This window comes from Oncorhynchus clarkii, chromosome 6 (genome assembly GCF_045791955.1).
Source record: "Oncorhynchus clarkii lewisi isolate Uvic-CL-2024 chromosome 6, UVic_Ocla_1.0, whole genome shotgun sequence".
Taxonomy (NCBI): domain Eukaryota; kingdom Metazoa; phylum Chordata; class Actinopteri; order Salmoniformes; family Salmonidae; genus Oncorhynchus; species Oncorhynchus clarkii.
In genome coordinates, this window is record NC_092152.1 from 16,878,133 (window position 1) to 16,939,080 (window position 60,948).

General features: G+C 40.7%; 3 protein-coding genes across 5 annotated transcripts; all 3 read right to left on the reverse strand.

The window, feature by feature from the left end:
* Window positions 1-4,531: 4,531 nt before the first annotated feature.
* On the reverse strand, window positions 4,532-13,578 carry LOC139411919 (piercer of microtubule wall 1). Its single transcript, XM_071158676.1, has 3 exons — window positions 13,406-13,578; window positions 6,211-6,289; window positions 4,532-6,099 (listed from the first exon to the last, which is right to left on the reverse strand). The coding sequence occupies exons 1-3, from the start codon at window positions 13,534-13,536 to the stop codon at window positions 5,914-5,916; spliced, it is 396 nt and encodes a 131-aa protein (XP_071014777.1). The 5' UTR covers window positions 13,537-13,578; the 3' UTR covers window positions 4,532-5,913.
* Window positions 13,579-28,048: 14,470 nt separating this feature from the next.
* LOC139410669 (formin binding protein 1a) lies at window positions 28,049-48,424 on the reverse strand. Of its 2 annotated transcripts, XM_071156057.1 has the most exons (15): window positions 48,172-48,330; window positions 46,631-46,746; window positions 43,718-43,774; window positions 42,676-42,823; window positions 41,386-41,448; window positions 41,197-41,301; window positions 38,444-38,458; window positions 34,027-34,155; window positions 33,535-33,681; window positions 32,512-32,700; window positions 30,236-30,345; window positions 29,999-30,131; window positions 29,495-29,622; window positions 28,973-29,109; window positions 28,049-28,597 (listed from the first exon to the last, which is right to left on the reverse strand). In XM_071156057.1, exons 1-15 carry the CDS (start codon window positions 48,199-48,201, stop codon window positions 28,419-28,421), a joined length of 1,686 nt encoding a protein of 561 aa, XP_071012158.1. In that variant the 5' UTR covers window positions 48,202-48,330; the 3' UTR covers window positions 28,049-28,418. The 2 variants fall into 2 exon arrangements, with proteins under 2 accessions (XP_071012158.1, XP_071012159.1); XM_071156058.1 differs by lacking the exon at window positions 38,444-38,458 and having other exon boundaries at window positions 48,172-48,424.
* A 1,641-nt stretch (window positions 48,425-50,065) lies between these two features.
* On the reverse strand, window positions 50,066-57,252 carry LOC139410668 (serine/threonine kinase-like domain-containing protein STKLD1). 2 transcript variants are annotated; one of them, XM_071156054.1, is made up of 19 exons: window positions 57,084-57,252; window positions 56,811-56,897; window positions 56,663-56,707; window positions 56,375-56,449; window positions 56,039-56,143; window positions 55,856-55,926; window positions 55,620-55,735; window positions 55,407-55,522; window positions 54,625-54,758; window positions 53,932-54,062; window positions 53,668-53,745; window positions 53,100-53,216; window positions 52,843-52,983; window positions 52,400-52,528; window positions 52,164-52,292; window positions 51,523-51,651; window positions 51,309-51,449; window positions 51,144-51,223; window positions 50,066-50,407 (listed from the first exon to the last, which is right to left on the reverse strand). In XM_071156054.1, exons 1-19 carry the CDS (start codon window positions 57,096-57,098, stop codon window positions 50,330-50,332), a joined length of 1,917 nt encoding a protein of 638 aa, XP_071012155.1. In that variant the 5' UTR covers window positions 57,099-57,252; the 3' UTR covers window positions 50,066-50,329. The 2 variants fall into 2 exon arrangements, with proteins under 2 accessions (XP_071012155.1, XP_071012157.1); XM_071156056.1 differs by lacking the exon at window positions 56,375-56,449.
* Window positions 57,253-60,948: the final 3,696 nt, after the last annotated feature.

The window sequence follows — 60,948 nt, forward strand, 5'->3', positions numbered from 1 at the left end:
GTTTGATTTGATTTGGTGTTTTTTATTTTATATTTGGTTAAGATGGAGACGTGAATCCAACATATTAATGATAAACTTGCAGATTAAATTTGAAATCAACCAAAGCTTGAAACACTAGGCCTATATGTATTGTCTATTTTTATTTGTACCCTGGGTTGAATTGAAACTGTCACACCCTGATCTGTTTCACCTGTCTTTGTAATCAACCATCTTCCCTATTATCCCCTGTGTATTTATAACTGTGTTCTCTGTTTGTCTGTTGCCAGTTCGTCTTGTTTGTCAAGCTAGACAGCATTTTTGTGTCAGCTCCTGCTTTTCCCCAGTCTCTCTTTTCTTGTCCTCCTGGTTTTTGACCCTTGCCTGTCCTGACCCAGTACCCACCCACCTGACCACTCTGCCTGCCACTGACTCTGAGGCTGCCTGCCGTCCTGTACCTTTGCTTAAGATCTGGATTACCGACCTCTGCCTGACCTGACCCTGATTCTGCCTGCCATCGTGTTCCTTTGCTCCTGTTGCTGTAATAAACATTGTTACTTCGACACGGTCTGCATCTGGGTCTACCTTGATTCCTGATAGAAACAATAGCTGTTGATGACTTTGCAAATGCAATATCAATCTAAGCAGTTTCATTGATGATATATGACTTATAAAGTATGGTACATTTAATTTGCTCATTTGCCCTTTGGAATGACTTCGATAGCAACAGTCAATATATTTAGATATTGAGAGGTCTCTCAATAATCTCTCTCATGATAGCACATTGGTAGTAGTCAGTGACAAACATAAAAGTTGGACTTGGTTAAAACCCTGGATAGGAGGCCAAATCTGAAGATCAACCCTCCAGTAGGAGGTGCTGCCAAGGCTATTATTTGTATTTTATTTTATAGTGTATATAATGTTGAAGATCTGATGTTGTTTCAAAGGTACAAATTCAGCAAAATTTCAACTGAACTTACTTTATATGAATCAACAATATTGGATCAATATGCCTCAGCTTACAGAAGGAGACATCCAAAACAAATGTATCCATAATTAATAATAGTGGCCAGCCATACTGTGTTATTAAGTATCCTTATTTTCACAAAATCTGCTGGATTGGATCCAAAGCCTAAAAACATAGTTAGCACTGGTGTAGAGAGCAGCAATTGTGGGAATGGCAGGATTAGTTTTCAGGAGATCAACCGTGCAAGGACAAGCTGACAGCTCCATCTGCTTCCTTATCACACACAGACAAATAGTTGTAGGATGTCAGAGGAGTCTCTAGTAAAGTGCATCTGTGTATAGCCAGTGTGTGTGTAGGTACTCAGACAGATTTGACAGGAGGTCAGTTTAGAGGTTAACAAAATGCAAAAGTATGATCAAACCTGATGTTCTTAGATTCCTTGATGCATTCTTCCAGGGCACATTCTGTGCCACTTCTTTAGTGTTTCAGTATTTAACTCACCTGTCGTATCTTTGGGAAACGAACCTTGCAAAATTACTTCCTCTGATGTGTTTAGATGACGACTGCATAATCTGTAGTGCAAATGGTATGTCTTATCTATAGTATAATCAAGGTGGAAAGTTACACCAAGTCAAGGGATAACAACCGTTATAACTCCTGGAACCTTGAAGGGTTCTAGTCAGCAACCACAGTCCATTGATGTTGTAGCAGGATACCAAAGAGTATACGCAGCAGTATACGCTGGGAACGTGACATCTATTTCCACCTCCACTTCCCTGTCCACTTTTTCGGTTTTTGACCGAACTTGAAGTTAGCACTGTCATGGCACTGTCCAGGGTTCTGAATGACACGTGATTTCCGCAGGCTAGTTAGATGTCTTAATTTTACCTGTGGCTTCCACAATGTAAGGGACAACAGATGTGTTTACTAAGGATTGTCTTACAATGCTCTGACTTCTTGTGTCTGTGGCTTGGCACTAGACCGTAACCAAGATGAACGTAGCTGGGGCTATTTTGGCTGCATAGACCTCCGTTGACCCACTTCATCAGCATTCAGTGTGAGAAGCTAGCAAGCCTCCCATCCAACCGCATCAACTCTTCATTATCAGCGTGGATTAAATCCAAAACCCTTTACAACTCTACACACAGCCTCACAACCAGTGTCGGTTAAAGAAATAATAGGCATTTCATGCAGTCTGACACTGACCAACTGAGATAAATATGGTCATGAATTCAGTAGGCTACTAAATAACATGTCCAGTGGCGTGTATTCATGGATGCCAAGGGAAGCCAGGCTTCCCCAAATATTTGACCAATAAAAAAATATATAATAATAAAACAAATATTTTTTGTCTCTCTATGTTTTCATAATTTTCCCATCAATTCGTGTCTGAATCTCACCTGAGAAATCATCCAAGCGAGGGAAACAGCGCCCCTCTGTCTCAGTATGTGTATCCCATGTACCTGATGCTGTCTGGACCAAAAGAGTATGACATGTTGTTCTGTAGCATTTGATTGATTGATGCCAGCAAGTGCATGGCCTCCCTTTATAAAACAAATGACATAAGAATTAGCCAATCAGTGTTGAGCTGAGCAAAACCTAATTTTAATATCTGCTCTGCTTGTGTTGATGTCCTGCAGTAGCTAGCTTGTGTTGATGTCCTGCAGTAGCTAGCTTGTGTTGATGTCCTGCAGTAGCTAGCTTGTGTTGATGTCCTGCAGTAGCTAGCTTGTGTTGATGTCCTGCAGTAGCTAGCTTGTGTTGATGTCCTGCAGTAGCTAGCTTGTGTTGTTGTCCTGCAGTAGCTAGCTTGTGTTGATGTCCTGCAGTAGCTAGCTTGTGTTGATGTCCTGCAGTAGCTAGCTTGTGTTGATGTCTTGCAGTAGCTAGCTTGTGTTGATGTCCTGCAGTAGCTAGCTTGCTAAATCTGCCCTTTCCTAAGCCATGGATTTGAACTTGTGGTTTTGACTTAATTCCCTTAATTCCCTGATGGTTATGATGGCGATTCTGATTTAACCATAAATTCATATGTTGTGCCACTGTCCTGAGACGATTGAAGGTCAATATGTAGCCTAGATGTAGACTAGTAGTCTCATGTTAACTAGCTAGATAACTTAGCTGGTTCATTGTTGCCTCATGCAAGGAAGTTAGGATAGTAAGCATTTTAGCTAGGTAGTCTAAGACAACAAAAACTAAAGCTTGTTTTTTTTTTTACCTGCGTGTACCCGCACGCGCACACAAACACACACACAGAGGCAGAAATCAGTACCATAGACAGCCACATCATATTTAGCAACATTGATTGGACTAAATTGTTTTTGGTATCTTTAAGTTTGTTTTCAGTGTATTAAACTGAGTATATATAGCATTGTTGATTTGATTATGTTTAAATGTTTAAAATGAAATGTTGCTGAAATAGCGGTGGCAGTGCTAAATTCTCTACCCACCCCAGAGCCCTCCTCACGTTTTTTTTGCACCCTCAGATTTTGGGGGTGCATGATGTCCCTGATAGCAGTAGCATTGCCAACCCAAGCCTGTCAGATTTCTGACAGTCATTACTGAGCTGAAAATGGGTCTGGTCTCTGTGGAGAGTGGGAGAGCTCTACACTCTAAAACAGAGGAAAATGTGTCTGTGACCGTGCTAGGGCTTTTGGGACAGTTTCCTCTCCGTGCTACACCTAATTATAATCTGTAGCAGACAAAGGAAGCGTTTCATTTGAGATGGTTCAAATGTGCCCAGAAATAAGCTTTTGGAGAACAGGAGTTGTAAGGAGAAATGGCAATTGTAAACTTAATCTTACACTGTAAGGGAAATTACTATTAGAAATTGCAGACATGCAGTCTAGTTGTGCAATGTGATATATTGTATTGCACACTGAGTATACCAAACATTACGAACCCCCCCCCCTCCTCTTCGTGATACATCTAATTATAATCCGTCATGTGTTGCTGCCATGTTGTGTTGTTGTCTTAGGTCTCTTTTTAAGTCTTTCTTAATTGTTGTGGTCGCTCTCATCATGATGTGTGTTTTGTCCTACATCCGCGTAAAAGGAGGCATTTGGCCTCGTGGTAGGCCTTCATTGTAAATAAGAATTTGTTCTTAATTGACTTGCCTAGTTAAAATAAGGTTAAATATATAAAACATGTTTAATCAATGTTGACGTTGAACCAACGTGGAATAGACTTTGAATTGATGTCTGTGTGGGCTGGAACCAAACGGGGTTATTCTCCTATTGGGACAGCCGAATAACCCTTTCAGGTTCTAGATAGCAATTTGTTTTATAATTGTGTATGGCTTCACAGATACGACATGGCTTCATTGAGTCAAAGTATAGGGTGTACAAGCATTTTTTTGTATTTTGCATATTTTTTTAGATCAGCTTTAATATTTCAGATTGTGGGTTCCATCAAATGTAATTGTCTACATCATTTCCAATCCCCCATATATATATTTTTTGTAAATATATATATATATATATATAAATATTTGTTATATATTCTCCCCTAACCCTACTACCCCTCCCCTAATTGGCGTAAACTAATAGACCACGACACTTAGTATGTACTGTATAAGCTGGAAATAGATGCCTATGTACATTTTATGGACACAGCATATTTTACAATAGTTATCTTTTGTTTGTTTTTTAGTTCCATCCTCCAGCTACCCTCAACCCCTCCAAGCATTACTCAAAAGGAGCTAACGCACAGATATACCTACTCTATGCTGTTGTACACTTCCCTCAAAATAGCCCTTTGAGGAGGGCATTTCACTACTATTCTCTTATTTTAACATTTACACCATGTACATTAGTTAATTCATGTTCATCAAACAAAATGTCTTAATATCGCCTTGGATTATTTGCCAGTGATTTATTTTCCTTCTGATACTGTCTTGGGTTCACTAGTTTCCTAGCAACCACTTTAAGACACTATTTTGTGTTACTTGTGTTACCATGACCCAGTTTTCTGGAATAATTCAAGGTGGTTAAATATAATTTGCAGGATCAATTTAAAGTTAGATAGAATATCTATCGAATTCCAAAAACTTGTACAACAAATCTTCTGTTTGAAAGGTACCAGGAGTTGGATCAATTCTTATCCTCTACACAATAATAGAGTAATAAAACAGACTAAATGTACAAAACATTATGAACACCTGCTCTTTCTTGGCAGTCATGGCATAGACTGACCAAGTGAATCCAGAGGAAAGCTATGATCCCTTGTTGATGTACTTGTTAAATCCACTTCAATCAGTATGGATGAAAGGGAGGAGACAGGTTAAAGAAGGATTTTTAAGCCTTGAGGCAATTGAGAGGTGGATTGCGTATGTGTGCCATTCCGAGGGTGAATGGGCACGAAAAGTGCCTTTGAACGGGTTATGGTAGTAGGTGCCAGGCGCACCAATTTTGTGTCAAGAACTGCAACGCTGCTGGGTTTTTCATGCTCAGCAGTTTCCCGTGTATATCAAGAATGGTCCACACATTGAATACTATGTGGGAAGCATTGTATTCAACATGGGCCAGAATCCCGGTTGTACGCTTTCGACACCTTGTAGAGTCCATCCCCCGACAAATTGAGGCTGTTCTGAGGGCAAATTCAATATTAGGAAGGTGTTCTTAATGTCTTGAACACTCAAGACACTATATAAAAACCTTACCCCAACATCTGTCTTGGCCACAAGGTGGACATCTAACAACTTGCTGACTCTTTTGCTGTGCGTTAGCTCCTGCATGTGCCAGCAAAATAGTCAGCAAGTTGTTAGATCACCACCTTGTGGCCAAGGCTGATGTTGGGGTAAGGTTTTTATTGAACCAATCACCAATGGTAGGTGGGGTCTAATAAAACAAGGTGAATGTTCTGTATGATGTTTAAATACTCATTATAGGAAGTGATCCTTATAAAAGGCAAATAGAATGAATGGCATACAAATGTAGCAATGAAAATGAATTAAGGTAGGTGGAGTAATGTTTTCAATTCCTTGGACCATTCCCACTGTCGTATGCATAATTAAAGTTGATCCTGTCTTGAAACATGGGGATGGTGTCGTGTCCTGTGATTTTGCTCTTCTCAATGGACGTGTTGAAACCGTTATCTCTGAACATCCCACTTTTCAGCATGTGTTCTGAAAACTTCCGATAACTGCCATTAAAAGTTGTCTGATGGGATAGGAAAAATGAAACAAAATCAGGTTCAGACAGATCAGTGCAAATAATCATGTTTTTTTTGTTTGTTTTAGATTTCCATACGGTTTATGGCATCTTTCTTACAGGCATTTCATGAACGGTTGGTCTCTTGCTTCCATATATTTGGCTTGATGTCTGGTAGAATGGGTGGTTTTTCTTCGTACTGAAATAGACAAATATTATCTCAGTGCATTGATCATCAAAAGCAAACAACCTTTTTGGTGCATAACATTTTTAGCAAAATGGTTAAAGGACCAATGCAACTTTTTATTTCTCAATCTGTTTGTAACATATTCTAGTTTTGGGAACATATAACTAACTGTATTGAGATCAAATGTTTAATCGATGAGAACATGTGCAGAATGTTGGCCAAAAACCATCTTGCATCATCTTTTCCGACTACCGGCCACTGGGTTTCCTCTCATCACCATATTTGGTGGTGAGTGGAAATGCCAACTGGATACTTCAGATTTATACATCCGGTGAAACATCTGGCTCATTGTTCTATCTGTGACAGCAGTGATTGTCAGACCAGGAGACATTCAGAAAATCTTCTCACTAAAACATCTGTAGCGTCCGACCGGTTTGGGCTACACCAGGGATTCTGATTTTCCATGTATGAAAATGTTATTTGATGCATTTCTATGGGCTAATAGCAGTAAGACCAAATTCAATGTTCAATTAAATATATTTTTATTTTCTACCCACAGGGGTCCTAAAATTCTAAATCAAATAGGAAAACTATCCTTGGTGACCATCTAAAAACAGTTCCATATGTTAGCTTAGTAGAAAACCCTCCGATATGACTTTCTTTAGTAAAAAAAATGTGCTGCTGATAATACTGCTATAGTCGTCAAGGAAAAGGCAGAGGACATGTACAGTTGAAGTCAGAAGTTTACATACACCTTAGCCAAACACATTTAAAATCAGTTATTGACAATTCCTGACATTTAATCCTAGTAAAAATTCCCTGTCTTACGTCAGTTAGGATCACCACTTTATTTTAAGAATGTGAAATGTCAGAATAATAGAGAACGATTTATTTCAGCTTGTATTTCTTTCGTCACATTCCCAGTGGGTCAGAAGTTTACATACACTCAATTCGTATTTGGTAGCATTGCCTTTAAATAGGTTAACTTGGGTTAAACGTTTCAGGTAGCCTTCCACAAGCTTCCCACAAAAAGTTGGGTGAATTTTGACCCATTCCTCCTGACAGCTGGTGTAACTGAGTCAGGTGTGTAGTGCTCCTTGCTCACACACGCTTTTTCAGTTCTGCCCACAGATTTTCTATGGGATTGTGTTCGGGGCTTTGTGATGGCCACTCCAATACCTTGACTGTGTTGTCCTTAAGCCATTTTGCCACAACTTTGGAAGTATGCTTGGGGTCATTGTCCATTTGGAAGACCCATTTGCGAACAAAAGCTTTAACTTTTGACTGATGTCTTGAGATGTTGCTTCAATATATCCACATAATTTTCCCACCTCATGATGCCATCTATTTTGTGAAGTGCACCAGTCCCTCCTGCAGCAAAGCAACCCCACAACATGGTGCTGCCACCCCCGTGCTTCACGGTTGGGATGGTGTTCTTCGGCTTGCAAGGCTCCCCCTTTTTTCTCAAAACATAACGATGGTCATTATGGCCAAACGGTTCTATTTTTGTTTCATCAGACCAGAGGACATTTCTCCAAAACGTACGATCTTTGTCCCCATGTGCAGTTGCACACCATAGTCTGGCTTTTTTTAATGGCGGTTTTGGAGCAGTGGCTTCTTCCTTGCTGAGCGGCCTGTCAGGTTATTGGTGTATGTAAACTTCTGACCCACTGGAATTGTGATACAGTGAATTATAAGTTAAATAATCTGTCTGTAAACAATTATTGGAAAAAATTACTTGTGTCATGCACAAAGTAGATGTCCTAACCGACTTGCCAAAACTAGAGTTTGTTAACAAGAAATTTGTGGAGTGGTTGAAAAACAAATTTTAATGATTCCAACCAAGCTGTATGTAAACTTCTGACTTCAACTGTAGGTGTTGCCCATGTATCTGATGCTCTCTGGCCAAAAGGAGTATGGCATGTCATATTCATTTTGGCCAGACAGCATCAGATACGTGGGCTACATATAGTAAGCCAGAAGGGTGCTCTTTTGCTCACTCTGATTCTTTTTCTAATGAGATCGTTTTAGCCACTTGCGAATTGAAGGAAAGTTGGCGGGTGCACAGTGCACTGTTAGAATTATAATTATTTTGGATGAACGTGTGAAGGTAACCTACATTTTCAAGTGGTTTGTCATCAGATGAAAACATGACTGGTTGTGTTCATGGCACATGACTGGCCTCTGCCTGGGGCCTCCAAATCACTAAGTCCGCCCCTGCTGATGGGAGGGATATGTAACCTGAAAACTAGCTGTTATTGGCAGATATGTTTGAAACTCTCTTTGTTATTGGTCTATTAAAGAGTATCCTGTACTTTTCAATACTTTTTTGCCTGTAGTTCTGAAAGTAGCACTCATGAGCCGAAAGTGGTCCCCGACAATTGCACATCTCTGTCTGTCCGTCCGTCCGTCCGTCCGTCCGTCTGTCTGTCCGTCTGTCTGTGTGTGCATGGGAAACATATATTTACATTGCCAAAGCAAGTAAAATGGATCAACAAAAGTGAAGTAAATATTGCACTCATCCAAGTTCCAAAATAATAGACTTCAAAATGTCAAATTATGTCTATATACCGAGCTGTTACAACATGCAAATAGTTAAAGTATAAATATGGGTTGTATTTACAATGGTGTTTGTTCTTCACTGGTTGCCCTTTTCTTGTGGCAACAAGTCACAAATATTGCTGCTGTGATTGCACAATGTGGTATTTTGCACAATAGATATGGGAGTTTATTAAAATTGGATTTGTTTTCTAAATCTTTGTGGGTCTGTGTAATCTGAGGGAAATATGTGTCTCTAATATGGTCATACATTTGGCAGGACGTTAGGAAGTGCAGCTCAGTTTCCACCTAATTTTGTCGTTTGTGTGCGCATAGCCTGTCTTTTCTTGAGAGCCAGCTTTCTCAATAGCAAGGCTATGCTCCCTGAATGTGTACATGATCAAAGCTTTCCTTAATTTGGGGTCAGTCACAGTGGTCAGGTATTCTGCCACTGTGTACTCTCTGTTAAGGGCCAAGACGAGAGGAGTGGTGCGGAAGGAGATTGCTGCCGTTTTACAATCCCGTAACCAATTGTGCTATTGTGTACGTTTTTTTGCATTATTTGTAACTTATTTTGTACATAATGTTTCTGCCACTGTGTCTTATGACCGAAAAGAGCTTCTAGATATCAGGACAGCGATTACTCACCCCGTACTGGAGGAATTCTTTTTCTTCAATGAAATGGACAGGAAGGATTTACTTCAGACACCCGACAAGGCCCCCATCCCCGTCATTCACGGGAAAAGGAGATGGGGGTATCGTGGACGAAGGTCCGGGTGCCTTGTAAGGATCCGTCGCCGAGAGGGTAATCTACCTTTACCATCGGTCCTATTAGCCAATGTACAATCAATCCATAATAAAATAGACAAACTACGATCACGTATATCCTACCAACGGGACATTAAAAACTGTAATATCATTTATTTCACCGAGTCGTGGCTGAACGACGACATTAATAACATACAGCTGGTGGGTTTTAAGCTTTTTTGGCAGGATAGAACAGAGGCCTCTGGTAAGACTAGGGGTGGCAGTCTATGTATATTTGTAAACAACAGTTGGTGCACAAAATCTAAGGAAGTCTTGAGGTTTTGCTCACCTGAGGTAGAGTATCTCATCATAAGCTGTAGACCACACTATTTACCAAGAGTTTTCATCTGTATTTTTCGTAGCTGTCTATATACCACTACAAACTGATTCTGCCACTAAGACCACACCTCAATGAGCTGTATACGGCCATAAGCAAACAGGAAAACGCTCATTCAGAGGCGGCGCTTCTAGTGGCTGGGGACATTAATGCAGGGAAACTCAAATCCATTTTACCTAATTTCTACTAGCATGTTAAATGTGCAACCAGAGGGAAATAAAACTCTAGACCACCTTTACACCACACACAGAGACACATACAAAGCTCTCCCTCGCCCCCCATTTGGTAAATATGACCATAATTCTATCCTCCTGATTCCTGCTTACAAGCAAAAACTAAAGCAGGAAGCACCAGTGACTCGGTCAAATAGAAAGTAATCAGATGAAGCAGATGCTAAGCTACAGGACTGTTTTGCTAGCACAGACTGGAATATGTTCCGGGATTCTTCCATGGCATTGCGGAGTACACCACATCAGTCACTGGCTTCATCAATAAGTGCAACAATGACGTCGTCACCACAGTGACCGTATGTACATAACCCAATCAGAAGCCATGGATTACAGGCAACAACTGCACTGAGCTAAAGGGTAGAGCTGCCGCTTTCAAGGAGTGGGACTCTAACCCGGAAGCTTATAAGAAATACCGCTATGCCCTCTGACGATCCATCAAACAGGCAAAGTGTCAATACAGGACTAAGTACAGGACTAAGATTGAATTGTACTACACCGGCTCCGACGCTCGTCGGATGTGGCATGGCTTGCAAACTATTACCGACTACAAAGGGAAGCACAGCCGCGAGCTGCCCAGTGACACAAGCCTATCAGACGAGCTAAATTACTTCTATGCTCGCGTCGAGGTAAGTAACACTGAAGCATGCATGAGAGCATCAGCTGACTGTGTGATCACACTCTCCGTAGCCGATGTGATTAAGACCTTTAAACAAGTCAACATTCACAAGGCCGCAGGGTTACCAGGACGTTTACCAGGACGTGTACTCCGAACATGCGCTGACCAACTGGCAAGTGTCTTCACTGACATTTTCCAACTCTCCCTGTCTGAGTCTGTAATACCAACATGTTTCAAGCAGACCACCATAGTCCCTGTGCCCAAGAACACTAAGGTAACCTGCCTAATGACTACCAACCTGTAACACCCACGTCTGTAGCCATGAAATGCTTTGAAAGGCTGGTCATGGCTCACATCAACACCATTTTCCCAGAAACCCTATACCCACTCCAATTTGAATACCGCCCCAACAGATCCACAGATGATGCAATCTCTATTGCACTCAACACTGCCCTGGACAAAAGGAACACCTATGTGAGAATGCTATTTATTGACTACAGCTCAGCGTTCAACACCATAGTACCCTCAAAGCTCATTACTATGATAAGGAACATGGGACTAAACACCTCCCTCTGCAAATGGATCCAAAACTTCCTGACGGGCTGACCCCCAGGTGGTAAGGGTAGGTAACAACACATCCGCCACACTGATCCTCAACACTGGGCCCCCACAGGGGTGCGTGCTCAGTCCCCTCCTGTACTCCCTGTTCACTCATGACTGCATGGCCAGGCACGTCTCCAACACCATCATCAAGTTTGCCGATGACACAACAGTGGTAGGCCTGATCACCAACAATGATGAGACAGCCTATAGGGAGGAGGTCAGAGACCTGGCTGTGTGGTGCCAGAACAACAACCTCTCCCTCAATGTGATCAAGACAAAGGAGATGATTGTGGACTACAGGAAAAGGAGGACCGAGCACACCCCCATTCTCATCAACTAGTTGAAGTGGAGAATGTTGAGAGCTTCAAGTTCCTTGGTGTCCACATCACCAACAATCTAACATGGTCCAAACACACCAAGACAGTCGTGAAGAGGGCAAAGTTTATTCCCCCGCTTCTTTAATTAGAACAACAGTTTTCAGCTGTGCTAACATAATTGCAAAAATTGTTTTCTAATGATCAGTTTGCCTTTTTAATAAAATTATACACTTGGATTGGTTAACACAACGTGCCATTGGAACACAGGAGTAATGGTTGCTGATAATGGGCCTCTGTACGCCCATGTAGATATTCCATAAAATAATCTGCCGTTTCCAGCTACGGTAGTAATTTACAAAATTATCAATCTCTACACTGTATTTCTGATCAATTTGGTGTTATTTTAATGGACGGAAAATTTGGTTTTCTTTCAAAAACAAGGACATTTCTAAGTGACCCCAAACTTTTGAACGTTAGTGTACATATTACCTCGACTAACCGGTGTTAGTCGCACATTGACTCTGTACCGTTTCCCCCCGTTTAGCCTCGCTATTGTTATTTTACTGTTACTTTAATTTTCTATTTTTTACTTAACACTTTTTCTTCTAAAATCATTGTTGGTTAAGGGCTTGTATAGTAAGCATTTTACTGTAAGGTATACTACACCTGTTGTATTCGGCGCAAGTGACAAATAAAATTTGATTTGAAATAGTATTCTAGTTTGCTCAGGTTTTTGTTCATTCGTACCAATGTGTCAAGTAATTATCTTTTTGTTTTCTCATGATTTGGTTGAGTCTAATTGTGTTGCTGTACTGGGGCTCTGTGGGGTCTGTTTGTGTTTGTGAACATAGCCCAAGGACCAGCTTGCTCTTCTCCAGATGAATCTCTCTGTTGATAATGGCTTTGTTATGGAATGTTTGGGAATCACTTCCTGTTAGGTGGTTGTAGAATTGAACAGCTCTTTTCTGGATTTTGATAATTAGCGGGTATCGGCCTAATTCTGCTCTGCATGCATTATTGATCTCTCTCTCACACTCCCTCTCTCTGCTGTGTCCACTGAGCAGTTGGGCTAGCCCTGCAACCTCATTGGATAATACTTGGCCGGCCTCTTGCTAGCTGTCACTCAAATGCTAGGGGCTCATTGGCAAGAACTCGAATTGCTAGGGGGCTGGCCCACATTTGGGAAAATGGCACAGCAGTTTCAAGAAAACAGTTGCTTTCAAACTAGGGATTCCATGGCTAATTGAGGTAAAACAATAATTCTGCTCATAGATTATGCATGTATGAACTACACATTGACACATCTGGTACAAAGCGGTTGGTTTAAAAAATAATTTGTCACCAAAACATATTGACATTTCAGGCAGTCTTTTCCTTACAGCAATTACACTAAAAGGGCATTATCATTTTCACAGTATTATTCCAACCTCATAGTGTATACACTAACCTATCAGGCGATATTATTTAAAATGAGGTTAGTCTTGTTATTGTGAACGTCTAGTTTCAGGCAACTGAATTGCTGTGAAATTTCAATGTTGCCCACACACAACTTTCCTGAAAATTGGAAACATCGAGGCTACCATGTGAGTGGTGATATTGCAATGGGAGGACACAGCGTGCATAACCGCATTACGGGTTCGATTTAAATGAGCACTTTAACATGCTGTAATTAGGATTTACCTGTAGCCTTGAAAGCAATCGGGGTTATTAAAACGCTTAGGAAGATTTTTGTCCACTTTGTAAACGTCACTGGTTTTCATAGCTTCATTGTCGTCTGATGGATGAGTTTCCACATAGTTTTCAGAATCCATGATTATGAGACGAGGGTTTCGGCCCCGATGCACACGACAACAAGGAGTAGGGTACTGTTTAAGTTAGTTGCTACCAACACAACTGTAACGAGGTGACGTCGGAGGGTTGGAACCATAGAGATCCTATTTCACGTGCCATAAAAGTAGGAATTAGAATACTAGAATGATCATGAACCTTATGATGGTATAAAAGTCAGGTAGTTGGTCAGCCATGGTTTGCCAGTGTTGTGATAAGATATTGTGTAAAACAATATATTTGAAGAATTATCTGTACTGTATGTTAGCTAGCTAGCCAGTTTTAGCAGAATGATTCCGTAAATGTTTCCAATTAACTGCCAATATGACAACATTCCATAAAAAGAAATGCAGCCAATCCACAGCCACACAGTGGTTTAATAATTTGATGAAATGATTTAGACAAATTGTAAATGCAACAAGTGATGATAATGTATCATATAATAGCACTCACAGCTTTCCACAAAAAATACAACATTTAGACATTTATGGTCTGTTTACATATGCTGTATTTTAGAGGCTATCTATACAGAACATTTGTATAAAATCCATATAAACTGTATTTATAATTATATAACAATATTGTAGGTTGACAATAATTCTATTACACAATTTCAGATATATCCCATGCCTTACTTTTATTTTCCTGTATAAGTAAAATCAGGAAATGCATCACCTCTGCCTCTACTGCCATTCATTCCAATTGGTTTGGATTTCTCCCTAACCACAATAGGTTTGGATTTCTCCCTAACCACAATAGGTTTGGATTTCTCCCTAACCACAATAGGTTTGGATTTCTCCCTAAACACAATAGCTGCCATTTTCACCGCATTCTGGAACTTTGAGGGTTTATGACATAGCCTCTCTATTAAAAAAGTGTCAATGGGTGCATCAGGGTCGCTTTGTTCAGAGACTGATTGTGTATTCAATTTCGTCTCTTAGTGTAGAATTGAGTTGTCAATTGTAATGATCATTTATTAAACAGACAATTACATTGCAGTGCCTATTTCAAAACATGTCCAACTAGGAGAGTTGGCTATAATGTTTTTGAACTTTATTCAATTACAGGCCCATTTTTTGATATTTGAGAAAAAAAATGTTTTTCCTACAAAAAATTAAGACATAATAATAGGCTGTAGCCTAATATGACTGTTTCATTGTACTAAAACAAGACATATGCAGTCAACATAAATATAACAGTCACAAGGCACAGGGAATTTCTTTTGCAAGTATAAATAAGATTTACCATTTAGAGTTAACATTTTCAAATGTCAGTGTAACATTCAACAACACATTTAAAGTAAATAATTCAACAATAATATTTAAGTAAACTGGCTAGTCAATTTCTTCACTGGATATGAAAGTATCCTAAATTATTATATTTAAATGCTGTTATTCTGACACAAGGGCTGAGTTTTCATCACATTTCCTGCTTCACATCTGTCTATACAACGATGAGATGCATAGGATTATGGAGAACTGAGGTGCTGTCCATCTCTCGTTGGCAGTGACAGCCACAGTGCATTATTACTCACGGTACGAGTTTGAGACTGGCCGAGCGCGTACCAAAAGTAATAATGGACCGTGAAGCAGGCAGAAACTCTTATCTTCGGTTTATCTGTGGGGAAAAAAATCCCAGGTTTGATCTGGCTATGAGAAGCCAACAATCCTCTATATCCCATTGTACAATATTGTAAAATTCCATTGGGCATTGAGGTTGGGCTGTGAGATTGTAGCTTCCATCTATCTGAAACAAGAGAAGAAAAAATGTAATATTAGCCAACACAACCCACTGGGCACATACTGGTTGAATCAACGTTGTTTCCAATTCACTTCAATGAAATGACGTTGAACCAATGTTGAATTGACATCTGTGCCCAGTGGGAAGCACATGAGCTTTACCAATATCTATCCTATATTATTGGGCTGCATTTTGAATAGCAGAACAATAAATCAGGCCTAGAGGGCAGCATGCATAGCCTAATACAGTGGTCCCCAACCTTTTTCCGCTACTGTGCCACCAACGGTATTTTGCTCTGCCCAGAGTACGTCTGTTGTACCCCCTCATGTGCATTTTACCATTAGGAATAAGTCTTCTCAAGTACCCCCTGTGGATAGGCTAAGAACCCCCAGGGGTCCTTCTCCATAAAGCCTGCCCACTGTTCACGCCATGTTCATCTAGTTTTGAGTTACATTTGGATGAGTTTTCAACTAATGTGAATTCAACGTGAAAAAAAAACAAATCAACAAGTCATTGGGTTTAGGTTAAAAGTTGGCAGAAAAAAACACGAAATGCCCTTAAATTGATTACTTTTTGTGAATCCAATCAGTTTACCACATTGATTTTGTTAAAATGACATGTTTGAGGGTAGGTCAACTGTAAAATCACAAACTTTTTGTCGCATCAAGGTGGGTGTTTACATCACTGGCTTCAATTCAAAACAGGCCAATGTATGATCATTGTAATGTCTAATAATAGTGTATGACCTGAATTCGTTGATGCTTTTAAGCTTTAAATGTTCAATATATTGTGCTTATCAATGGTCTAACAAGTTCCTTGGTTTATTAGGCCAGTGGTTCCAAGCCTACCCTCAAACACAAATGTCCCACTAATGACTTCATACTATTGCAATAATACCTTGAAAATGCAAACATCATTCTCCTCCGGGCAAACACTGGTTGAATCAATGTTGTCATTTGAACAAAATCAACGTGGAAAGCTGATTGGATTCACAAAAAGTAATCAATTTAAGGGCATTTCGTCTTTTTTTCTGCCAACTTTGAACCTAAACCCAATGACTTGTTGATTATTATTATTTTATTTCACGTTGAATTCACGTTAGTTGAAAACTCATCCAATTGTAACTCGAAACTAGACGAACATGACGTGAACAGTGGGTAGGCTTCATGGATAAACATTTCAGTGTTTCAGGTAATCAAAGGACAAATCACAAATTGAATTTTCTGAATTAAAAACCACAGAGTACTAGTTTTGAATATATGTTACCTTTGCATATCACAACTGCATCATGATAATACTGACTCTTATGTTTTCTCTGGGAAAAAATAAAGTATAATCTATAATGGTGAAATGTCCTCCCTACTTACCATAGAATGGAGAACACAATGCCAAGCCTCTTGAGTCTACCTGGTTGCAGCTGCCACATCACCTCTATTCACTTGACTGACTTGTTGGGCTATTTTGCCATCGCGACCATCTCCCAATATTAGTTTAATCACAGTATAGGCTACAAATATGTATTTCCCTTCTGTTCCGTTGCTGCCGAATGGAGTGGAATGGTATAGCCTGCCCGTTTTGGAAGTGCTTTTTATGCATACCTTCCTGTTGCGGCCGGGAACTGGACGGTCATTCCCAAGCCGGAATTCCTGTGTGTGTTTCCAACTGATAAAATAAGTTGTAAAGCGCAAACACCCTCCATCCTGCTGAAAATGCTTCACGAATGACATCTTCAAAGAAGTACGTGCTTTCTAGCATCCATGTGTAAAGCAGCTTGAGTTATAAAATCCATTGTTTGTGTTTGTAAGAAATCAATTAATTAGACCAGAATAACTGTAATTCATCCCATTGCATATTGCCATTAATTAGGCCTAAAGATGTTCAGAATGAGGCTGATTATGAAGGCATATAAAGGCAACTTAATGTGTCAACTGAAATGACTTACTCTACATTAAAATACATATATGGTTATACATGCCATAGCCTAATGCACCATTGATCCAAACCGATTTAATGACCCTAAATCTAATAAGACACAACCGTGATTGTTATCACCAACGTGGACTATTTAGCTTTTTACCCACTAGCACATTGGTATAATAGTGTAGTAAGTCGTCTACTTGTGTTGTATAGAACATTAAGTAGTGTTGAGTTTGCAAGAAAGGCATTTCACTGTACTTGTGCATATGACATTACAACTTTAAATTTGAGACTAGTACACTATAAAGGTCTAGTTAACATATGCTGCTAAGTCATTTTTTCTAAAGGACGTTTTTACTACAAGTCTGGGGTATAAGTGAGTGTGTGGATGAAAACAGTGATTTATCCTGCTTCCTTAGGGTATGTGCCATTGGTCTTTATAAAACTCTGTCAGGCCCCCTCTTTGACGCAGATCCGTTTCCTGTGTGAAGGAGACTTTGTATTGTTCTGAGGGCCCACGACGCAGTATCACCATCCTCCAGTCACTTCCCGCTTCCTATCAACCAGGAAATGCTGCATTGCTATTTTCCCCCAATAATCCAGATTTAAATTCAACATTTTAAGGAGAGGATTTGTAAACCTATTGACCGTTAAATGGTGAAGGAGTCTCCCATTGTAAGAGTTGGTGTGTTAATACACCTAGGCCTGGGCCAGATTTAGTAAGCATTCAGCAAGGGATAAATACCAAAATGAAGGCTAAACCATGACACTACATGTACACTCTAGCTTGATACAGTGCATTCGGAAAATATTCAGACCCCTTGACTTAACACATTTTTTTACCTTATAGTCTTATTCTAAAATTAATTGAATTGTTTTTTTTCTACTCATCAATCTACACACAATACCCCATAATGCATTTTTTCTAGAAAACCACTTCTCCCCCGATTTCTCAGTTTGGCCTGGTGGCCAGCTCTAGGAAGATTCTTGGTGGTTCCAAACTTCTTCCATTTAAGAATTAAGGAGGCCACTGTGTTCTTGCAGACCTTCAATGCTGCAGAAATGTTTTGGTAACCTTCCCCAGATCTGTGCCTCGACATTATTTACAGTAGCTCTTACAGTGAAAGCAGACCATGCTATTGTTTGAGGAGAGTGCACAATTATGAACTTGAAAATGTATCAATAAACCAATTAGGCACATTTGGTCAGACTTGATACAACATTTTGAACATAAATACAATGGTTCATTGAATCAGTCTAAAACAGACCATGACAAACAAGCATGGTGAAGCATGGTGGTGGAAACATGCTTTGGGGATGTTTTTCACCGACTGGGAGACTAGTCAGGATCGAGACAAAGATGAATGGAGCAAAGAACAGAGATCCTTGAGGAAAACCTGCTCATTATGAGGAAAACCTCATAATGAGGCGAAGGTTCACCTTCCAACAGGACAACGATCCTAAGCACACAGCCAAGATAACGCAGGAGTGGCTTTGGGACAAGTCTCTGAATGTCCTTGAGTGGAGAAACCTGAAAATAGCTGTGCAGTGACGCTCCCCATCTAACCTGACAGCTTGAGAGGACCTGCAGAGAAGAATGGGAGAAACTCCCCAAATACAGGTGTGTGAAGGTTGTCGCGTCATACCCAAGAAGACTGCTGTAATCGCTGCCAAAGGTGCTTCAACAAAGTACTGAGCAGTGGTGGAAAAAGTACTACGTTTTTACACTTGAGTAAAAGTAAAGATACCTTAAAACTTCTTTGGGACTGGGGCAGTATCGAGTAGCTTGGATGAATAAGGTGCCCAGAGTAAACTGCCTGCTACTCACGCCCAGTTGCTAATATATGCATATTATTAGTAGATTTGGATAGAAAACACTCTAAAGTCTCTAAAACTGTTTTAATGATGTCTGTGATTATAACAGAACTCATATGGCAGGCAAAAACCTGAGAAAAAATCCAACCAGGAAGTGGGAAATCTGAGGTTTGTAGTTTTTCAAGTCATTGCCTATCGAATATACAGTGTCTATGGGGTCATATTGCACTTCCTAAGGCTTCCACTAGATGTCATAAGTCTTTAGAACCTTGTTTGATGCTTCTACTGTGAAGGAGGGGGGAATGAGAGCTGAATGAGTCAGGGCTCTGCCAGAGGGGCATGAGCTGATCACGCGCCCTCACGTGAGAGTTAGCTTGCGTTCCATTGCATTTCTACAGACAAAGGAATTCTCCGGTTGGAACATTATTGAAAATTCATGATCAAAACATCCTAAAGATTGATTCTATACTTCGTTTGACATGTTTCTACGAACTCTAATATGACTTTTCGTCTGAACCTTCGCCTGGTCCTGCCCCCGTGTACTAAACGAGCAAACAAAAAGGAGGTATTTGGACATAAATGATGGACTTTATCGAACAAATCAAACATTTATTTTGGAACTGGGATTCCTGGGAGTGCATTATGATGAAGATCATCAAAGGTAAGTGAATATTTATAATGCTATTTCTGACTTTGTTGACTCCATAACATGGCGGATATCTGTATGGCTTGTTTTGTTGTCTGAGCGCCATACTCAGATTATTGCATGGTGTGCTTTTTCGGTAAAGCTTTTTTGAAATCTGACACAGCGGTTGCATTAAGGAGAAGTGGATCTAAAATTCCATGCAAAACACTTGTATCTTTTAGCAATGTGTAATATGAGTATTTCTGTAAATTGACGTGGCTCTCTGCAAAATCACCGAATGTTTTGGAACTACTGAACGTAACGCGCCAATGTAAACTGAGATGTTTGGATATAAATATGAACTTTATCAAACAAAACATACATGTATTGTGTAACATGAAGTCCTATGAGTGTCATCTGATGAAGATCATCAAAGGTTAGTGATGAATTGTATCTCTATTTCTGCTTTTTGTGACTCCTCTCTTTGGCTGAAAAAAATTGCTATGTTTTTGTGACTAGGTACCGACCATAATCGTTTGGTGTGCTTTCGTCATAAAGCCTTTTTGAAATCGGACACTGAGGCTGGATTTACAACAAGTTTATCTTTAAAATGGTGTGAAATACTTGTATGTTTGAGGAATTTTAATTATGGGATTTCTGTTGTTTTGAATTTGGCGCCCTGCACTTTCACTGGCTGTTGTTGAGGTGGGACGCTACTGTCCCGAATATCCCAGAGAGGTTCATAGAAAATGGCTCAAGTAAAAGTGAGTCACCTAGTAAAATAATACTTCAGTATAAGTCAAAGTATTTGGTTTTAAATATACTTAACTATCAAAAGTATATGGAATTGCTCAAATGTACTTAAGTATCAAAAGTAAAAGTATAAACCATTTCAAATTCCTTATTATGCAAACCAGACGGCACAATTTATTTTTTATTGACGGATAACCAGGGGCACACTCCAACACTCCAACATAATTTACAAACAAAGCATTTGTGTTTAGTGAGTCCGCGAGATCAGAGGCAGTAGGAAGGGCCAGGGATGTTACAGTATCTTGATAAGTGTGTGAATTAGACTATTTTCCTGTCAAAATGTAATGAGTATTTTGGGTGTCAGGGAAAATGTATGGAGTAAAAAGTACATTGTTTTCTTTAGGAATATTGTGAAGTAAAAGTTGGCAAAAATATAAATAGTGAATTAAAGTACAGATATCCCAAAAAATGACATAAGTAGTACTTTAAAGTATTGTTTTACTTAAGTACTTTACACCACTGGTACTGAGTAAAGGATCTGCATACTTATGTAAATATGATATTTCAGTTTAAACATTTTATAAATTAGCAAACATTTCTATAAACCAGTTTTTGCTTTGTCATTGTGTGTAGATTGAAGAAAAAAAAGTGATTTAATTCATTTTAAAATAAGGCTGTAACTAACAAAGTGGGAAAAGTCAAGGGGTCTGAATACTCTCCGAAGGCACTGTATATTCAGCCTGTAATCTTAGTAACATGACAACTAGTCTCTGGGAGTGGTCTTGGTCTAAATTGAAGGCTCTTGGTCATTTTAACAGCACACAAGGAATGTAAAGACATTCCTTGACTGCACAGACACATCTCCAGTGCATAAATCCATAGGAGTCTAAATATGTGTGCGAGCGTACAGTATAACTAAAGTCCAAGTCCAGCATAAATGGTTCCCACATTTTAATGAACACCTACAGAATGTTTCAATACATTGTCTTGCATGGCCTTCATTTTGAGCCTAGATCAGCACAGTTGAAGACGTGTTAAAATGTGTAGACACAAAGATGTGTATGAGGGTGGTGTAAATCACCTCTTTCAAATAAAGGCGGGTGGGGTCTCAATCCAGAGCTGTGACATGATTTCCAGCGCTAGGAGCCAAACAGGAATTCCTGGCTCCCCATAGCAAGTCTCCGCTTCCTCTTCAGAGAACACAGAGCGACCTCGTATGGGGGTGGCTGCACATTCCCCAGCTCATCTAAAGCAGCATTAACGGTATCATTGTGCAATTTGGGACTCATAATTAGGAACACAATGAGCCTACTCTGTCCATTTTGATCCTCAAATCACCATCAACACACAGTTCAGTCTTCAGAAGGGGGATTCTTGCCCCAGGGCTGAAATCTGCTAGAGTATTTAAATTAGACAAGCTCAAATAGTACAGCTTGTGTTAGGATGGCTCATTCATGCTCCTAGATCGTACATTAGTAGAACAAGCAGCCATTCTAGAAGGGTCTGCTGTCTGTATGAATGATCCATGTAGCCAAGGGCCGAAAAAGACTGAGTTCATAATGGACAAGAGGGAAAGGCAGGAGCAGCACAGGATGTATGATGGGTGTGGTGCAGACACAACCTAATTCTCACACACAAACAAAACGCCAGGGCTACTGGGTAAAGCATAGTTACTAAACTCATTTTGAATTCCTTTGATCGAGGTACTGAGGCCCATTGCATTCTACAACTTGAAGAACAAATGAAGGAAGTGATGTAAGAAGTTCCTAACTTTATCGTGGCCTAGCAGTCTTCACATGCTAAACCAATTACCCCCTCACCGTTCAGCATTGAGGGCTCAAGGGCCTACCTCCTCTAACACCCTTTACACAGTACTGAGCCCAGTCAAATCAAGCCTAGCCATACTGCACAGGCCTGGTTACGCATCTACCATAGTTGTTGGAACCATGCTGGAAAGAAAATATCCAAGCCAGTACAGTGTGGTTCTTCTGGCACAATAGTGTGAAAAGGGTATTGACACATGATGAGGACTATCATTGTATCAGTCACCATAAGATACTATCTATCCTATCTACAGTGAGCTCCAAACATATTGGGACAGTGACAAAAACATTTTTTGGTGGTGTACTCCAGCACTTTGGATTTGAAATAATGAAAGGACTATGAGGGTTAAAGTGCAGACAGCTTTAATTTGAGGGTATTTGCATCCACATCGCTTAAACCATTTAGAAGTTACAGCACTTTTTTTTTTATTTTTTACATAGCCCTCCCATTTTAGGGGACCAAAAGTATTCTGACGAATTCACTTGTGTATTAAAGTAGTAAAACGTTTAGTATTTGGTCCCATATTCATGGCACACAATGATTACATCAAGCTTGTAACTCTACAAACTTGTTGGATGCATTCGCTGTTTGTTTTGGTTGTTTCAGATTATTTTGTGCCCAATAGAAATTAATGGTAAATAATGTTTTGTCATTTTGTAAGAATAAGCATAGAATGTTTCTCAACACTTCTACATTAATGTGGATGCTACCATGATTACTGATAATTACTGATAATCCTGAATGAATCGTGAATAATGAGTGAGAAAGTTAGAGGCCTAAATATCATACCACCACCAAAATTTGAACCTTCCATGTTATTGTAATGGTAAGAGGTTAACATGTCTTGGGGGCATGATATTTGCGTTTCTAACTTTCTCACTCATCATTATTCATGACGCATTCAGGACTATCTGCAGTCATAATAGCATCCACATTAATGTAGAAGTGTTAAGAAACACATTCTATTCTTATTTATAATAAAAGTGACTCCAAAATTACACAATACATTATTTACCATTACTTTCTATTGGGCACAAAATAATCTGAAACACAAGCTAGAGTCACAAGCTTGAAGTAATCAATGCATGCAAGGAATATTGGACCAAATACTCAACTTTGGACTACTTTAATACACAAGTGAATTTGTCCCAATACCTTTGGACTATGTACAAAAAGTGCTATCATTTCTGAATGGTTCACATGATATGGATGAAAATACCCTCAAATGAAGTATGACAGTCTGCACTTTAACCTCATAGACATTGTATCACTCCAAAGTGCTGGAGTACGTAGCCAAATAAATTACATAATTGTCACTGTCCCAATAATATTGGAGCTCACTGTATGTGACGTGCATGTTGAGCAAATTATATTTTTGTGGTGAAATAATCCATCTAAAGATTAAAGTAAGCATTCAAGCTAGCACGCACGCACACACACACACAATCTCTCTGGGAAAGAAACAGCAACCAGGATTTGCTGGGACAAATACGCCATCTAGTGGGTTGAATAAGTGTTAGGACAAGTTGTATCTACATAGATACAGTTGAAGTCGGAAGTTTACATACACCTTAACCAAATACATTAAACTCAGTTTTTCACAATTCCTGACATTTAATCCTAGTAAAAATTCTCTCTTAGGTCAGTTAAGAATGTCAGAATAATGATTTATATCATGATTTATATCAGATTGTATTTCTTTCATCACATTCTAAGTGGGTCAGAAGTTTACATACACTCAATTAGTATTTGGTAGCATTGCCTTTAAATTGTTTAACTTGGGTCAAATGTTTCTGGTAGCCTTCCACAAGCTTCCCACAATAAGTTGGGTGAATTTTGACCCATTCCTCCTGACAGAGCTGCTGTAACTGGGTCAGGTTTGTAGGCCTTCTTGCTCGCACACGCTTTTTCAGTTCTGCACACACATTTTCTATAGGATTGAGGTCAGGGCTTTGTGATGGCCACTCCAATACCTTGACTTTGTTGTCTTTAAGCCATTTTGCCACAACTTTGGAAGTATGCTTGGGGTCATCGTCCATTTGGAAGACACATTTGAGACCAAGCTTTGACTTCCTGTCTTGAGATGTTGCTTCAATATATCCACATAATTTTCCTCCTTCATGATGCCATCTATTTTGTGAAGTGCACCAGTCTCTCCTGCAGCAAAGAACCCCCACAACATGATGCTGCCACCCCTATGCTTCGCGGTTGGGATGGTGTTCTTCGGCTTGCAAGCCTCCCCCTTTTTCCTTCAAACATAATGGTGGCCATTATGGCCAAAAAGTTATATTTTTGTTTCATCAGACCAGAGGACATTTCTCCAAAAAGTATGATTTTTGTCCCCATGTGCAGTTGAAAACCGTAGTCTGGCTTTTTTAATGGCGGTTTTGGAGCAGTGGCTTCTTCGTTGCCGAGGGGCCTTTCAGGTTATGTTAATATAGGAATAGTTTTACTGTGGATATAGATACTTTTGTACCTGTTTCTTCCAGCTTCTTTACAAGGTCCTTTGCTGTTGTTCTGGGATTGATTTGCACTTTTTGCACCAAAGTACGTTCGTCACTAGGAGACAGAACGCGTCTCCTTCCTGAGCGGTATGATGGCTGTGTGGTCCCATGGTGTTTATACTTGCGTACTATTGTTTTTACAGATGAACGTGGTACCTTCAGGCATTTGGAAATTGCTCCCAAGGATGAACTAGACGTGTGGAGGTCTACAATTTTCTTCCTGAGGTCTTGGCTGATTTCTTTTGATTTCCCCATGATGTCAAGCAAAGAGGCACTGATTTTGAAGGTAGGCCTTGAAATACATCCACAGGTACACCTCCAAATGACTCAAATGATGTCAATTAGCCTATCAGAAGCTTCTAAAACCATGACATCATTTTCTGGAATCTTCCAAGCTGTTTAAAGGCACAGTCAACTTAGTGTATGTAAACTTCTTACCCACTGGAATTGTGATACAGTGAATTATAAGTGAAATAATCTGTCTGTAAACAATTGTTGTTTCATGCACATTGTAGATGTCCTAACCGACTTGCCAAAACTATAGTTTGTTAACAAGAAATTTGTGGAGTGATTTAAAAATGAGTTTAATGACTCCAACCTAATGTAAACGGTATGTATTCATCATTCATCAGGCTTATCTAAAGAATATAATACATCCCTTATTTCCATTTCATAGTGTCATTTATTTCCAAACTCCAACATAGTATATTCGATTTCAGAAAACATTTCTAGGTGAAACAAATCCCAACGTGGAACAGAGGTATTATTCTTCTCAAAATAAAGAAAACGGGCATTATTTGACTAAGAAAAAAATAAACATGATTCCAAGCTTTAGCATATAGTTATCACATATCGCACACCAGAGTATATAATTACATCATTAATGTCAACAGTCAAGAAACAAACCTTGCTTTCACACCAGTTCTGTACAGTATAAGGAACAGTACACAGTGAATTCAAAGCACAAAATACTTCTAGAATACACTGAAACTTCAGTTCGGTAATATGCATCTCTATCAGTAGACATACAAATACTGCCATTTGTCAGTGTGGGTTGGCAATCAGCTAATGCAAAGAGCTGCAGCTCCCAGATTAACTTCAGTGAAAATAAGCTTTAAAACAGAAGTGAGATATGAAACTGTCAGTGTCTCTCTGGAAGATGGCAAAACTGCATGGACATATCAATAATTCCTTGAGGAAGCAAAATGGTCATGCTTTGACAAAAGAAATCACAAACACGTTTTGTTAAAATGACAAAACCACAGGCACAAACACAAGGTAAGAAAGGAACAAGGTAGGACCCCATAAGTGATGAGTTAACGTAATAGATAGTCAGACTCCCTATAGGACTGGCACAGGCATGACAGGGCAAGCATGCGTAGAGAAACAAAGCGCCAACCGAAGAGTAGCTTCCGCCACCACAAGTAGCCAGAAAGAGAGAGAAAAGGAAAAACAAAGTGTGAGAGACGGACAAAGAGTTGTGAGACAATCACCATAGTTACTGCATGTATGGCGGTGTAGCCAGAGAGAGCAGCTGTCACTCATATTGAAAGGCAATAGGAGAAAGCAAAATGAGAGATCCATCATCTCCGCTCAGATTGTATGCTTACCAGTAGACCTGCACTGAGTGCTTGAGTTAGACTATAACACAATGCACTCATTTGTCAAAGTTTCCAACTAAAACTCAAAAGTAAAATTGGTGCCAAAACAAATTTGTGCAGATTTGTTGCAAGCCAACAATCGGTGTCATTTAAGTATGATCGGTATTTAACCTATATACCCCAAAATAGAAACATGGGTGTGTACAGTAATCGTGAGGCATTACTGTGTTGAATAAGAGCTGGAATTGAATTCCCCTGGAAAATCAGCAACATTGTGCCAGTGCTAAGAAAGACTTGGACTGTTTTATCTAATTATCATTACTGTAAACATGTTTTTTTTGTGGTGCAGACACAGTGGCTTTGCCATGGGGATTAAGCAATTGAATTCCAGCCCAAGTGTAGTGGTGTTTTCCATGGGTATTTTCCTAAGTTTAGTGTTTGTTGTGATGATAGCTTGAAGGCAGGTTTGGAATAGTCAATATGTAACAAGGCCATCTCAGACTCCCCCCTCCCCTTAAACAGGTACCGCCCCTGGGCTCAAGGTACAGTAGAATAGCAAGCAGCCACAACATGAACATACTCATTATGTTAGAAAAACAACAAGCAAGCTTGCAGAAACAATCAATAGGAAAATGACTAGAAATGGTGGTTGCCCCGCAATGTGTGTTGTTTTTGCTCCATTCAACAGAACCCCACAATGGATTCCTGTACTGGGTCGCAAACTGGACTGCCTTGCAACTTGTCCCTTTAGTCTGTCGTCTCTCTGACTACAGTTTTAAGAGGAGGGCGCTTTTTGAAGGACCTGTGCCCTGCCATCCCTGTGCGAGCCAAAGACTTTTAGGAATCTGCAATAAGAAAAAAAGCAAACAAAAAAAGCAAACAAACAAAAATGACACGACATGTTAGAGGTGATGCATCAAGACACGAGGAAAGTCATTCCATGACATTCCTTCACATTCTGAAAATGATTGTGGCAGATAACGTTTCTCTAGAGTTGAGTCTATGCTGCACGAGAGCAGGTTTCTGACCGTCAATGGCAAATCAACATACAGAAAACTTGAGGCTACATGTGTTAATCATTTTCCAAACAGAGGAATATCACCTGGTTGCAATACTATGTTCATTCATCTGATTTGACTTACTTTGACTTATCAATTGGCTCAAGCATGCAGAACAACTCCGTATCAAATAAAAAAAGCAAAGCAGGGATATATTATTCATTCTAAAAAAATCAATGAATCACATGCCAATGATAGAATGGTGGTGGGTGCGTTACCATGTGTCTCAGAATGAAATGAACGCTTGTCTGTGGAGAACACCACTGTAAACCTAGCACAACATTCAGTCATTTAGGCGCTTCAATGAAGCCCCTTTGTCAGATTTTGGAGGAGAGTCAACAACAGTTTGTAGAAGAGAATATGTTACTAGTCTGTTGTACCATCCTAATCAAGATAACATGCAAGCCATGTTCTTTACCTTTACTGTGTGAACAGGCATGTCCTCTTTGAAACATGCCACATGCAACAACTGATTTAATTTGTGAAGCAGAGAGGCAATCTTTCAGTAATCTCCTGCCAATGATGGTTGCTCAAGTGCAGATTTGGATGTACTGTTAATGCAATGCAGTGGAGGCTGGCAGAGCATAACGAGCCTCCCTTTAGGCATGCAATAATAGCTATTCCAAATAGGAATTGATATGTTTAGATGCAATGCTCTCTAATATGAGAAACTGTATTTTGTTGGTCAAATAAATCAATAAATTGATATTGGTTATTATTAGTGCTAGAAGCAAGGCGTAGCTGATATCGACAGTGGGGTCGAGACAACTTAACTTGGTTCTGACAACTTATCACATCCACACGTCTTCATTCACACAAACAAACACTTCTCCACAATGAGTTTCAACGGGAGCAAAATGGTAGAACGTAAAAAGCCCAAGTATAAATGTAAATACAGTCCGTTGTTCTGAGAGTTCCGTCTCAAATCATTCTGTGATATTTCTGAAACACCAGAGTTCAGGGGGTTTGAAATGTCAGGATATTTGTTTTTGCTGCTCCACCCATTTCCCCTCTCTCAAACAATGACAATTATATGTATGTCATAGCACCTTTGGCATTTGTGTCGAAAAAGACCTTGATGTAAGATGTGGGTACGTATCCCTCTTCATCCTCGTTCCGGCGCACCCGCGTCCACCCGTCACCCTTATCCTCCTCGATGACATACAGCAGCTCCCCCTCGGTCATGGAAATGGTGCCTTCGTTCTGACCTGAGAAGGGGAAACAGGAAAGAGAAAACAGCAAGTTACTGTTATTTTGCAGCTGACTGTGTTAAAATGTTACTCACATCCAAAATGCCTATGCTGCACCAACAGTAGATCGTTAATGTGAAAAACTCTCGCAGGGTGATGCAAAGCACCAAGTTCATTTGCAATCATTTAACAATAACCTATGTAATGATATAAAGTTTACATTTCTGAATATGCCCCGATGATTTAAATCCTCTTTGCAGACCTTTATTTTTAACATGATGGAAGAAGCCGCTTCCCTGTTATTTGACCCAGGTGAGACACCTGTTCTGAAAAATACATCAAACCCCAATCTAACAACAACAACACTCATTTCCAGAAGGGGCCTTGGCATACCTTCGAAAGGGTAGAGTGATTTGCAGGTTCCGATAGTGGGGAGTGGGTCCTCGTAATCAAAGTCGTCATCAAAGTCGGTGCTCCGAGATTTGAGGTGATGCTCTGTGCTATGATCCTCTGTGTAGCTTCCGTCCGGGCTAACCACATGAAGAGCAACAGTAAAGACCAACAACATGGATACTATATGTGTCATTTTTCAAGTCACCGGCCTCCACTGGTGCAAACCCAAATATATCATTCAAGGTTACACATATGGCTCTGGTGAGATTTGTCAAATCCATTAACTCATACATTTAAAGCAGTATTAATACGCATACATTGAGTCAATTGACAGTCCTTGTCAGTTATATTTAGAGCATAATAGATCATGTGCAACAAGCCCACAAACAAGTTTTAGTCAAAACATATGGTAATCTCTTGTGACAGACATGGTTAGCTAGCTAGTGCGAGGTTTGGTTGTGTTTTTTCCCCGTCTGCTAGTCCACTGTTTCTGAGATATAGTAAGGGGCACATAGGTTCTACCTCTCTCGGTTGACATGTGCACAGTTGTTGTTCACTGGTGTAGTAGTCTGGGAGTTGTACAATCCACTTGGTGGTCTGTGTTTGTCACTCTTCTCTGCTAACCTGGTCTCCACCTCTACCAGCCAGGCCTGCAGACAAACATCAAAAGGTTTAGACTCAACAACACTTGATTTGTACTTGATGGTACATTTCAAGGTTTATTCATAGTCCAACAAAATGCTCACCTTCTCGACAATGCAACAACCACAATAAAATATAAGAATACGAATATAAGAATACAGACATACATGAACTAGCGTGTGGAACACCACACCCTTCTTCTTTATTTTGGATCGTCGTGGGAAAATGAAGGGAAAGTCAGCAGTGAAAGACTCAGACACAGGATTCAAGCCCAGATCTTAGTGTGTGGTCTGGAGTCGTCAGCACCACCACTAGAACATACTCTGGCAAACATAAAATATCTAACATGCATCGACATGGATCCTTTGTAACATTTCAACTTACTTCATATTTCCTTGCATCCAGTTGTAACTTGTCAGTATTTTGGCAGATCTCCTCTAATCGTGGGTCCACACTGTTGGCGTCCCCCATGTGTGGGTTCTTTATGTACACGTCCTTCATTTTAGACAGAGCATCCCTACAACGCATTCACACATTCATATTGAAGAATTGTTCCTGTTTTAAGTTCGTTTAAAACTCCTTATCTAGATTCACAATTGGACTTTCACACATGTACTCTACCTCTGATCCATCTCTTTTTGTATTTCCTTGTTGATGTCATTGATTTTGGCCTGGAGCTTCTTCCTCCTCTGTTCAGGAGGCAGGTGACTACAATCTTCAGGGCCAGAACCCTATGAAAAAACAAACCACCAAAATAAACACTCAGACATCCTCCTACTAAAAGAAGCCTAACGCCATGGAGCAGTGACTTTTATATATGTTTACTGTCTTTATCTACCTTGCTGTGAAAATGTTTTTTTTCCCCTTCTCTAATTTTCTCTACTTCTGCACATTTTCTATACTGAATGTTATCAGATCTTCAACCAAAACCTAATATTAGTTCAAGGGAACCTGAGTGAACAAAGAAGAACACAATAATTAACATACTTGAAAACCGATAAATGTCACTGAGTTACAGCAGTTCTGCATGGAAGAGTGGGCCACCATTTCTCCACAGGGACGTGAGAGACTGATAAAACAACTACGGGAAGCATTTGGTTGCAGTCATTGCAGCTAAAGGTGGCACAACCAGTTAGAGTGTAAGGGGGCAATAATGTTTTCACACAGGGGAATTTGGCATTGCATAACTTGAACTACATAAATAAAATAAGTATACTTTTTTGTTGTTGTTATTTGTAAACTCAGGTGCCCTTTATTTATTATTAGGTTTTGGTTGAAGATCTGATAACATTCAGTGTCAAGCATATGCAAACATAAGAGAAAATTCTGAAAGGGGGCAAATACTTTTTCACTGCACTTTATTGTTGTCAGCAACAATGAGATCTGAGATGAGCATATTTAGTTGAAAGTACACCCTTTAGATTCATCTATAGTGATGTAGATTGCATTTGTAATGTGTGCATTACAAAATCACAATCATCAACCATCTGAAGAGTTATGAAAACAGTAGTGCTTACCAGCTTGAGAGAAAGCTTTCCAAGTGAGGGGAGACAATGGGACGAAAAAGACACAATGTCAACATACGCTTGAAACTTTGAGACGGAAGTATGACACTGTACAAGCAGCAATGAAGGGTCGTGGATATTAAGGTACATGGCATGTCAGTCTGAACAGTTCATTCGCCATTTGCAGCATTTTGTCCACCTACAGTATAAACAAATCTTAAACCACATGACACACACACACACACACACCAATCGTAAATTGGAAATTTGGACACAGTGCCAGAATAAACACAACTTCCATAGGATTGTCTGCAGGTGATAGGCCAGGTCAGATGCCATTTAAAGGGAACGAGCAACAGTAGGAGCCACTATCAGTAGCCCATAGGCACCACGTCAATGTCATAAGCACAGAGTCAATCTCCCTGTACACAATCAACTTACCCCACGCTTCAGACTCCTTAAGCATTGCATTTTATGTTTGGAGGTCATGAACTCGTTGAGGCGGTGGGAGAGGGGCTCACTGGGTTGCTGGGGAGACTGGGGGCCGTTGTGCACGGCAGCAGGTGATGGGGAGGTAGGGGGGGGAGGGGGTGGTTGGTGTGGGGAAGCTAACAAAGACATAAGCTATGGGTAAGGGTCATGGAGTGGTATGGAACAAAACAATAACAGAACGAAATCAGGAAAAGTAACACCAAAAATAATGAAATGATGGAAGAACAACAAAGAATATGGTTACCAACACTTAAGACAGCAGCGGTTAAGACACTGTGTCCAGTACAAGTTAAACATTTAGATAAATAGTGTTTCCAACAAGCATTTATTTTATATTAGAAAAAAAAAATCCTTCTGCAGTCCAGTCGGGACACCAGCGCCGCGTTGAGTCAGACACCAGCGCCGCGTTTAGTCAGACACCAGCGCCGCGTTGAGTCAGACACCAGGGCCGCGTTGAGTCAGACACCAGCGCCGCGTTGAGTCAGACACCAGCGCCGCGTTTAGTCAGACACCAGCGCCGCGTTTAGTCAGACACCAGCGCCGCGTTGAGTCAGACACCAGGGCCGCGTTGAGTCAGACACCAGGGCCGCGTTGAGTCAGACACCAGGGCCGCGTTGAGTCAGACACCAGGGCCGCGTTGAGTCAGACACCAGGGCCGCGTTGAGTCAGACACCAGGGCCGCGTTGAGTCAGACACCAGGGCCGCGTTGAGTCAGACACCAGGGCCGCGTTCAATGATGAGAGTGGACAGGATTCCTTATACTTCATGTCAGAGATGTGCGTGTGTTCGTCAACATGTGTTTGTGCCTGAACCTTCCACAGCGTGGTGCCCTGCCGAACGCGACCCTGGCTAGTACAGTAGGTTGAGGACAGTCTTGTGGACTGATGGTGTTATCCTTACCTTGTTTCTCTTGATGAAAGGCCACAGTTTTCCCCTGCTGTTGCTGCGGCTGGGCTTGGTCTCCCCTTGCGAGTTTAGATAGCTGGACTCTGACACTGTCCGCCTCATAGACAGACTATAGTCCTCAACCTCTACGTCGCCGGGTGGCTCGAAGCCAGACTTGTAGGATTCCACCACATGCTTGGTGTCCTGTAGGGGATAGTGAGTTCATTAATGTATAACAGACAAAATATTATGAATATTTACCAAATGCATTTCAGCTTGAGGGCACCAAAATGAACCAAATTGCAGAAACTCATTTGCACTTTACAGTACAAGTATTCCTCACGGAAGCCAACTTCAAAACTACGGCATTTTAAACTCTTATCTGGCGCAGGGAGACACAATTACAGCAAAGCCATGGCTCTTTAAACACACCACGGAAAGCATTTTAGAGTACAAGTGCTGATCTAGGATGAGTTTTATCTTCACTATAATAAATTAATGGGGGTTGGGGGGCTGATCCTAGACCAACACTGATCTCAGATACATAGTAAAACTGAGTTCACGCTACTGTATTTTTTTTATTTATTTTTTTTAATCATAGGTAAGTGTATATGTCAACAAATGCCCCAAAACTGGATTCCTTTGAGATATAGAATAATACTGGATTCCTTTGAGATATAGAATAAAACTGGTCACTATTGGTTACGACAACCGTGTTGACTTTAGCAACAATCACATTTCATTCATGTGAAAGTGGGACAGCCATTAAAGAAGCACCAAAGTCAGCGTTTTGATGGTGTAAATAATTGATCTTCTCCTCCTATATTTAGTGGGCTGCTAACCCTTTACCGCTTCAGCAAATAGAACCACGAACAACTGCAATAATATTCTCTCCGCTCCTTTATATAGAAATCCAGTCAAATGATGACACTGAAATGTAGAACTGATTTTTCTATGCACTTTCCTGGCAGTTTGTCACTATGTAAAATGACTGTACATAACAAGAACCATGTTATAAACATGCAGTGCCTTACTAACCATTTTTGGCTCTATGGATTCTGCTGCTTTGGTCATACCATCTAAACATTTGCCAACAATAGGTAGCACTTTCCGATCGACCTCTGCGTAAGTCTTCATAGACTCTCCCACTCTCTCTATACGTTTTTCTTCCATCTCCTGTAGTTTCTGCAGTAAAGAAGACATTCTTAGATTAAAATAGAATTGTGAGTTGCAAAACACATACAAATCAGTTATATTGTGAACAGGGTGGATGTGAGTACTGGCAGTACTTTACTAGGACTGAAATAGGTGCCGGTACTCATTTTGGGTGCCTGTACTGTTGATGTATTGGTGCAGGAGCTCCATAATAGTTTTGAGCAAATCCTCTATGAGGTGCAGTTGCTCAAGCAGTAGAGATGTTGAGGAGCTCCAGTGAGCTCCTGCCCAGGTCAAGCACTGAGCACTGGTGAATGCAATGAGTTTCTCCCCGAAGCGCTTCCAATAACCTGTACTGTGAGTGAGGTGAACTACCTGAAAGATGTGAGGTATGAGGGTATGATAATGTGCATTCTGCTCTTTGTTGAACTTCTGCAGGAAGGTGAGGTATTCATTCTTGCTGTCCTCTGCCACTTGGTGTTTCATCTGGGCCTGCTGTCTGGCCTGTATACCGAGAGGGAGTTCAGAGAGGGTTTAAAGATTTGCACGTACGACAACAAGTGGGACTGTAAAACCTTGTGTAGTTCCACAGAACATTGACACAGTACATTGCGTGTTAACACGCATAACACTGAACAAAGCAAAATCAATATTGAAAAAATGATAAACAGAATGTGAATAATATTGAACTGAAATCCCCATACAGACATATAGTACGCTTGAGTTACAGCACAAAAACAACACAAATCTCAAAACCACACATATAAGTACCACTGTCGTTATGGTCCACAGCGTGTTGTAAAAACAATAGCCAAGGGTGGCCTAGGACTGTATACAGTGTGGAGACTTTATTCACCCCCAAAATAAATATTTTCATCAAATGATCACGAGAGAGTAGAACCAACCCACCCTTATCCTCTTATTACAGTTACATTTATGCACCTGACATTCCAGGATCTTAACAGTGTCAATGAATATTTCATATGGCTCTGCCACTTAGAACAAGACAAGGAAACACGGCTAAGGGAAGCGCTTAGGCCATAGATACATTAGTGGCAGGATACGAGAATTCTGTGGCTTTCCTTTCCTCTTGGAGGGAGAGAGGAGTGTTGATAGTGGATATAGTAAAGCATAGTAGTGTTATACAAATGATGACCTGAGGGTTAACATGTGTTTCAAAGCTGAACTATGCGGTGTTACTTTGCTGGGAGTGGGCCTCCCCTATAGTGTCAAGAATGTGTATTTTACCATGCCAGGAAGTCAAGACCATTAGTTATTGTCATGTAATGCAGCTCCTCAATTCACATTTAATGTTTATGATGACCAGACGAAGGAAACATTGACCATAACAAACAACAATAACAAAAGAAAACAGGTTAATTTAGCATGCACATACTCCACAAAGATACAGTATGAACACAGACAAACTGTACACTGACAGGACAGGATCTGGATGTTGTTTCAGCAGACCGTTGAGGGCTGTATCCATAGCATAACAGGACTCAGATTGGTCAAACAATACATTTTGTATGCATGACATTATACCTTGCAATCTAAACAATAATGCATTTTATTTGTGCCTATATTTATTATGTGTTTCTATATGAATATGTTTATAGATGCGTCTATTCACTGTAGTGTCATTCAATTACCATTTAGGAATAATGCACCCACTAACTAACCACATCAGTTTCTTACTTTAAATACCCATTCCAATTCATAACTGTGTCCCTTCCAAGTCTTTGAAGATCTTATTTTGAAATGACGTTCCGAGTGAAACCAGCAATAGTACACTATATATACAAAAGTATGTGGACACCATTTGGCTATTTCAGCCACAGCCATTGCTTAAATGTGTATAAAATCGAGCACACAAACATGCAATCTCAAACATTGGCAGTAAAATGGCTATACCGAAGAGCTCAGTGACTTTCAACGTGGCAAGGTGATAGGATGCCACTTTCCAAAACGTCAGTCAGTCAAATGTGCTGCCTCGGCCAATTGGAAGAGCTGTTATTGTGAAGTGGAAACGTCTAGGAGCAACAACAGCTCAGCTGCGAAGTGACAAACCACACAAACTCACAGAACAGGACCGCCAAGTGCTGAAGCACATAGTGTGTAGAAATGGTCTGTCCTCAGTTGCAACACTCACTACTGAGTTCCAAACTGCCCCTGGAAGCAAGAACTGTTTGTCTGGAGATTCACGTAATGGGTTTCCACGGCCGAGCAGCCGCACACAAGCCTAGGATCACCAAGCGCAATACCAAGCATTGGCTGGAGTGGTGTAAAGCTCGCCGCCATTGGACATTGGAGCAGTGGAAACGCGTTCTCTGGTGTGATGAATCACACTTCACCATCTGGCAGTCCGAAGGACAAATCTGGTTGTGGTGATGCCAGGAGAACACTACCTGCCTGAATGCATAGTGCCTGCTGGCTTGCTTCTGAAGCTAAGCAGGGTTGGTCCTGGTCACTTCCTGGATGGGAGGCCAGATGCTGCTGGAAGTGGTGTTGGAGGGCCAGTAGGAGGCACTCTTTCCTCTGGTCTAAAAAAATGTCCCAATACCCCAGGGCAGTGATTGGGGACACTGCCCTGTGTAGGGTGCCGTCTTTCGGATGGGACGTTAAATGGGTGTCCTGACTCTCTGAGGTCATTAAAGATCCCATGGCACTTATCGTAGGGGTGTTAACCCCGGTGTCCTGGCAAAATTCCCAATCTGGCCCTCAAACCATCATGGTCACCTAATAATGCCCAGTTTACAATTGGTTCATTAATCCCCCTCCTCTCCCCTGTAACTATTCCCCAGGTCGTTGCTGCAAAAGAGAACGTGTTATCAGTCAACTTACCTGGTAAAATAACGGATAAATAAAAATAAAAACTGGAAAGTTTGGTGGAGAAGGAATAATGGCCTGAGGCTGTTTTCAATGGCCCCTTAGTTCCAGTGAAAGGACATCTTAACGCTACCGCATACAATGACATTCTGTGCTTCCAACTTTGTGGCAAAGGTTGTGGAAAGACCTTTCCTGTTTCAGCATGAGAATGCTCCTGTGCACAAAGGGAGGTCCATACAGAAATGGTTTGTTGAGATCGGTGTGGAAGAACTTGACTGGCCTGCCCTGACCTCAACCCCATCAAACACTTTTGGGATGAATTGGAACGCCGACTGCGAGCCAGGACTAATTGACCAACATCAGTGCCCGACTTCATTAATGCTCGTGGCTGAATGGAAGCTAGTCACCACAGCAATGTTTTAACATCTATAGGAAAGTTTTCCAAGAAGAGTGGAGGCTGTTATAGCAGCAAAGAGGGGACCAACTCCATATTAATTAGAGGTCGACCAATTATGATTTTTCAACGCGATACCGATACCGATTATTGGAGGACCAAAAAAGCAGATGCCGATTAATCGGCCAATTTTTTTTTCTTTATTTGTAATAAAGACAATTACAACAATACTGAATGAAAACGTATTTTAACTTAATATAATACATCCATAAAATCAATTTAGCCTCAAGTAAATAATGAAACATGTTCAATTTGGTTTAAATAATGCAAAAACAAGGTGTTGGAGAAGAAAGTAAAAGTGCAATATGTGCTATGTAAGAAAGCTAACGTTTCAGTTCCTTGCTCAGAACATGAGAACATATGAAAGCTGGTGGTTTTCCTTTTAACATGGGTCTTCAATATTCCCAAGTAAGACGTTTTATATTGTAGTTATTATAGGAATTATAGGACTATTTCCCTCTGTACCATTTGTATTTCATTAACCTTTGACTATTAGATGTTCTTATAGGCACTTTAGTATTGCCAGTGTAACAGTATAGCTTCCGTCCCTCTCCTCGCTCCTCCCTGGGCTCGAACCAGCAACACAACGACAACAGCCACCATCGAAGCATCGTTACCCATGCAGAGCAAGGGGAACAACTAATAGAAGGCTCAGAGCGAGTGATGTTTGAAACGCTATTAGCGTGCGCTAACTAGCTAGCCATTTCACCTCGGTTACACCAGCCTCATCTCGGGAGTTGATAGGCTTGAAGTCAGAAACTGCGCAATAATTGACGCACAACGAAGAGCTGCTGGCAAAACACACAAAAGTGCTGTTTGAATGAATGTTTATGCGCCTGCTTCTGCCTACCACCGCTCAGTCAGATACTTAGATACTTGTATGCTTGTATGCTCAGTCAGATTATATGCAACGCAGGACACGCTAGATAATATCTAGTAATATCATCAACCATGTGTAGTTAACTAGTGATTATGATTGATTGTTTTTTATAAGATATGTTTAATGTTAGCTAGCAACTTACCTTGGCTTACTGCATTCGCGTAACAGGCAGTGCAACGAGAGAGAGGTAGGTCGTTATTGCGTTGGACTAGTTAACTGTAAGGTTGCAAGATTGGGTCCCCCGAGCTGACAAGGTGAAAATCTGTCGTTCTGCCCCTGAACGAGGCAGTTAACCCACCGTTCCTAGGCCGTCATAGAAAATAAGAATGTGTTCTTAACTGACTTGCCTAGTTAAATAAAAGGTATAAATAATAGATATATAAAAATAAAAAAACATCGGCGCCCAAAAATACCGATTTCCGATAGTTATGAAAAGTTGAAATCGGCCCTAATTAATCGGCCATTCCGATTAATCGGTCGACCTCTAATATTAATTCCCATGATTTTGGATTGAGATGCTCAACAAGCAGAGGTCCCCACATACTTTTGGCCATGTAGTGTATGTCAACGGGTGTACATTGAACATAGAGACAGATCCTTAGAGACATACAGACGCCTGGTAAACCTACCTTGAGATAGCACCGCTATAAGACGTGATGGAAAACAAAAACAGAGTTAGTTTCAGAGCACTACAGACAGGTTTTAGATGTCCTAATTATGTGAAAGTTGTATTAATTCATTAGTAATGTACTGAATGAACTACTAATGAACATCTAGACTGCAAAAAGGCTTGAACTACAGTAGCAGTCAACATTTTGGACACACCTACTCATTCAAGGGTTTTTCTTTATATTTACTATTTTCTACATTGTAGAATAATAGTGAAGACATCAAAACAATGAAATAACACATACTGTATGGAATCATGTAACCAAAAAAGTGTTGAACAAATCAAACTATATTTTCTATTTGAGATTCTTCAAAGTAGCCACCCTTTGCCTTGATGACAGCTTTGCACACTCTTTGCATTCTCTCAACCAGCTTCATGAGGAATGCTTTTCCAAAAGTCTTGAATGAGTTCCCACACATTGAGATGGTTTGGGATGAGTTGGACTGCATATTATGCTGATCACTGTTGGCTGCTTTTCCTTCACCCTGAGGTCCAACTCATCCCAAACCATCTCAATTGGGTTGAGTTCGGGTGATTGTGGAGGCCAGTTCATCTGATGCAGCACTCCATCACTTTCCTTGGTCAAATAGCCCTTACACAGCCTGGAGGTGTATTTTGGGTCATTTTCCTGTTGAAAAACAAATGACAGTCCCACTAAGCGCAAACCAGATGGGATAGCGTATCGCTGCAGAGTGCTGTGGTAGCCATGCTGGTTAAGTGTGCCTTGAATTCTAAATAAATCACTGACAGTGTCACCAGCAAAGCACCATCACACTTCCTCCTCCATGCGTCACGGTGGGAACCACACATGCGGTGATCATTCGTTCACCTACTTTGCGTCTCACAAAGACACGGCGGTTGGAACCGAAAATCTCAAATTTGGACTCATCAGACCAAAGGACAGATTTCCACTGGTCTAATGTCCATTGCTCGTATTTCTTGGGACAAGCATGTCTCTTCTTGTTATTGGTGACCTTTAGTAGTGGTTTCTTTGCAGCAATTCCACCATGAAGGCTTGATTCACGCAGTCTCCTTTGAACAGCTGATGTTGAGACATGTCTGTTACTTAAACTCTGTGAAGCATATATTTGGGCTGCAATCTGAGATGCAGTTAACTCTAATGAACTTATCCTCTGCAGCAGAGGTAAGTCTGTTCCTTTCCTGTGGTGTTCCACATGAGAGCCAGTTTCATCATAGAGCTTGATGGTTTTTGCGACTGCACTTGAAGGAACATTCAAAGTTCTTGACATTTTCTGGATTGACTGACCTTCATGTCTTAAAGTAATGATGGACTGTAATTTGTCTTTGCTTATTTGAGCTGTTCTTGCCATAATATGGACTTGATCTTTTACCAAATAGGGCTTCTGTATACCACCATACCTTGTCACAACATAACTGATTGGCTGCAAGACATTAAGAAGGAAAGAAATTCTACAACTTTTAACAAGCCACACCTGTTAATTGAAATGCATTCCAGGTGACTACCTCATGAAGCTGGTTGAGAGAATGCCAGGAGTGTGCAAAGCTGTCAAAGACAAAGGGTGACCACTTTGAATAATCTAAAGTATATTTTGATTTGTTTAATATTTTTTTGGTTACTACATGATTCCATATGTGTTATTTCATAGTTTTGATGTCTTCACTATTATTCTACAATGTAGAAAATAGTACAAATAAAGAAAAAACCTTGAATTAGTAGGTGTGTCCAAACTTTTGACTGGTACCTAATGTGGAATATAGTTTTTTATACTTTGACTATGGCATTGCTTGTATGGTTTTCAACTAATTTCATAGGGAAGGTGACTTTGTACAACAGTAAATGACACGAAAATGTATATTAACGTTTAATGATAACTTATTCTGTTTGGTTAGTCCATGTTAGCTTTCTGAGATTCTTGACTTTAGGTGGTACATTTCACTGCGTGATGTCAATAGTGCCTGAGAAGGTTTGCAAACTGTTTGCATCTTTGTACAGTTGTAGGCTACCGTGCAATGTCATGGCTAAATCAACTGAAATCAACTCTTTGACTTGGTTTAAAGTTACAGGTGATTTGGCTAAATGTTTTTAACACTGTACATTTGCCCCCATCCCTACCATTGATTTTTGGTTAGTGGTGGTTTATGTTAACTGGAATTAGCAGTGGCTGTTTAAACTCAATTCTGTTGCCACTACTGTACATTGAGCTAGCTTTGTTTCTACGTTGGACAGATCAGATACCTGATAGACATGCTAAACTGTTTTTTGCAATCAATAGTGAATTAGCACCGTTATCTAATCAGTACTGAAATAATAGCAATGTTTTTTGGAATCGGCATTGCACTGGTACAGTAACACGGCTTGGATAGCATCTGAGGAATAGAGTATAGAGTGAACAATGAGAAAAGCCCATTGCTGGAGCGCCATGAAGCACTATACCATTGTCTACCAGCAGTGATTCATATTTGGCTCCTACCCTACTTCCAAGAGGGCCACAGCATTCTCTTGTCAGTGCAGCTGTTGCCACGCAAACCATGTTCACAGCTTTATGAGTAGGAGTGGAGTGGCGACTAAGAGTAGCTGCACATTCTCTCACACACACACACACACACGCAAATGCACACACGCAAGTGTGTCGGCCCACGCATGCGCACACACACACACACACACACACACGTGATGAGCTCAAGTTAATTGTGTAAGAGTGAACATTTCTACGGCAGTCTATAACTTACCTTTTCGACGTCTGCTTTAGTCACGTTGATGTCAGCATCTATCTTGTCGAAGTACTGCTGGGCTCTATCCGCCTCCTTACAGTCTCTCTCAAATCTCCGTTTACTCTGAAAAGAAGCAATTCACATGTCAAGTTGGAATGGTTCAGTCATGTATCTCTTCAATTACTCCTACCTCAGGAGGACACTTACGGATTCTAGTTGTTTCCAAGAATTCTCAATGTGTTGCTGAGCTCTGTGGCCATCATGGAAATGCTGCAAAAATAATTGTATATGTTAATCTGTTAAAAGGCGCATAAACAGCAGTAGAATAATTTGTGGTTTGAACCCTGAACAGTTTAGTATCTAGAACTAGACAGTCACGAGACATCTACATCTCTTATGAAATAACTTATGACACTCCTTATGGTGAATGGAAGAGCTACGCACTGTAGACTACAAGCACATAACATCCCCACCAAAAAATACACATCTACTCCTTAGTCATTCCATGGAATCAAAACTACTGAGCCAAAACTAAACTGACTAAAGAGATTTGCTGATGTGTTTATTCTTGACTAATGTAATGCTCCTCACAGCATATACAACCACCTCCAAGGGCCCTTACGGAATCTCAAAAAGGCACCTCTGCTTTTGTTGCGAGTTGAATTTAAATGATAGGAGACGTAAACCATTGGTGTGGCTTTCAAAGCTAATGTTCAATGCCTGGTATCAGGACCTCATTTAACTACGCCATGTTCTAGTTGGGAATTTTATAAATGAAAAAAACATTACGTCGGAGTGAGCTATCGATCAAATCTACCTTTACTACAGGTTAGAAAATCAAAATAATGCAACAGGAATGGCAGGCCTGAAATAAGCTGGTTTCAAAAAACGAAAAAGGACTAACTCTCTCGCTCTGAGCTGAGCCACGGTCAAAGACATGAGGTCAGACAAGAGGCCAAAACCAAAGCTTTACAAAAGTGTGTGTGCTATACATTGCTTTCATCATACACACCCCTCCCCCCATGTCATATCAGTTCCAGCCACCCAGCTCCAGACAAAGGCCTGGTCCACTTATCAGCAGTGGAGGCTACTATGGATGGGTGGGGACATTAGGGTCAACCTGCTCCCAATCCATTGATCTGGATAGTTGACCCAGTTCTACCCCCGGGATTTACTGGATGGGCTGGTGTAAAATGAGGATCAACACCATGACAGATTATCAGCTTGATCCCTGGCTGTGTCGGACACACCAATGACATAATAGCATTTTTGTATCAGCTCCAGCAATTAATTTTGCACATTTGTTGATCTGATTGTTATGTTTTCCAAAGCACCATGCAGTGGTTGACCCAGGATTGGCTGGTTTGGTTCAGATCATGTGACATCCATAATCTCTGGATAGCCTCACTACAAAATGGTTGAGCTGCCAATGATCACGATCTGGGAGAGTTCAAGTCATGTCTGAAGGAGCGATACACAGGAAAAGGGATGTTTTACCGATTTCCTCTCTGCTTTTAACTCCTGGATGTATCGTGTCAGCTCACAGATGATGTGAGTGGTGAGATCCTCAGCCATGACCTCGTGTTGTCCCGCATAGTCGTTCAGCTCGTTCAGGGTCATCAGGAAGGCCCGACAGGACGTGTACCTGGTAACAAGACGAGATGTGACCACGAAATGTGTTTAAAAACTTTTTTCACATTTAAATCACGACAGCTTTATTATTATACATCCTGAGAAATATTAATGTCATACTTCTACAGAAGATTATCAGCACATTCCACTATCAGAGAGGAATATATTTGGTCATATAATATGATAAGAAGAAATGTATAAGTACTGTATATTATGGACTATATAATATTCAAAATTATAGAATTTACAGACCACTTTGACAGGGTCTTTGAGCGATAGGACATACTTAGAATTCGGTTTTTGTGATTTTGTGATTAAGGAGGGGAAATAAGACACGGATAACACCCTCATTTGGAAAAGGTTATATGGACACCCCTGATGCTTAAACCAATATTTCACTTCAGAATTGGGTAAAATTAGGTCACGGTTAGGGTAAGCATTAGGGTCAGGGTTAAGGGTGGCTAGTCGGTTTAAGCATCATGAGAGTCCGTATAGCCCTTCCCCCCTCATCTGGCACTACTTTCTTCAAAGGCTTCCTCCCTTGCCTTAAGAAATTACTCTAATTGTCTCTCAAACAGTCACTATGCACATGTGTCTTGGAATTGTCCAACTGTTTAGCACATACAACAAAGGATAACTTCTTGATGAAAAAAAATGATCCATCTGGAAATAATAATAATCTCCAGGGCAGATATGGAGTGTTTCACAGCAAGCCAAGAAAGTCTAGCCATGTTAATCTGAAATAGCTATTTTTACCCACTAACAGCCGGTAACGAGTGGAGATGGGAAATCAGCTAATTAATTACATGACTTCATGAATTCATCACAAAAAGAATAGTCACATTAATGTGCACGGTCAACCTGATATAGTGAACATGAATCCTTGATGCATTTACATTTCACTCACTTGTATTCATCTTCCTCTCTTGAGTTTTTCTTGGGCTGATATTTTTTCGATAGATTTCTGTTACGGAATGGAAACAAAAGTCAGTACAGGTGTCTAAACATTCAATACACTGTAAATGGGGTCACTGTGGAGAGATACAGAGGGACACATGTAAACAAAAATACAGTATATTTGTGTACTCATGGGGAAGGGACGCCCAGTGACAGGATGTCAAAATCTGCTGATAAATGGACGGGCCTTTAGCGGAGTGACAGCCACCTGCCTAAGCCTCAGGAGAAGGTCACTCACAGTGCTAAATCCTGCTTTATGGTGACCCCTAACAGAGAGGGGTAATCCAGAGGCCTACTAATATATTTAATGGGCAACTAGAATTTTGATCCTGACAAGTGACAGATTATCCTCTGTGTACCTCTGCATCTGGGTCTCATATGTACAGATCTCTATGAACATCCGACTGGGGATAGAGCCTTCCTGTGAAAGCACAACCGTGTGTGCAAGATTCATCTTGAAATATCATCATACTATCTGTACTAGAGGTCGACCGATTATGATTTTTCAACGCCGATACCGATTATTGGAGGACCAAAAAAGCCGATACCGATTAATCGGGCGATTTTTTATTTATTTGTAATAATGACAATTCAACAATACTGAATGAACACTTATTTTAACTTGATATAATACATCAATAAAATATATTTAGCCTCAAGTAAATAATGAAACATGTTCAATTTGGTTTAAATAATGCAAAAACAAAGTGTTGGAGAAGAAAGTAAAAGTGCAATATGTGCTATGTAAGAAAGCTAACGTTTCAGTTCCTTGCTCAGAACATGAGAACATATGAAAGCTGGTGGTTCCTTTTAACATGAGTCTTCAATATTCCCAGGTAAGAAGTTTTAGGTTGTAGTTATTATAGGAATTATAGGACTATTTCCCTCTATACCAATGCAGGACACGCTAGATAATATCTAGTAATATCATCGACCATGTGTAGTTAACTAGTGATTATGATTGATTGTTTTTTATAAGATAAGTTTAATGCTAGCTAGCAACTTACCTTGGCTTACTGCATTCGCGTAACAGGCAGTCTCCTTGTGGAGTGCAACGAGAGAGAGGCAGGTCGTTATTGAGTTGGACTAGTTAACTGTAAGTTTGCAGGATTGGATCCCCCGAGCTGACAAGGTGAAAATCTGTCGTTCTGCCCCTGAACGAGGCAGTTAACCCACCGTTCCTAGGCCGTCATTGAAAATAAGAATGTGTTCTTAACTGACTTGCCTAGTTAAATAAAGGTAGATATATTTTTTTTTACATCGGCAAATCGGCACCCAAAAATACCGATTTCCGATTGTTATGAAAATTTGAAATCGGCCCTAATTAATCGGCCATTCTGATTAATCGGTCGACCTGTAATCTGTACAATGACACTTATGGTTCAAAAGAAAAATGTAAGATATTTCACATCATGTAATATAATATGCATCTTCTGAGTGGACTATCGGAAGCAGATACAGAGGCTACCATGAAATGACACAGGGGCAAGAATTCCAGAATACATTTCTCCCCATGAATCACTGGTAGCCTCCACTCACTGTGCTCTGCTCCAGACCATCTATTCTTATGTGTTGCTAAGCAGATTGCCAGACGTGCCAACCACCTTTTTGTCTGCTTGCAGCCACATGACAAATCTGGATCCTGACACAACAGCACATGGTGCAAATTCCATACGCCCAGATTCACGTTAACCCTTTGGAAATAAAATGACTCATAAGACCCTAGTCTGTCTTCTCAGGCCAGTTTAAACCCCTGCTTTTCTTTTGGGGCTTTTTGCCTAATTTATAAAGGCTTAATTCCTCCATTCAGTGTCCAATCCGTGCTGTCCATATTCTGATGTGTTTAGTCTATGGTTTCCTAAATCAATATACTACCAACTGTACAATCAACATATGTAAAGAATTCAAATCTATTATGGTTGGTGTTGAAAAGTCACAATTTAACAAGACACCTCATATGCAATCTAAAATGGTGCCATTAGTGATACTGGCTAGAGAACAAAACACACCCATAGGACAATCCAGTTCAGAGCTGATTGCAGCACTATTGCTGAGGCACAGAAAACACCTTATAATGTTCTCCAGATACAAGGTTAATGTTGGTTGATTATGCATGCAGGAATTTGCTGGTGTGTATTCCTTGGTGAGTGAACGGCAGACAGCGATGCAACTCATCCACTGTCCCCGGGGACGACTCTGTCAGAGACTATCACTGTCTGGCAAGTACTCCCATATTATACAGTGGGAAGCTCCCAAGACCATTGCAGGATAACAAATGTGGGTCATTGCTATGGATAACCTAGTAACCATGGTATTGTGTTACCTATGCAACCTACACTTCTGGTTGCATCGAGTGAAAGACCTGTATCTGTTTCTAATCCATCACACTTTGTTGTTACATAAACTACCACCATTATGTGTTCTAAATTCACCTGAATTTAGAACATCACTTTGAAGTGGGCTGATATTTATACCTTTATTTGTGCCCTTTATTGAAAGGCATTCTCTTTCAACTACAACATTGTAATGTGCAGTGATGGACTAGCGCAACGTAATATTACTGTACCACTGGGCCCTGTTGGCCTGGTGTATGCATGTCAGAAAAGTTTATCAAAATCTGAATACCACAGATAATGGTGTCACTCTTTGCGAGCATTACCTTTTGACATTGCACTTGATTGTAACATGACATAGATGACATTGGCGATACAGGCTCTGTAGTGTTTTATCAAAGTTACTCAAATCAACGAAACATACCAAAACATGTTTTAGTAGTCCTGTACTCAAGCGGTCACGCCTCCGCCATGAGAGAAGACAGTATCAAAATGGGGAGTGATGAGGATAATGGTTTCCCAGCCCTTACCTGATTTGCTTTGCATAGGTGATTTCAATTTCAGATCTCTCTTTGACAAATTTTGTATACTTCTCCACAAACTCAATGCCCCAGTGGGTGTGTTTTTCCAAGTTGTCAAACTGGTCCTGTAAGAAAAGTAAGAGAAATTAAAATGAGAATAAATTATAAAACAAAGCAATAAGTTAATTCTAAAACTCACAAAAAATAGCTAGCCCTGGCAAGACTGGCTCTGAAGCGGCATGTAGCCTAGTAGTTAAGAGCGTTGGTCTAGTATTCGAAAGGCTGCCGGTTCGAATCCCCTAGGTGACAATACTGCCGATGTGAGCATGGCACTTAACTCTAATTGCTCCTGTAAAATCGCTCCAGAGTGTCTGATAAATTACTTAAATTATCTCAGTGGCTTTTCTTCCTAAAGAACATTATTTTATTTTGCAGGCTTGAGACAATGTTTATGAAAAATGAATAGCAATGAGCTATTATGGTTAAATTAGAGAGGGATAGTGTACAGCAGTCTTTGTTGCAACACTAGGTCTGTAATTCTGCTGCTACTTTACTTTCTGCTGTTGTACAGCTACAACTGTATGTAGGCCTACAACATAAGATACAGGAGGCAAATTGTGAACATAATAGGACTATTGTCGTTCAGTCAGTGCGGTGGGATATGTATTATATGTTATGCACTCAAATGAACAATGTGGTGGCGGGTTACTTTTGCATCTATGCAATGCATTCAATAGCCTATTTGTGCACACGCGTAGGCTGCCACATCTAAACAACTCAGTAAAATAAAAGAGCAATCCTATTGAACTATAGGCTAGATTTCATTTTCCAAAAGAAAACAATCGTTGCAAATATTGAATTCGTTATGTTGGACTTCACCCTCTCCGAGATTTGCCTTTTGTGAGCGCAAAAACGTCGTGTTCGCTGTTCTAGAGTGCCAATAGCCATTTGATTTATTATTCTTCTTATTATTATTATCATAATTATTATAATAAGGTGAAATGAGACAGACAACTGGGAAGAAACACATTCCCAAATGCGTTGCCTACAATACCGCGCTCGCTACAAGGTTACAAATGAAACATGTTGCCAGAGTAGCTGTAGCTACTGTATCTCAATGCAGCTGTAGCGTAGCTGCTGTATCTGCAGAGTATAGACCAGTGGTATGAACCCCATTTGCAATGGCTTCTTAGTGATTATAATAGGTTAATAGGGAATTATAGTGTAAGCAACTCTATCTTTACACGTGGACAACATGGGGGATAGATATTGAGGTTCATGAGAAATAAGTATATCCATCACCGTGACTAAAACCCGATTCTGTAGCCAACAGTCGACCAGTATAGAATCCGCCACTGTTACTAGCCTATACCTCCGATAATGAAGCCTGCATGCACGCGCAGAGAAGCATCATGAGCGTTATGCTCCCTCGCTACTTTGTTGTAAAGACATACACAAATACTTAGTACCTCAACTGATCATAAGGTTGACCATCAGATAAAAGCAAGAACGAGCTTCATTAACGGAAATATTTACGCAGTTCTACGTACCCACAGCTCCGTCCCCCATCTGCAACTCATGGTCTCAGAGCAATTTCTACCAAATTATCCACGATTTCTAAGCATGCGCCCAATGGTATTGTTCAGAACTATATCTGAGTACAAAGGTTTGTGTAGCTTTTCACCGACACATCCAGTCATTAAAAATTGTGATTTGCCGTCAGATATCGGGTTGATTTTTGCTCCTACATGTGGGGCACCCATCCGTGTAGCCCGATAACAGCACGCGGCCGCGCGCTTCACTGGGGAATCTCCCCTAGCTGCTGCTACCGGTAGTATAGAGCGCTTGTTGTGATGTATAATGAATGGATAGACGTTGTGATACTCAAAACGGTGAATATTTGTTATTTAAACTGTGAATATTATTTAAACGTGAAACCATTCAACCCATAGCCTACCACAGTGCATTCGGGAAATGACCCCTTTTCCACATGAGAAACAAGATTCTCTGGTCTGATGAAACAGAGATTGAACTCTTTGGCCTGAATGCCAAGTGTCACGTCTGGAGGAAACCTGGCACCATCCCTACAGTGAAGCATGGTGGTGGCAGCATTATGCTGTGGGGATGTTTTTCAGAGGCAGGGACTGGGAGACTAGTCAGGATCGAGGGAAAGATGAACAGAGCAAAGTACAGAGAGATCCTTGATGAAAACCTGGTCCAGAGCTCTCCGGACCTCAGACTGGGGCGAAGGTTCACATTCCAACAGGACAATGACCTTAAGCACACAGCCAAAACAATGCAGGAGAGGCTTCAAGACAAGTCTCTAACTGTCCTTAAGTGGCCCAGCTATAGCCCGGACTTGAACCCAATCTAACATCTCTGGAGAAACCTGAAAATAGCTGTGCAGCGACACTCCCAATCCAACCTGACAGTTTGCGAGGATCTGCAGAGATGAAATGGGAGAAACTCCCCAAATACAGACTTGAGGCTATCGCTGCCAAAGGTGCTTCAACAAAGTACTGAGTAAAAGGTCTGAATACTTATGTAAATGTAATATCAGTTTTTATTTATAAATTTGCAAACATTGCTAAAAAACTGTTTTTTCTTTGTCATTATGGGGTATTGTGTATAGATTGAGGGAGAAAAAAACAATAATCAAGTTTAGAATAAGGCTGTCCCGTAACAATGTGGAAAAAGTCAAGGGGTCTGAATACTTTCCGATTGCACTGTACAGAAGTTGTAGCTGTAGACCACAAATACAGTAGAATATAAATACAAAATAAACATCGTTACATACAGGCCTATGCAATGGTGTAAAGTACTTAAGTAAAAATACGTTAAAGTACTACTTAAGTAGTTTTTTGGGTCTCTACTTTACTATTTATATTTTGACAACTTTTACATCACTACATTCCTAAAGAAAATAATGCACTTTTTACTCAATACATTTTCCCTTACACCCAAAAATACTTATTACATTTGAATGCTTAGCAGGACAGGAAATGGTCCAATTCACACTTATCAAGAGAACATTTCTGGTCATCTGTACCGCCTCTGATCTGGTGGACTCACTAAACAAATGCTTTGTTCATACATTTTGTCTGTTTTTTTGTGTGACCCTGGCTATCCTTAAATTTAAAAAAAAAAACTAATTGTGCCATCTGGTTTGCTTAATATAATGAATTAGAAATGTATACTTTTACTTAAGTATATTTTAGAAATGACATTTACTTTTGATACTTAAGTATATTTAAAACCAAATACATTTAGACTTTTAGTATTTTACTGGGTGACTTTTACTTGAATGATTTTCTATTTAAGGTATCCTTACTTTTACTCAAGTTTGACCATTGATTACTTTTTCCCACCACTTGGCCTATGTGTCTCTATACTGTAAGATCTTCAACTGGTACAGTATGTAATAACACTTGCTAATGTACTAACTTTTAATCATTTTAATAATGTAATGTTTTTCATTTTCTAGGATAATGTGACAGCTAAATCACCTGGATAAGGCAATAAAACGGTTGAACAGATAAGGTGATACGTTTTTCTGGATAAGTTTAATAACCAACAGCTTACTCTTTGGACATGTAGGCCTATACAGTATAGCAACTAGTACAGCTGATAATAAAAACAAACAACTGAAATAACCACCATTTTGACTGTCACTATAGCAATCCATGAAGCACAACGTGACACTTTGAATTATGTTGAGCTTGTCATGTTGACTCTTCCAAAGCTTGTTGTGCTGTGGATGGCATGTTTTGCCAATTGAGCTATCTCCTGTGGGATCAGAGAGTAGTTGTTTAGAGGTTTAGCTGATCAATTACTTGGAGAGCGCTGACCTATACAATAAAGCAATAAGAATCAGACGTGTAGTAGACTTACATCTGAGCCCCCCCAAAAAATGTAACTTTTGTTATATTTAATCATTAAGGCACGAGAGGGTGTGGTATACGGCCTATATACCACAGCTAAGGGCTGTTCTTATACACAACGGAATGCGAAGTGGCCATATACCACAAACCCACGAGGTGCCTTATTGCTATTACAAACTGGTTACAAATGTAATTAAAGCAGTAAAAAGTTATATTTTGTCATACCTGTGGTATACGGTCTGATATACCACGGCTGTCAGCCAAACAGCATTCAGGGCTTGAACCATCCAGTTTATAATTAAGCAATAAAGCCCGAGGGGGTGTGGTATATGGCCAATATACCACGGCTAAGGGCTGTTCTTAAGCATGACGCAACGCAGAGTGCCTGGATATAGCCATTAGCCGTGGTATATTGGCCATATACCACAAACTCCCGAGGTGCCGGATTGCTATTATAAACTGGTTACCAACGTAATTAAAAACAGTAAAAAGTTATATTTTGTCATACCCGTGGTATAAGGTCTTACATACCATGGCTTTCAGCCGATCACCATTCAGGACTCAAACCACCCAGTTTATAAATACCTTAAAATCAATCTTAGTCTACATTAACTGCTTTTTAGGCACAGTCAATGACTTACCGTATTTGATGAAAACTGCCTCTCAATCTGCTCCAAGACATCTGGTATCTTCTCAGCAACTAACTCGGGTATGACATCACCTGGGAAAACAGTCACATACAGGGGCTATGGTTTTCTGAAGGGAAAATTATAGCACTACATTCAAGGTGAGGAGTGTACACTAACCATAACGGGCCATAGCACTGAGAAGGCTACAAAAGTTCCCTACGATCTCTGGGTTGTCATGGTGTTGGAGTTCTGCTTCCTTGACAATAGCTAATCCACTTCCTCCATTGGGAGTGAGGAGAAGCCTGAAAGCAGCCAACTCTAAAAGGAATAGAGGAACAGGGACAGTTCTCATATGTTCTGATATAAAGTCTCAATGTTTATGTTGACTCACCTGAGCTTTTGACAAGACTGTCCAGAGCAAGGAAAGCATACTTCACCACACAGCTATGCTTTAAATGTGCTTGGAGTGCGTGCATCAACAGAAGGGTGGAATCCTCAATGTCCTGGTCTTCAGATAAACCTATCAGTGGAGAATCCGCCAATCAGTTAGTCAATCAATCGATCAATCTGGTGATGAATCAATAATTTGGGTGTGCTGATGTGCAAAAACAAGCTGTGGAAACTACATTTCTGACTAATTTGTATAATTTGACTTAGGGCGTTTTCACATATAAAATGTAGTACCCTGGTTCGGTACCCTGGTTCGGTTTCCTGGAGCGTTTGTGAGAATTCTACAGAACATGTTTTGCTTTCACAATACCTGAAAATAACAGTTTGAGGGTGCAATCAGCAACAAGCACATTCTACATGATGCTAGCGAGCTAGCTTATTTACATTGGGCAAAAAAAAAAAATGCAACTCACGCTGCCGTGTCACAATACCTGGATTTTGGACCCGCTACTCAAGCAGGTCCAGGATTTGTTTAAGCCAGGGTCCGTTTGCGTTTCACACATGCTTTATAGCATGGATCTGGGTCTGGGCCATAAGGGGATATGTGAAAGCGCCCTTAATATTCTGAAGGTCTTAGCCTACCTTGTAGGGTCAGGGACGACAGGGCTGCACACACAGACTCCATCACTGTGCTGTCCTGCATGTGTGCCTCTGCTGCCACACACACAGCCTCCACAGCATCTTTCAAAGGTACAGCTCCAAGGCAAAGTCCTGGAAAAGCACAATATGCTGTTCACACATACAATACTTTGGCTGGTGGTGTGTGCAAATTATCAAGAAATTGCAGATCATTTCATTTACACAATGACAGCTCTCACTTTGTGTCAGTAAGCTCCATAAGCATTTGCAACAGGGCACGACAATGTCACAATCCTCTGGAAACTTCCTCAGTGTGTTCAGCACCTCTCTGATACCGTCCAGGTCCAGCACCACTCTGGCTGCCTGCTCTGATGAAAGGGAGGTATGTCAGTAATAATATAGGGAGGGGCTTGCCAGTGCTGAAGTACCCTCAACAATAGGCTTAGCACCCCCATTTGCACTAACCTGGGTACCAGACTGATAGCTAATATTTCACTCATAGTACTCCGTGACATATGCCAAATTCATGTTTAGCATGACAAGGAGTGGGAAGGTGTGGAATGATAGCTAAACAGACTGTGCACCCCCAAGTAAAGAATGTATTAGCACACTGTGCATTTGGGAAAATCCGGGTAACCTGAATCTAAAATGGTAGATGACCTATTATTAAAGTATTACTGACCATCCCCGGTGATACAGAAGAGAAGCTGAAAGGCATGAGAGAGCAGTGGTGCTTTCTCAGGGTGACTGTGCACGGCGTTCAGGACACAGGTGATCACTTCCTTGGTAAGCAGACAGGAGCCATCCCCAGCTTGGCCCAGCACTTCAAGGGTATTGCAGAGAGATGACAACCTTGTCATCTATACAACCAAACCTAATACCAACATGGCAGAGGAATCTAACCCATATTAGTGCAACCCACCCCAAGTGTTCACCTACCTGCAATTAAACGCTGGTGTAGGACCTGGCAACCATTTTGCTGAACACCTGCACAGTCCATGTGACTTTGCATGGCAGTGGTGACGGCTATAACAACGTCAGTTACCCTATAGAATACTACCATAACAATTTAAAGTTAAAGTAGAGGCCATGTTTTTCTAGAGGAACATTTGTAATATCCTGGTCCCAGATCTGATTGTTTGGCATGACAAGGACCATGAGTTGCCTATTTATATTTTTTATTTAACCTTTTATTTAACTATGCAAGTCAGAACAATAAGAACAAATTCTTATTTACAATGATGGCCCACCCAGGCCAAACACGGACAGTGTTGAGCCAATTGTGCCCTCCCTATGAGACTCCCAATCATGGCCAGATGTGATACAGCCTGGAATCAAACCAGGGACTGTGGTGACGCCTTTTGCACTGAGATGCAGTGCCTTAGACCACTGCGCCACTCGGGAGCCCAACCTATATAGCACAAACAGATCTGGGACCAGGCTAGATGTATATGATAAGAATTTTAAAGATCATATCGCCCATAATGAGCAAAGTAAACAGCCTTACTGTTCCTTTCCTCAGACAGCAGGTATGACAGAGCTGACATCTGGACAGATTCCACATCTCTGTAGGTCTGCATGAACTCTGCAAATTACAATGGACCACTATTCGTCAGAACACAACTGCAAACTCTTGAGGACAAGTAGGCTATAGGGATTAACCTCTGCAGTAATTTAGACAGGTACATTCATTCGCACAGTATTGTACAAAAACATACACAATTTTAATAAAACTAGTAGGGAACGGAGGACAATAAAAATAAGTACCGACCGAGCACACTGTCAAAGCCTTGGTGGAATGGCAGCCCATGGACACCAGGGGGCAGTGTTTTCTTCATGGCATGTAGAGGGGAGCCACACAACAGCAGACAATGCTTCACCAGATCCTCATTCACCAGTTCCCTTTATTGGAGAGATAATCTCAGTTGACCCAGAACTAAAATCTTGTGTCATTTTGTCAGATGGTACCATTTATGTTTACATAGTCTGTTCACAAGACATTAGTGAAGGGATAGCATAACACTAGTTCATCCTATCCCCCCTGTATCTAGAACTAAAGTTCAAGTTTAATTTATATTGCCATTAATAAGTACAATACATACATTGAAATGTCTCTGATGAGAGCTCAACCAGACCTCAACCTTTGAATGTCTCTGTGATGAGAGCTCAACCAGACTTCAACCTTGGAATGTCTCTGTGATGAGCTCAACCAGATTTCAACCAAACTGTGACAGCTGACAGTCTAGGGCACATGTCCCAAACTCATTGCATGAAGGGCCGAGTATCTGCGGGTTTTCGCTCCACCCTTGTACTTGATTGATGAATTAAGGTGACTAATTATTAAGGAACTCCCCTCGGCTGGTTATAGAAGTCTTAATTGAAAGGGAAAAAACAAACCTGCAGACACTCAGCTCTCAGTGGAATGAGTTTGACACCCCTGGTCAAGGGCGACTACACTACTCACCACACGCTGGTCCTGGTCTTTGGGTTGCGGTCCAACATCATAGTGAGGACTTGGTGGAGGCCCTTGAGGACGATGATGTTCAGTGATGTCTGGTCCTCTCTGATCCTCAGCAGCTGAGAGATAGATCCCTCCACCTGTGGATGGGAGATCAGGGTCTTATTCATTAGTCCACACTGTAGCAAAATGTTTTGCAATGGAAAACAAGGATTTTTTTGGGGGGGGTGGGGGGGAGTTCCCTGTTTCAGTCCGCTTTCTTCTGTTTGGTGCCAACCGTCAGTAGTGTTTCTGAAACCTCTCTTCCAGTACCATCAGCCTTCCCACTTCTTTGATTAATTTCAGCACACCTTATTCAACTAGTCAAACCAGGTGTGCTAGTAGGGGAAGTTGGGGAAGTTGCACAACTGAATGCATTCAACCGAAATGTGTCTTCTGCATTTAACCCAACCCCCAACCCCTGAATCAGAGAGGTGCGGGGGGCTGCCTAAATTGACGTCACCGGCGCCCGGGGAGCAGTTGTTGTGTCGGTTAACTGCCTTGCTCAAAGGCGGAAAGGCCAATTTTTCCACCTTGCCAGCTCGGGGATCCGAACAAGCAACTTTATGGTTACTGTCCCAATGCTCTAACAGCTAGGCTACTTACCGCCCCCGATAGTACTGGACTAGATTAAATGATTTACAGTACATAGGTGGGATACTCGAGGAGAGTGTTTTGGGAAATGCTGATCTACAAATCAATCCCACCTCTATGGTAAATGAAGAGTAACTAGTTAGTGATAGACGTACATCAAGCATGTGACAGGTCAGCATGTCGAGAAGGACACACCCCAGGGACCAAATGTCGGACTTCTCAGGCATCTGATGATGGGTCAGGCTCTCTGGAGCCATCCATCGTTTGGCACCTATAGAGATACAGTAAATAGCAAACAAAGTAAACTGTACTGGTATTAATTACTACATAATTCCATTTAATAAAATAAAGAAATATTCTATACATACAGTCCTTTACTCTTTTGTGTAACTTTACTCTATCTCCTGTGATGGAGGCAGTTCCAAAATCAAATATGACAAACTTGGCCTCTTTTGTGATCAGAATATTTGATGGCTTCAAATTCCTACAAAAAAAAGGAGAAATTGTACTCTGAAATTATCATTTTTAGAAACCATAGGCTATTCATTCACACAAACTATACAGGCTTGCCTGGCAGCACATTTCAATGTGAGGGGCAGGTTACCTGTGAGCAATACTCCGTTTGTGCAAGTAGGCCAAAGCATCCACCATTTGTCCCAAAAATGTCTTGATGACCTGGTTGGAAAACAACACTCATTGCCCTCGATGCTTAAGGGGTTGATAACATACAGTATGTGTTAATACGTGTTGAACTAGTGATGGAAATATCTACTGAGTTGTTGATGACCTTTTTGTTGATCTTCTTTTCCTCCTGTCTGTGATAAGTGACCACAGTGGACAGGGTTGTCATGTATGGGCAGTCCATTACCATTGAAAGAAAGACAGAAGATACCTGAGAAGGCAAAGTGATTTAATGAGACTGACATTCATGTTTTAACATTTGTAAATGTTCATTTTAGTCATTTAGCAGACACTCTTTTCCAGAGCAACTTCAACTAGTCGGCTCTGGGATTCAAACCAGCAACCTTTCAGTTACTGGCCAAACACTCTTAACCGCTAGTCTACCTGCTGCCCTATGTGTCATATACAGGATATATACTTCATCTGTAAATAACAAACTTACACTTTCATCCCAAAAAATGAATAACTTCTTATACGTGACAATGTTGGGATGTCTCACATTCAGCAGACAATGAGCCTGATGGAAAGAACACATGACTTTGATGGACACAGTGACAGTGTGTACCAAAATGTCAACAGATAGGCCTATCAGATGGAATAGCCAGATGGTGACATGTGGATCAAGTAGCTGACATATACTAGGCTTTCTACTGTACTATTGCAACGTAGATTATTAACTAACTTTGCATAGTATCAATACTAGTTTTGTGAGAGGTCTACAGGATCTCACCTCCTGGTATGCTTGGTTGGCTCTGCCTTCATCCAAACACTCAACCTGTGGGGGGCAGAATTATATCAGCATGTCAACATCTATTCTAAAAAGAACCAATGCAAATCCTTATCAAATGTGTGCCCACTACACGACTGTATAACGTTACCTTCTTTAGTGTAAACTCCAGATCAGACGTTCTTTCCTTCACAAATAGAACTGTCCCAAAGCATCCGGGGCACATTGCATCCAAAATCTTAAAAACACTTTACATGTTACAGTAATGCAAATAAACAAAAACATAAGCTAATAATTATGCTGTAACAAATGGGCACGTTTTAATGTAACCATTGCAGGCCCCTTGATATCACGTCTGTCAGAAAACTACATTGAGGTTAACTGTTGAGGCAGAAACTTGAACCATGAAAATATACATTCTTACCATATAATCGTCCATGGTGCAGTGTGTTCAAGGTGTAGAAATCTGTGCGCTGCTTTGGTAGCAGTGTTCAGTGTTGTGTTTCGAATAAGTGCATAGAAACAAGACTGTGACGGTTATGAGGGGATTGCATATGCGCATGCTCAATTGCGTACACGCGTATTCAGATATTAATCAATATAACGTCTCAGCCTGGGACACAAAGCAACTCCACAATTATGTTTAACCGTTCAGGATACATCACATTCAGTTTAGCCTTTGCCACAGACTTTCAGTTCATCTTCAGTAATGTTAATGTTGCCATGATGTTGGTAACAAAACACTTTTTAAACGTGAGCGAAGGCTGGGAGCCGAGGCTATACTTTGAGATAAAATTAACTGAACAGTGGTAGTCATGTGATTGTGACCTTCCGTCTGCGAGCGTGTGATTGGTTGCAGGCACACACTGTTAACTGTAAGTATTTTGAGTACAATTTGAGTTGGTGGCTGTGTGTACTTGAAGACTGAAGAAGCCAATGTAATGCCCGAAACGTTTGTGGTTTACCCAGTGCATTTCTGGAATATATAAAGTTAGCGACTCTCTTTATTGTATAGCCTTTTACAGGTAGTCAGCACCGCTATTATCTTTTTTTTGTGGTGTGCACCATGTCTTTTACTGGACTTGGAGACTCCCAATAAAGGTAATTCTTATGTATGGCTATTACTTTTTTTTTTATTATCTAAGGGCTGGCCATGCATGGCACACCATAGTTCCACCCTTTTCATATTTATTCCTGTACGTGTGTGTTAGACTTGCTGCCGCCAGGTGGCGCCAGATGACGGCAGGTAGCATAGGCGTTAAGAGCGTTGAGCAAGTCACTGAAAGCCAGACTACTTACCCGTGATGATCTGGGGGTACTTCAGCAAGGCTGGAATCGGGCAGATTTGTCTTTGTGAAGGACGCATGAATCAAGCCACATACAAGGTTGTCCTGGAAGAAAACTTGCTTCCTTCTGCTCTGACAACATTCCCCAACTCTGAGGATTGGTTTTTTCCAGCAGGACAATGCCACACAGCCAGTCAAGCAAGGTGTGGATGGAGGACCACCAGATCAAGACCCTGTCATGGCCAGCCCAATCTCCAGACCTGAACCACATTGAAAAGCTCTGGAACGTGATCAAGAGGAAGATGTATGGTCACAAGTCTTCAAACAAAGCCGAGCTGCTTGAATTCTTGCCCCAGGAGTGGCAGAAAGTAACCCAACATAAATGTGAAAGACTGGCGGAGAGCATGCCAAGACGCATTAAAGCTGTGATTGAAAATCAGGGTTATTCTACCAAATATTGATTTCTGAAGTTAAAACGTTAGTATTGTGTTGTTTAAAAATGAATATGAACTTATTTTCTTTGCATTTTTCGAGGTCTGACAACACTGCATCTTTTTGTTATTTAGACCAGTTGTCATTTTCTGCAAATAAATGCTCTAAATGTCAATATTTTTATTTGGAATTTGGGAGAAATGTTGACAGTAGTTTATAGAATAAAGCAACATTTTTAAACACATACCTATAAAGAGTAAAACCAGAGAAACTGATAATTTTGCAGTGGTCTCTTCATTTTTTCCAGAGCCGTATATCTAAATTAGGGGTTCAACAATGGGTTCTTCTAAAATCATATGGGTTCTTGCAATAAAAAATCCCTCTAATGGTCTTTCTTATTGAACAGACCCCAATAGTTGGTGGGGTTCTTAGAGGAACCCAACTGAAAATGTTGAAAAAGAACTAGGCAAGTCAGTAAAGAACAAATTCTTATTTACAATGACCACCTACTGGGGAACAGTGGGTTAACTGACTTGTTCAGGGGAAGAACAACAGATGTTTACCTTGTCAGGTCAGGTATTTGATCTTTTGGTTAGTGGCCCAACACTCTAACCACTAGGCTACCTGCCACCGCAAATCTACGGTGCCTTCAGAAAGTATTCGTACCCCTTGACTTATTCCACATTTTGTGTTACAGCCTGAATTCCAAATATATTAATATGCTTATTTTCTACAAACAATATCCATTAATAACAAAGTGAAAACATGTTTTTATAAATTGTAGCCAATTAAATTGAAAATGAGAAACTTAAATATATAATTTACGTAAGTATTCACACCCCTGAGTGTGAATGTTAGAATCATTTTAGTCAGCAATTACAGCTGTGTCTTTCTGGGTAAGTCTCTAAGAGCATTGTACACCTGAATTGTACAATATTGCACATTAGTCTTAGAAAAATTATGCATGCTCTGTCAAGTTGGTTGTTGATCATTGCTAAACAGCCATTTCCAAGTCTTGCCATAGATTTTCAAGCATATTAAAGTCAAAACTGTAACTAGGCCACTCAGGAACATTCAAAGTCATCCTGGTAAACTAGGGATTTGATTAATTTGTCACTAAAATTATAACATCATTATACAAAGTGTACTTGGCAAGTATTCAGACCCCTTGACTTTTTCCACATTTTGTTGTTGCAACCTTATTCTAAAATGGATGACAGTTTTTTTCCCCATAATGGCAAACCAAAAACAGGTTTTTCAACATTTTTGCAAACGCATTACAAATAAAAAAGTGAAATATGCCATTTACAGCACCATATTCAGACTTTTGTTGTCAGTTAAGATCAAATTCAAATCTTTCCATCTTTCTTGACGGCCTACCCCAGCCAAAGACGCTGGGCCAATTGTGCACCAAACAACACAACATTTTCAGTCACCTCTTTGTCTGAAGGACAAGTGGATAAACCAGTAAATGTTTTATTTTACCTTTTTTTTATCTAGGCAAGTCCGTTAAGAACAAATTCTTATTTACAATGACAGCCTAGGAACAGTGGGTTAACTGCCTGTTCAGATTTGTACCCTGTCAGCTCTGGGGTTTGAACTTGCAACCTTCCGGTTACTAGTCCAACACTCTAACCACTAGGCTACCCTGCCGCCCCAAAAGCTCGTAGTTGGATCTCGGGATCGAGCTGGCGGTCCGCCGCGAGGCGAGCTACCACCTGTCCCAACCCCTGCCTCTCCGCGCCCCCTCGATGCTCTTAACTGAGTGTCCCGCGGGGTCCGAAGCGTTTACTTTGGAAAAATTTGAGTGTTCAAAGCAGGCCCGGTTGCCTGAATACCGCAGCTAGGAATAATGGAATAGGACTCCGGTTCTATTTTGTGGGTTTTTCTATCATTCTCTGCAGATCCTCGCAAACTCTGTCAGGTTGGATGGGGAACATTGCAGCACTGCTATTTTCAGGTCTCTCCAGAGATGTTTGATGAGGTTCAAGTCCGGGCTCTGGCTGGATCACTCAAGGACATTCAGAGACTTGTCCCGAACCCACTCCTGCGTTGTCTTGGCTGTGTACTTAGGGTTGTTGTCCTGTTGCAAGGTGAACCTTCACACCAGTCTGAGGTCCTGAGCACTCTGGCGCAGGTTTTCATCAAGGATCTCTGTACTTTGCTCTGTTCATCTTTCCCTCGATCCTGACTAGTCTCCCAGTCCCTACTGCTGAAAACCACAATGCTACAATGCTTCACCGTAGGGATGGTGTCAGGTTTCCTCCAGATGCGACAATTGGCATTCAGGCCAAAGAGCGCAATCTTGGTTTCATCAGACCAGAGAATCTTCTTTCTCATGGTCTGAGTCCTCTAGGTGCCTTTTGGCAAACTCCAAGCGGACTGTCATGTGCCTTTTACTGAGGGGTGGCTTCCGTCTGGCATAAAGGCTTGATTGGTGGAGTGTTGTCCTTCTGGAAGGTCCTCCCATCCTCACAGAGGAACTCTGGAGCTCTGTCAGCATCATGTTCTTGGTCAGCTCCCTGACCAAGGCCCTTCTCCCCCGATTGCTCATTTTGGCGGGGCCTGCCA

Excerpts from the sequence above, each read along its gene's own strand:
- LOC139411919 (XM_071158676.1), bottom strand. The coding sequence starts at position 13,536 with ATGGATTCTGAAAACTATGTGGAAACTCATCCATCAGACGACAATGAA. Across the intron at positions 6,290-13,405 it reads GATTGCTTTCAAGGCTACAG|TACGAAGAAAAACCACCCAT; the intron begins GTAAATCCTAAT and ends TGTCTATTTCAG. Across the intron at positions 6,100-6,210 it reads CAACCGTTCATGAAATGCCT|ACAACTTTTAATGGCAGTTA; the intron begins GTAAGAAAGATG and ends CTATCCCATCAG.
- LOC139410669 (XM_071156057.1), bottom strand. The coding sequence starts at position 48,201 with ATGAGTTGCAGATGGGGGACGGAGCTGTGG. Across the intron at positions 43,775-46,630 it reads ACCTATGCAAAGCAAATCAG|AAATCTATCGAAAAAATATC; the intron begins GTAAGGGCTGGG and ends ATTCCGTAACAG. Across the intron at positions 32,701-33,534 it reads AATCCATAGAGCCAAAAATG|GACACCAAGCATGTGGTGGA; the intron begins GTTAGTAAGGCA and ends TATCCCCTACAG.
- LOC139410668 (XM_071156054.1), bottom strand. Across the intron at positions 56,144-56,374 it reads TCATTTTTTGGGATGAAAGT|GTATCTTCTGTCTTTCTTTC; the intron begins GTAAGTTTGTTA and ends TTGCCTTCTCAG. Across the intron at positions 53,746-53,931 it reads AGGCTTTGACAGTGTGCTCG|AGTTCATGCAGACCTACAGA; the intron begins GTCGGTACTTAT and ends TGTAATTTGCAG.